Source organism: Trachypithecus francoisi, unplaced genomic scaffold (genome assembly GCF_009764315.1).
Source record: "Trachypithecus francoisi isolate TF-2019V2 unplaced genomic scaffold, Tfra_2.0 Lachesis_group11, whole genome shotgun sequence".
NCBI classification, from domain to species: domain Eukaryota; kingdom Metazoa; phylum Chordata; class Mammalia; order Primates; family Cercopithecidae; genus Trachypithecus; species Trachypithecus francoisi.
In genome coordinates this window covers 121099317-121170346 of record NW_022681456.1, presented here as the reverse complement: position 1 = coordinate 121170346, position 71030 = coordinate 121099317, and the positions used below count along the sequence as shown (strand labels likewise).

General features: G+C 45.8%; 2 protein-coding genes and 1 non-coding gene across 4 annotated transcripts; 1 reads left to right on the top strand and 2 right to left on the bottom strand.

Moving 5' to 3' along the window:
- Nucleotides 1-929: 929 nt before the first annotated feature.
- Nucleotides 930-1033, bottom strand: LOC117091142. Its single transcript, XR_004440264.1, has one exon. It is a non-coding gene; the product is annotated as a U6 spliceosomal RNA (small nuclear RNA).
- A 12677-nt stretch (nt 1034-13710) lies between these two features.
- C3AR1 (complement C3a receptor 1) lies at nt 13711-19312 on the top strand. The gene is made up of 2 exons (XM_033222864.1): nt 13711-13906; nt 17432-19312. The coding sequence occupies exon 2, from the start codon at nt 17442-17444 to the stop codon at nt 18879-18881; it is 1440 nt and encodes a 479-aa protein (XP_033078755.1). The 5' UTR covers nt 13711-13906; nt 17432-17441; the 3' UTR covers nt 18882-19312.
- Nucleotides 19313-23087: 3775 nt separating this feature from the next.
- FOXJ2 (forkhead box J2) lies at nt 23088-46640 on the bottom strand. 2 transcript variants are annotated; one of them, XM_033222863.1, is made up of 12 exons: nt 45491-46640; nt 45159-45258; nt 38576-38922; nt 35642-35716; nt 34613-34681; nt 34291-34431; nt 33398-33596; nt 30784-31182; nt 30275-30376; nt 28885-29094; nt 27831-27929; nt 23088-25849 (listed from the first exon to the last, which is right to left on the bottom strand). In XM_033222863.1, exons 3-12 carry the CDS (start codon nt 38906-38908, stop codon nt 25761-25763), a joined length of 1716 nt encoding a protein of 571 aa, XP_033078754.1. In that variant the 5' UTR covers nt 38909-38922; nt 45159-45258; nt 45491-46640; the 3' UTR covers nt 23088-25760. The 2 variants fall into 2 exon arrangements, with proteins under 2 accessions (XP_033078754.1, XP_033078753.1); XM_033222862.1 differs by lacking the exon at nt 45159-45258 and having other exon boundaries at nt 45491-46639.
- Between the last annotated feature and the right edge of the window lie 24390 nt (nt 46641-71030).

The window sequence follows — 71030 nt, the reverse complement described above, 5'->3', positions numbered from 1 at the left end:
ACCCAGAAGTGATCAGGGTGATTCTTTTGAGCCAGGAATTTATCAGGAACTGGGTCTGTAGGTACTAATTCTCAGGCTTCCCATGGCCATTGATCTCCCATTACCATTCCTCTACATACATAACATGAAGTGACATTGAGAGACTGGGCTACAGTATGCTCAGCTAATTGCAAAAACAAATTTCTTGTTTTTCCTGGAATTTCTGGTACTGGCACATTCAGTTTATCATAGAAGGTTTGAAATACAGGCTCAGGAGAGCGTTTATAAACTCCTCAAACCATCATATTTACTCAAGGATCCAGTCCAGCCTCATCGATTCCTAGGGTTACATGCTCCCCTTTTTTCCAGCGAGGATCAGGGGGGTTGGTTTTTTTTTTTTTTTTTGAGCCGGAGTCTCGCTCTGTCACCCAGGCTGGAGTGCAGTGGCCAGATCTCAGCTCACTGCAAGCTCCACCTCCCGGGTTTACGCCATTCTCCTGCCTCAGCCTCCCGAGTAGCTGGGACTACAGGCGCCCGCCACCTCGCCCGGCTAGTTTTTTGTATTTTTTTTTTTTCTCTTTTTTTTTTTTTTTTTTTGAGGCGGAGTCTCGCTCTGCCGCCCAGGCTGGAGTGCAGTGGCGCGATCTCGGCTCACTGCAAGCTCCGCCTCCCGGGTTCACGCCATTCTCCTGCCTCAGCCTCCTGAGTAGCTGGGACTACAGGCGCCCGCAACCGCGCCCGGCTAATTTTTTTGTATTTTTAGTAGAGACGGGGTTTCACCATGGTCTCGATCTCCTGACCTTGTGATCCGCCCGCCTCGGCCTCCCAAAGTGCTGGGATTACAGGCGTGAGCCACCGCGCCCGGCTAGTTTTTTGTATTTTTTAGTAGAGACGGGGTTTCACCGTGTTAGCCAGGATGGTCTCAATCTCCTTTTTTTTTTTTTTTTTTTTTTTATATGGAACGCTTCACGAATTTGCGTGTCATCCTTGCGCAGGGGCCATGCTAATCTTCTCTGTATCGTTCCAATTTTTTTTTTTTTTTTTTTTAGTATATGTGCTGCCGAAGCCAGCACGGTCTCAATCTCCTGACCTCGTGATCTGCCCGTCTCGGCCTCCCAAAGTGCTGGGATTACAGGCTTGAGCCACCGCGCCCGGCCAAGGGGTTGGTTATTACTAGTTCTAAGGGATTACACTGACCACTGGTACAGGAAGGGCCACTTCTCCCTTTTTGAAGGTGAACAGGATCTTTTTTGTTTTTTTATCCAAGTAGCCTAAATGACACAAGAGTAGTATCCACATTCATTTCCACACAGTCCTAATTCATGACAAATGTAGTTATTTTCTGACATACAGCCTCTTTTCTAATTAAGAGAACCACATCCTATTCCTAACTTATTACTACTAATGACAGTACAGGCATCAAACTTCAAGGTGACTTGTTTGGGCACCCCTTTTTCTTTTGTTTTGGCTAACACTTTACTCGTATCATTTATGAGCCCCCACCAGTCCTCAGTCCTTAATCTTATTTAGAAAACTGTGGTCATGGGAGGCTCAGATGGGTCATAACACACATCAGGTTGGTCATTTCCTGGGCTACATACCTTGCATAGAATAGCATCATACAAACAAGTTTTTTTTAGAGTCTTCATACACTTGCAATAATCATAAAATAATAGGACCGTAGCAACTTTTTGTCCTACCTCAGTGACTTGATGTATACACTGGGAACAGTCCTCAATCTAAGGAAGGTCAGTTAAAGTCCTTACTGTACAAGTCCAAATTTTAATGAAAATGAGCCCTGCGATGACTTTTCTCAAGCTTCAGCTTGCGGGGTGACTGGAGCAGGATTTGTCGTCTTCTTCAGAGTCACTTTGCAGGGGTTGGTGAAGCTGCTCCCGTCCACGTACCGCTCACAGTCTACCGATGTTCAAGGATGGTCTCGGAGGTTGGGCCTGCTAGAATAAACTGAGTCCAACACCTCTACACAGTTACGTTCAACTGGACTCTCTGATCCCAGGAGCAAGGTGGCGGGGTTTAGGATGTTGCAGACTTCAATGGTTATGCGGGGATTTTCACAGAGCAAGCTTTGGTACTCGGTTAATCTAGCATTTGTTAACCAATGATGTCCTTTGGTAGTCATTAAAGTTACCACAGCATGGGGGGCCTTTATATTCAGGTTTTGCCCAAGGGTTAGTTTATCTGCTTCTGGCGCTAACAGGGCCATTGCTGCCAGGGCCATTAGACATGGGGGCCAGCCTTTGGAAACCCCGCCTAGTTGTTTTGAGAGATAGGCCACCGGCTTCGGCCAGGGCCCCACAGTCTGGGTTAAAACTCCAACTGCTATTTTTTCTCTTTCTGACACACAGTGTTAAAGGGTTTTTTCAGGTCAGGTAGCCCCAGGGCTGGGGCCCCCTTGACTTTTTCTTTTAACTCATGAAAAGCTCGTTGCTGTTGGTTGCAATAGATGCAGTTTATCCAATTTACATTTTTATTAACTGTCACCCACCAAAATACTGACTCAAATCCTGCGGATTTCAGGCTTTAAATTGATGATACCCCTTTAACTTTAGCTAATATGTTTACACACAGAAGTTTTTATATATATATAATTAACATTTTAAAACTTGCTTAAACTTCAAAACAAACTTTTTTTTAACCTTTTAATGTAGGTAAAAATTTACATTCTTATGCCTCCTTAGAATACTTTTACCAAAGGTATATTTTACTTTTCTTATATACCTTGCACATAAACCTTTTTTTTCCCCAAAAGTTTTACATTCAGGAGCCTAGTTACTTTTAAATCATACAACATTTCTTGTATAAATTCTTTTTTCATAACATTTTTCTCTTTCACGACTTTCGCAGACAATTCTTTGACTTGCCTCAACTTTTTGACTTATTACAAACATTTCTTTCTTTAAACAAGCTGTTATTTCAGGACAAGAATTTACCATATAAGACCCTTTTTACATAAATTCTGCCTCCCTTTTTTTTCCCCTTTTTTTTTCAAAGATGAAAACTATTCTTTTCCAAAGCAAACTTATTTTATATCTGTGGACTAGACTGTCTAAGGCCACAAGATTAGACGTTACTGTCATACATGTTACACTGTTAACTTTTAGTAAACTTTACTTTTGTTGAAAACCTTGTAAGTTTGGGATTTTAATTTCCTTTGCTATTAATAAGACCTTGTTGGCCGGGCGCGGTGGCTCAAGCCTGTAATCCCAGCACTTTGGGAGGCTGAGACGGGCGGATCACGAGGTCAGGAGATCGAGACCATCCTGGCTAACACGGTGAAACCCCGTCTCTACTAAAAAATACAAAAAACTAGCCGGGCAAGGTGGCGGGCGCCTGTAGTCCCAGCTACTAGGGAGGCTGAGGCAGGAGAATGGCGTAAACCCGGGAGGCGGAGCTTGCAGTGAGCTGAGATCCGGCCACTGCACTCCAGCCTGGGTGACAGAGCGAGACTCTGTCTCAAAAAAAGACCTTGTTTTGTCCAAATTAACTTAGAATTGGTATAGATGGCTTTTTTTTTTTTTTTTTTACTTCAGTTACCTGGAAGGAACCATCTTGAAGGGAGTTCCTCCTAGGTCTGGTCGGACCTTTGTATGGTAATTAAGATTTAGATCCCCTGTTAGGAAACCTGCTGGGGTAAGGGAATTTTCAGTGGTTAGTGTTAAATCATCCTTTTTTTTTTTTTTCCTTAGGATACTTCTGAACTGGTGAGGTGTGCTCACAATGAGGTTCCTCTAAAAGTTTTTTTTTTTTTTTTACTTTTTTCTGTTAGCAAAGCGGTTGCCACTACAGATTGAATGCATTTGGGCCATCTGTGGGTTACTGGGTTAAGAATTTTTGATGGGAAGGCCTCAGCGCTTTTGGGATATGCTTGTTTACACTGACGACAAAGTGGTATTGGAGCGTTATAGGGTTACGGAGAACACCTTCAATTATCAATTATAGGTTTTAAATTTACCTTGGCTTTTAAAGGAATAGACTACACTGTTTTTTTTTCTTAACTACTTGTATATCTCTCTCTTTTTTTCTTTCTTTTACTCTTTTATTTTCTGTCTCTTTTTTCTCTTTGACTTTCCTTTTGCCTCTGTCTCTTTTTCTCTCTCTGCCTCTTTCTCTCTTTCTCTCTGTCTCTCTTTCCTTAACTCTCTCTTTGTCTCTCTGTCTCTTCCTCTTTCTCTCTTTGCTGGTCTTTCCTTGCCTCTGCCAGCTGCTTATGCTGCTGTTCTCTCAACAACTGTGGGGGGTGGAGCGGGGGGGCATCTAAAACCTGCTGTAACCAAGTGTCTATGTACTGGAACCAGTGTCTGGGTGCCCTGGCTTACAGGTTACCTTATGCCATACCTTTGAAACAAGGGACCTTGGCTGGGCGCGGTGGCTCAAGCCTGTAATCCCAGCACTTTGGGAGGCCGAGACGGGCAGATCACGAGGTCAGGAGATCGAGACCATCCTGGCTAACATAGCGAAACCCCGTCTCTACTAAAAAAATACAAAACACTAGCCGGGCGAGGTGGCGGGCGCCTGTAGTCCCAGCTACTCGGGACGCTGAGGCAGGAGAATGGCCTAAACCCGGGAGGCAGAGCTTGCAGTGAGCTGAGATCTGGCCACTGCACTCCAGTCCGGGCGACAGAGCGAGACTCCACCTCAAAAAAACAAAACAAAACAAAACAAAAAAAAACAAGGGACCTATCCACCCTTCCTTCTGATGGCCAACCCACCTCTAATGCTGGCCAGTCTATCTTACACAGTTTTAAGTTTTCCTGCTGTCATAGTACTCCATAATCTCCCTTAAATCCTTTCTTGAAATTTTTCAACATAGTTCCTAGTGGGGTGGGCTTACTTTGTGCCTGACCCATGCATGCTTCTTCGAGACAAAACATGACGCTTACACCACATGCACACCACAAAACAAAGAACAGGTGAAAAGGGCACACACACACTTTTACAGTTTACACCAAACCAGAATCAAAACCAAAATCAGAGTATCAAGAAATCCGGCCGGGCGTGGTGGCTCAAGCCTGTAATCCCAGCACTTTGGGAGGCCGAGACGGGCGGATCACGAAGTCAGGAGATTGAGACCATCCTGGCTAATATGGTGAAACCCCGTCTCTACTAAAAAATACAAAAAACTAGCCGGGCGAGGTGGCGGGCGCCTGTAGTCCCAGCTACTCCAGAGGCTGAGGCAGGAGAATGGCGTGAACCCGGGAGGCGGAGCTTGCAGTGAGCCGAGATCCGGCCACTGCACTCCAGCCCGGGCTAGAGCGAGACTCCGCCTCAAAAAAAAAAAAAAAAGAAATCCAAGCCAGGTCAAAACCAAAACCAAAGTATCAAATAATCCAAGTCTAGTCAAAAACAAAAACCAAAATGCCAGTACAGGCATGCCGTGGGTGATCAGGCCACGCTTCCACTCAAATGGAGTAGGCAAGTTCCTAAGACCAGTCCACCAAAGTGCCCGTAAAGGCACGCCATGGGTGATCAGGCCATACTTCCAACCAAATGGAGTGGGCAAGTTCCAAAGACTAGTCTTACCAAGTTTCAGATGTCCAGACTCCAAGTGCCAGTTCCTTCCCGGTGTTCAGCCACTGTGTTGATCCTCCATGGGGGCCTGCCCCGTGCTGCTCTGGCGAGGCGACCCACTGGGGTGGGGCAATTGCCTACCTGGGCTCACTCTCAGGATCCGCATCACTCAAGCTGGCGGGAGTTCCCCGCAGGGATGTTCCACAGGGCAGGTCTAAGCTGCCTAAGGGGCTGCCTCAACTGTCCATTAATCACCTCACTTCCTGGTCAGGGAACCAAGAAATGTAGCAGGACTAGCTGCAGACAAGACCCCTCAGACACCAAGTTAAAGAAGGAAGGGCTTTATTTGGCCAGGAGCTTTGGCAAGACTCATGTCTCCAACAACCAAGCTACCCGAGTGAGCAATTCCTGTCCTTTTTAAGGGCTCACAACTCTAAGGGGATCTGCATGAGAGGGTCATGATCGATTGAGCAAGCAGGGGGTACGTGACTGGGGGCGGCATGCACCAGTAATTAGAATGGAACAGAACAGGACAGGGATTTTCACAGTGCTTTTCTATGCAATGTCTGTAATCTATAGATAACATAACCGATTAGGTCAGGGGTCAGTCTTTTTTTTTTTTTTTTTTTTTTTTTTTGAGACGGAGTCTCGCTCTGTCGCCCAGACTGGAGTGCTCTGGCCGGATCTCAGCTTACTTCAAGCTCCGCCTCCCGGGTTTACGGCATTCTCCTGCCTCAGCCTCCCGAGTAGCTGGGACTACAGACACCCGCCACCTCGCCCGGCTAGTTTTTTGTATTTTTTAGTAGAGACGGGGTTTCACCGTGTTAGCCAGGATGGTCTCGATCTCCTGACCTCGGATCCGCCCGTCTCGGCCTCCCAAAGTGCTGGGATTACAGGCTTGAGCCACCGCGCCCCGCAAGGGCTCAGTCTTTAAGTACCAGGCCCAGGGTGTGGTGCTGGGCTGTCTGCTTGTGAATTTCATTTCTGCCTTTTAGTTTTTACTTCTTTTTTCTTTGGAGGCAGAAATTGTGTGTAAGACAATATGAAGGGTGGTCTCCTCCCTTATCTCCTTGTTTACTTTTGGCTTTACGGAACTAAAGTCACAAAGGGTGTTAATGAAACATGTACCTACATTCGTTTGCTTCCCCTTCAGCCTCTCCTACCTGGCTAGTCTAGATACACTGTATAACATAAAGTCAAAAACCAATAAATCCATAGAATAAGCAAAGTTTGTTAGATTTCCTTTAAATTACTCAGATTTGTCTGACTTATCATGCCAAATTTGGCTGATTTCTTTAAAAATCCAGACATAGATATTTGTTATTATGGTAGAGTTAACAGTTGTTTTATTTTGTCGTATTTACTTTTTAACTGAATTATTTTAATTTCTGGGCAACTTTGTTCTTCAATTTGTGTTCCTACTTGGCTTTACCATAACTTTGTGGATAATCAGGCAGTTATACTCTAGGGGGAAAAGAGTACATCTAATCTACATCTTTGAAGGCCACAGGTTAGAATTCGACTTGACAAAAAGGGTATGATTTCACACTGGGAAGGGAACATTTGGTAAATTATTTGCCACTTGTCTAAGACGGAAAATAATTTTGATCTACTAGGCAACTGGAACTCACATTGGTTTTTTGACATAATAATGGCTAATATTTGTTAAGCTCCTTATATGCTGGCGCTGTTTTAAGAGCTTTGCATGTCTATTAATATACTCCTGATAATCCTATACAGTAGGTAGAGAATATTGCCTGAATTAGTCATTTTCCACCAGGAAATCCAAAACCATTGTAGCTACTTCAAAAGGGATATATGAGACAAGGACTTGGGCTAGGCATGGTGGTTCATGCCTGTCATCATAGCATTTTAGGACTTGAGGCCAGGAGTTCAAGACCAGTCTGGGCAACACAGTAAGACCCCATCTCTGCAAAACAACTTTTAAAAATAGCTGGATGTGGTGGTGCATGCCTGTAGTCCCAGTCACTCGGGAGGCTGAGGCAGGAGGATTGCTTGAACTCAGGAGTTCGAGGCTGCGGTGAACTACAATCAAGCCACTGCACTCCAGCCTGGGCAACAGAGCAAGACCCTCTCTCAAAAAAAAAAAAAAAAAAGAAAGAAAGAAAGAAAAAGAAAAAGAAGACTTGGCTACAGAAGTGTCAAAAGAAATAGAGGAATAAAAAGTGAGAAGATATTAGCTGTGTATCAATTACTGCAGAAAGATGCTTTCCTACATTTGGAAGAGAAAAAATGGAGAAGAATGTTACCTAGAACAGGCAAGCATGCACTTGCTTTTAAGGATGGGAGTTCTTGCTGCCACTGAACAAGAATCTGAACTCACAGGCCTGCTGCTGCTGCTGCTGCTGCTGCCTGAACCAGTAATCCTGCTGGAGTCTCCAGTTGCCAGAAGCCACTGCTGCCACACCTGCCCCCTCTGTTGCAGAAATCAGGTGCTAAATGATATCCCTTTCTCCCATATTGCTTTGTTTTAACAATTTTAATGTTTATTCTATTTTATAGTGTTTGTTCTTTTACTTGTATATTTATTTTTATTTTTATTTGGTTTTTGAGATAGGTTCTCTGTTGCCTGAGTTGGAGTGCAGTGGCACTATTGTAGCTCCCTGCAGCCTCAACCTCCTAGGCTCAAGCCATCCTCCCACCTCAGCCTCCCAAGTAGAGGGAGTACAGGTGTGCACCACCATGCCCAGCTGATTTTTGTATTTTTAGTAGAGGGGGTTTTGCCATATTACCCAGGCTCATCTTGAACTCCTGGGCTCAGGCAATCTGCCTGCCTTGGTCTCCCAAAGTGCTGGGGTTACAGGCATGAATGACCACTTTCTTTTACTTTTAAAATAGATTCGCAATCTCCGTGCACAACCACCAAGTTATGAAATTAAAGGCAATAGTTCCTCTTTCTCTTTACTTTCCATTGACACATCAACATGTCCTTCTGGAAGATCCTATTCAGAACCCAGCTGGAGAGAAGGTCAAGGAGATATAGTTCATAGGTTTCAAATAGAGAGATAATAAGGAAAAAGCGTAGGGATGGCTTGAGTATTGATAGATGACATCTGACACAGTCCCTGTTTTGCAGATAAGAAAACGGGAATATAGAGTTTGAGAAACTTCTTTTCAGTAACACAATTAGTAAGCGGCAGAGTTGAGACTTAAACCCAGGCTTTCTGCCTGCCCTCCCTTAGTCCTTAGAATACTCTTTTTACTCCCACCAAAGCAATTTACCTGTGCTATTTATTTGTGTTGGGCTCACCTCCCCCTTAATATGTGCTCATGCTTTTCCCTCAAAATGCCCTCTCAGCTTCAATCTCCCTGCTCAAATGAGATAATTATAGATTGTTAGACGTAAAAGAAACCTGAAAGATCATTTAATCCAACCTTTAATTTTCCACCTAAGAAAACAAAAACAACAAATGTCTAGGTCAGGTATCTAGCCCAAGGTCGAGTAGTTATCACAAAAGTGAAAGTCAAATGCATGTCTCCACATTCCTGGTCTAGTGCTCTCTTCACCTCATGAATCTTTTCTTCCATAAAAATTTTCCAGCTAATTCTAGCCACCATCAATCAATCTTACCCTTTGCTGACCAGCCATTGCATTTGTCTGATCATCCACAGTTTTTGGCACTTAGTTACATGTAATCTAGAGCATAGGTTACTACAAATTATCTAATAATGGATTTAATCATTTTTATTGAAGTCTTTAAGGACAGTAACTTTATTGTGTATTTAACTTTCTCAGAGAAAACAGGCTAGAGATTCTGTGATTCTAAAATTTTTATTTTGGCCAAACAAGCTTTAATACAGATCTCCATCAATGACAGGGTAGAATTAGTCAGTGACTGGTAAAAGGTTTTAATACGGCTGCCTTTGCAATATATATTCAAATTTTCTTTTCTCCAAAGCATCTGATCTCTGCTTTTAGAAATTTATATTTAGATATTCAGAACAGAACAAAACAGAAGTGAATCACATAAATTCCTCAGAGCTTTCCACAATACACCACAAAACAACCAGTACTTTATAAGAAGAGAGAGAAGTCATTCAGAAACAGGAGCAATATTCACAACATGTTTTTAGTAATTTCCTTCCTGAAAAATCCAAGGAACACAGCTGCAAGCTCTTGAACCAGTTTAAATTGCTGTATAATCTTGTTTTTTTTTTTTTTTTTTTGAGACATAGTTTCACTCTTGTTGCCCAGGCTGCTAGTGCAGTGGTGCAACCTTGGCTCACTGCTACCTCCACCTCCCAGATTCAAGCGATTCTCCTACCTCAACCTCCTGAGTAACTGGGATTACAGGTGCCCACCACCATGTCCAGCTAAATTTTTGTATTTTTAGTAGAGAGGGGGTTTCATCATGTTGGCCAGGCTGGTCTCGAACCCCTAACCTCAGGTGATCTGCCTGCCTTGGCCTCCCAAAGTGCTGGGATTACAGGCATGAGCCACCACGCCCAGCCACATTGCTGTGTAATCTTTAGAGAGAGAGAAATTAGTGAAATTGAATTCACGCCAGAAACAACTTTAAGGACTCAAGTTAATTCTTTGAATTATATTCAGATGTCAACATCCTTTTCATTTTTTTTTTTTTTTTTTTTGAGACAGAGTCTCGCTCTGTCGCCCAGGCTGGAGCGCAGTGGCCGGATCTCAGCTCACTGCAAGCTCCGCCTCCCGGGTTTATGCCATTCTCCTGCCTCAGCCTCCCGAGTAGCTGGGGCTACAGGCGCCCACCACCTCGCCCGGCTAGTTTTTTGTATTTTTTAGTAGAGACGAGGTTTCACCGTGTTAGCCAGGAGGGTCTCGATCTCCTGACCTCGTGATCCGCCCGTCTCGGCCTCCCAAAGTGCTGGGATTACAGGCTTGAGCCACCGCGCCCGGCAACATCCTTTTCAAACAAACATTCATTCACTTATTGGTGCCACAGACCTGCTATACCAGGCAAGGTAGCAGTCACTGGAGACAGACAAGAAATTTATGGTAGGGGAGAGAGACAGGCAAGGTATTAGTTTACAGTACTATTGCCTGACAAATTTCTAGCCATCCTTATGGTCCCAGTGCTACCTCTTCAGTGCATCATCGTGGGTTTGCTTCCATGAGAATTAGTCTCTTACGGTTTCGTATTCCCAGGGTGTATTGTGCCCTCCTAGCAGCCCCTCCTGTATTACAGCTATATACATCTCTCATTCCTCCTCCATCTTCCGCAGCGCAACACACTGCGTCAGTAGCAGGAGCAGACTATATGTTTATGGTACTGAACTTAGTGTGACGATTGGTGAAGTCTCTTTAGTGGAAAATTCTGTATCTTTCAAAAATTTAAATGTGTATGCTCTTAGATTTAGCAATTGCAATTCTAAAACTCTTTTCTACAGAAATACGTATAAATACAATAGTGCTCATTGAGTTTTGTTTTAATCATTTAAAATTGGATAAAAACAATATTCAACGAAAAATAATTGATTAAATGAAATAATATGGAGCAATTTTAAAAGTATAATTCGGGGCCGACAGCCTAGCTCACGCCTGTAATCCCAGCACTTTGGGAGGCCGAGGCAGGCGGATCACGAGGTCAGGTGACCAGCCTAGCCAACATGGTGAAACCCCGTCTCTACTAAAAATACAAAAAATGAGCCAGGCGTGGTTGCAGGCACCTGTAATCCCAGCTACTTGGGAGACGGAGGCAGAAAAATCGATTGAACCCAGCAGACAGAAGTTGCAGTGAGCCGAGATCACACCATCGCACTCCAGCCTGGGCGAGAAGAGCGAAGCTCTGTCTCGGGGAAAAAAATATATATATGATTTGGGCCAAGATGTCCTGATATAAAAAGATAAGTGGAAAACACAGAACAAAACAATATGCGTAGTAGAATATGCGTATTTATGAGAGAGATTACATCTGGAAAGTGGAAAAAGGATAGCTAGGTGTTTAGGAAATTTTAGTTTTTACTTTAATCTTCTCATATTTAATTTTTACCATGGGGAATTAACTGCTTTTATAAAATATATTTTAATTGGATATATATGTACATATATGGTAATCCTATCTTTTATATGCTTTCTGAATACCTATATTATTCAATATTTTCAAATATTGGAGGAAAGAAAACCCAAAATAATCAATAGAATTATATGTACTAACATAGAAATGTGTTTTGATATATTGTTAAGTAAAAAAGCAAGACATAAAATCACACCTAAATTACCATCCCATTTGTGTTCAAAACTACCTTTTAAAAAAATATGTGTTAGGCCGAGTGCAGTAGCTCACGCCAGTAATCACAGCATTTTGGGTGGCTGAGGCAGGTGGATCACCTGAAGTCAGGAGTTCAAGAACAGCCTGCCCAATATGGCAAAACCCCGTCTCTACCAAAAAAATACAAAAATTAGCCGGTTGTGGTGGTGCGTGCCTGTAGTCCCACGAACGAGGATGAGATTGGAGAAGTCCTTGAACCTAGGAGGCAGAGGTTGCAGTGAGCCAAGATCATGCCACTGCACTCCAGCCTGGGCAACAGAGTGAGGCCCTGTCTCAAACAACAAAATGTGTGCTATATTCAGAAAAAAAAATTCAGGAAGAATGAACACTAACCTATTAAAAATAGTTACTTCAGGCAGTGGAATTGAAAAGAAAATATTTCATTTTTTTACCCATTATACTTCTGTATTATTTCAATTTATCTCTTCTAGAACAAAGTATGTTCTATTTTTGTAATTAGATGATGACAATGGAAATAAACTAATAAATACTACTCAACTCTTGGCATTTTTCTTTTGGTCTTTCTGCCACAAAAATATTCCGTGGTGACTTGACTGCAAACAAGAGGAGGAGCAGATATTATGGTCTGGACAAGTTGATTAATATAGACCGAAGTCTATATCACAGACAACAGTGTTCAAATACATTTGACCCAAATAAATTTTATTTTATATGCATATATCTAAAATAATAATATAAGAATTATTTACAGCATAGTATTCATTAAGCAGGAATTATCTTCAGTCTTCTGTACTCCTTCCTGATGAAACACCACCTCGACTCCAGCCTGTTCTCCAGTGACCACTAAGCTCTCCCACCTACTTTCCCTCTGCCACCTCCCTGCCCTCTCCCACCTACCTGACTTTGACTAGGCTCCACTTATGGCCTAAGCAGCTTCACACCTTTTTCTGTCTCTAGAATTCCTACAAGTACTTAAGGACTTGCCCACATCTTCTTTCTATCTTTTTTTTTTTTTTTTTTTTTTTTTTTGAGACAGAGTCTTGCTCTTTCGCCCGGGCTGGAGTGCAGTGGCCGGATCTCAGCTCACTGCAAGCTCCGCCTCCCGGGTTTTACGCCATTCTCCTGCCTCAGCCTCCGGAGTAGCTGGGACTACAGGCGCCCGCCACCTCGCCCGGCTAGTTTTTTGTATTTTTAGTAGAGACGGGGTTTCACCGTGTTAGCCAGGATGGTCTCGATCTCCTGACCTCGTGATCCGCCCGTCTCGGCCTCCCAAAGTGCTGGGATTACAGGCTTGAGCCACCGCGCCCGGCCCTTTCTATCTTAAGACTCTCCTAGATTGCCCTGGGTTATATATACCCTTGTCTAGAGTGTTCTATTATTTTACTTCTATTGTTACTTCTATTATTATAGTGTGGGTTATATTACAGTTTTGTGTGTATATGTATGGGTGCAAATTCCCACTTGATTGTGAATCTCTGGAGATTAGAATACAGCTTAATTCATCCTGATTTTGGCATGGCACCATTTTTCACATATATCAAGCATTTAGGATATGTTATTTGAGATTAATTAAATGAGTTTGTTCAGGTCATTCCTCCCCAACCACTCCCCACCCCAACACTCACATCTCGTAGAGTCATTTTTTTTTTTTTTTGCATTTCTTTCTTTTTTTTTTTTTTTTTTTTTTGAGACGGAGTCTCGCTCCGTTGCCTGGGCTGGAGTGCAGTGGCCGGATCTCGGCTCACTGCAAGCTCCGCCTCCCGGGTTCACGCCATTCTCCTGCCTCAGCCTCCGGAGTAGCTGGGATTTTTTTTGCATTTCTAAACAAAACCTATGAAGTTGAACCCTATGTACAGAAGCACCCTCTCTCTAACCATTCTCTGTGTGCTGCAGAAAATGTCTCAGGATTATAGCCTCCTACTTCTGTTTTCCTGCTTTGCCTTTCTAAGTCATTTAGAAATGACTCACTTTGAAACACTTCCTATGAGGTCAGATAGTGTTCTAGAGCTTGAGGCTTAATTTATTGCCAGAAACAGAGAGAGGAAAGAAGAAGAGAAAGCTCAGCAAATTTTCTTGCCATACTTCATGACTTCACGGTGGTTAAGTGTGGGAACCAGACAGATTCGTGGGGACATCCAGGTGCTGAAGCCTTCAGCTACTGTCTCAGTTTTTTGGTAAGAAAATCTAGATCCACCTGATGACTTTTGCTTAGCTTGTTTTGCTCATTATAGGCAATGAGTATGAGGGTCATTATCTTCTATTTCCCCTATTCCTTCTCCGACTTTTAATTCTTTTGTCTTATCTCTATGTCCAACTTCCTTTTTCTAAATATTCCACATTCCATTTGTCTTTGCTTTTAATATTTTCATAGTGGAATTAATAGTGAATTTTTATGTAATTTCTTTCCTCTCTTTGACTTGGCTATGTATTTCACCCTGAAATTTGATTCCAGCTGTCCCCATTAATTCGTTTTTCAAATCATTGATTATACTTTCTTTCCTTTCCATTTCCTCTTTCTCTTTTTTTAATTATTTTGTCCTTATTGCTACTGCCTCTGTTATCCTATTACTACAGTTTGATTCTGGGGTCCACTTTTCTTTCTCTATCATAGTGGAATTTTAGTTTCAGGATATTAATTACCTCTAAATTACTGCTGGTCAACTTAGTAATAATTTTTTTAATCCTCTACTAATCTTAAACATAAAGTTATGGTACTTTTTAGCCAAATTAACTTGAAGAAATGCAAAAAATAATCTTGTTCTGCAGGATTTTTTTTTTTTTTTTTTTTTGAGACAGAGTCTTACTCTGTTGCCCAGGCTGAAGTACAGTAGCACAATCTCAGCTCACTGCAACCTCTGCCTCCCAGGTTCAAGCGATTCTTCTGTCTCAGCCTCCTGAGTAACTGGGATTATAGGCACGTGCTACCACACCCAGTTTATTTATTTATTTTTGTATTTTTAGTAGAGACGGGGTTCCACCGTGTTGGCCAGGTTGGTCTTGAACTCCTGACCTCAGGTGATCTGCCCGCCTCAGCCTCCCAAAGTGCTGGGATTACAGGCGTGAGCCACCGACCGTACCCGGCATTGTTCTGAAGGACTTTTAATCCCTGACTCATACATACTTTCATTTCAAAACAGATAATATGCAATATTTAACATATAGCTCATGACAGATAACTCTATTTTTATTGAAAGTTTGCTGTTTGCAGTCCCTGCTACTTCAATTCATGCATTTCTCGGCAGCTTCCCCTTTATTAGCAATACCATATATCTTTTTTTTAATGTGATTTTTTGTGGTATTAAAAACAGCATTGGCCTAACAGTCATTGGACCTGAAATCCAAGAACCTCCCTAGTAATGATTATATAATAGTAATCTAATTTGCTGAGTTTCACTGTCAAACTTGAGAAATAAAAGCAGAGAAAACATAGGCTAGGCACAGTGGCTCATGTCTGTAACCCCAGCACACTGTGAGGCCAAGGTGGGAGGATTGCTTGAGTCGACGTGTTTGAGAGTAGCCTGGGCAACATAGCAAGACCCTATCTCTACAAACAAACAAAAACAACAACATGAGGAGAGAAAAGATGATTACCAAGTTTTCTTTTGGTCCAAGCATCCTATGACTCTATCCTTCTGTCAATATTTTAGGGGGGTACCCTGATAGGATTTAAACATCTGAGTAGACAAAGCCATGGAAAGGGGAATGAGAATAATTTCTTCTTTTTTTGATCAGCGGGGGCGGGAGGAGGATGGAGTTTCGCTTTTGTTGCCCAGGCTGGAGTGCAATGGCATGATCTCAGCTCACCACAACCTCTGCCTCCCCGGTTCAAGCGATTCTCCTGCCTCAGCCTCCTGAGTAGCTGGGATTACAGGCATGGGCCACCGTGCTGGCTAATTTTGTATTTTTAGTAGAGACAGGGTTTCTCCATGTTGGACAGGCTGGTCTCAAACTCCTGACCTCAGGTGATCTGCCTGCCTCAGCCTCCCAAAGTGCTGGGATTACAGGCGTGAGCCACTGTGCCCAGCCCATGTCTCCTTTTTTATTATTTTGTTGACTTGCTATTTTAACTTCTGCTAATCATGTGAGGCCCTATAACAATATTTGGTTGACTCAGCAGAACTACTTTCAAGTCACAAAAATATTTTGAACCTCTATAAAAATAAATGTAAAATGTTATTTTATCCAATAAAAATTAGGAATTTAACAAAAAGAAAGTTAAAAGGGACAGCATGAGAATTAGGGAAGAGGCCTGGGTAAGGATTACATGGAGACAAATTAGAATTTTAGATGTAATTGCAAAAGAAAAAAAAAAAAGTCAACCCCCAAAATGGGCATCCATCTACTCAAGTACTTTCTTTTTTCTTCTTCTTTTTTTTTTTTTGAGACAGAGTTGCTTTGTCATGCAGACTGGAGTGCAATGGTGCAATCTCCATTCACTGCAACCTCCGCCTCTCCAGTTCAAGAGATTCTTGTGCCTCAGCCTCCCAAGTAGCTGGGATTACAAATGTGAGCTACCACACCCAGTTAATTTTTGTATCTTTGGTAGAGATGGGATTTTGCCATGTTGGCCAGGCTGGTCTCAAACTCCTGGCCCCAAGCGATCTGCTCCCCACGGCCCCCCAAAGTGCTGGGACTACAGGCGTGAGCCACTGTACCCAGCCTGTCCACATAATCTTTAACCTTGGTGTCTCATAAGGCATTGTGTTAAATTATGTGAAACAAGTATTTATGAATAAGACTCCTTTTTACCATCATAAAGTTTAAATCCAGAATAATAGATTAGACAGTCATTATAATTATTATACAAGATAAAATGTGTCATTGCATATAGAATATGAAAAAAGGTTCAAACATACACACACACACACACACACACAAATTAAGAAGCTGAAGACTTGGTGAACAGCATAATTCCAGATAGAAGTAAATAGCATTAGCCATGGAATAGAAAATGGCATTAAGTTGGAATCGTGAATTGTTCAGGAAAGCTACAAAACGGTACATTTCCGAGCATGTTCAGAATTAGGGGAAGGTAATATCACAGAGGCCAAGAGAAGAGAGTGTTAAGAAGTCACTGTATATAATGACACATATTGTGGAAAGTGGCTGAGAAACTTTCAGATTTGGTTTTTAGAAGTAATTTTAGCAGAATTATGGAAGCAGAAGATACATTACAAAGGATTAAGAAGTTGGTGGCCGGCTGGGCGCGGTGGCTCATGTCTGTAATCCCAGCACTTTGGGAGACTGAGGAGGACGGATGACGAGGTTGGGAGTTCGAGACCAGCCTGGGCAACATGGTGAAATCCCGTCTCTACTAAAAATAGAAAAAAAATTAGCCGAGCGTGGTGGTGCATGCCTGTAATCCCAGCTACTTGGGAGGCTGAGGCAGGAGAATCGCTTGAACCTGGGAGGCGGAGCTTACAGTGAGCTGAGATGGATCCACTGCACTCCAGCCTAGGTGACAGAGGAAGACTCTGTCTGAAAAATAATAAATAAATAAATAAATAAATAAAAATTGTCTATCAGAGAATGCTTTTGTGTGGTCCAGTGTGAGGTGAAGGAAGGCAAACTAAAACAGCGTGAGGACCTTCTGGTTTCATGATCCCACATCTTTATGTGGGAAGATTAGAACCCTAAGAATATGTATGCATTTTCAAAAAGATACCGTTCATTTTAACATTTTTTTCATCTTTTTGCAGAAGTTTAGCAATGGCGCCTTTCTCTGCTGAGACCAATTCAACTGACCTACTCTCACAGCCGTGGAATGGGTCCCCAGTAATTCTCTCCATGGTCATTCTCAGCCTTACTTTTTTACTGGGATTGCCAGGCAATGGGCTGGTGCTGTGGGTGGCTGGCCTGAAGATGCAGCGTACAGTGAACACAGTTTGGTTCCTCCACCTCACCTTGGCGGACCTTCTCTGCTGCCTCTCCTTGCCCTTCTCGCTGGTTCACTTGGCTCTCCAGGGACAGTGGCCCTACGGCAGATTTCTATGCAAGCTCATCCCCTCCATCATTGTCCTCAACATGTTTGCCAGTGTCTTCCTGCTTACTGCCATTACCCTGGACCGCTGTCTTGTGGTATTCAAGCCAATCTGGTGTCAGAATCATCGCAATGTAGGGATGGCCTGCACTATCTGTGGATGTATCTGGGTGGTGGCTTTTGTGATGTGCATCCCCGTGTTCATGTACCGGGAAATCTTCACTACAGACAACCATAGTAGTTGTGGCTACAAATTTGATCCCTCCGACTCATTAGATTATCTAGACTTTTATGGAAATCCACTAGAAAACAGATCTCTTGAAAACATTGTTCAGCTGCCTGGAGAAATGAACGATAGGTTAGATCCTTCCTCTTTCCCAGCAAATGATCATCCTTGGACAGTCACCACTGTCTTCCAACCTCAAATGTTTCAAAGACCTTCTGTGGATTCACTCGCTAGGGACTCGGCTAGTCACAATCTGTATTCTAATGTATTTAAACCTGCCGGTGCGGCCTCACCTCAAATCCCCAGTGGGTTTCCTATTGAAGGTCACAAAACTAGCCCACTGGATAACTCTGATGCTTTTCTCTCTACTCATTTAAAGCTGAACCCTAGTGCTGCTAGCAATTCCTTATACGAGTATGAGCTACCACAAGATTTCCAGGATTATTACAGTTCAGGCCAATTCACATATCAAGTGTCAACACCCCTCATGGCAATAACGATCACTAGGCTAGTGGTGGGTTTCCTGCTGCCCTCTGTTATCATGATAGCCTGTTACAGCTTCATTGTCCTCCGAATGCAAAGGGGCCGCTTCGCCAAGTCTCAGGGCAAAACCTTTCGAGTGGCCGTGGTGGTGGTGACTGTCTTTCTTGTCTGCTGGGCTCCATACCACATTTCTGGAGTCCTGTCATTGTTTATTGACCCAGAAACTCCCTTGGGGAAAACGCTGATGTCCTGGGATCATGTATTCATTGCTCTAGCATCTGCCAATAGTTGCTTTAATCCCTTCCTTTATGCCCTCTTGGGGAAAGATTTTAGGAAGAAAGCAAGGCAGTCCATTCAGAGCATTCTGGAGGCAGCCTTCAGCGAGGAGCTCACACCTTCTACCCACTGTTCCTCAAACAATGTCTTTTCAGAGAGAAATAGTATTAGTACAACTGTGTGAAAATGCGGAGCAGCCAACAAGCAGGGGCTCTTAGGTAATCACACAGTGAATGTTTCTAAAAGGATAAAGTGATATGGTGAGCAGGGGACTTCAAAAACTGTCAGAAAATCAATCCAATGGTTCTCAAAGGGTACACAGACTACTGGCATCAGCATCACCTAGAAACTTGTTAGAAATGCAGATTCTCAAGCCCCATCCCAGACTTGCTGAATTGGAATCTCTGGGGGTTAGGACCCAGCAAGTGCATTGAACAAACCCTCGTTTCTGATTAATGAAGACTGTAAAAATCATTGTAAAAATTAGTTCTATTTCTATCCGAAACCGAGCTAGGTGACATAAGAGAATCTACTCCGTTTTTAAATGTTTGATGTTAAATGTTCGTTGATGTTTCCCTCATTAAATTTTTCCTTAGCATTTGTCTAAGTCTTCCAGATTCCATTTAAAACCATTTCTTCTTCTCCTATGTGAGTGAAAGATGATCATATATTCTACTGCTTTGTTGTCGTGTGGTGTTGATGGTTTTAAATGAAAAGAAGGTGCAGAAAGAAAATGCCTCTGAAGACAAGAAGCCATGAGACTGAGTGTGGAGCATAGAATTATGCAACAATGCCTGTCACTGGGAACACCTCTGGGTACAGGACATAGAAATTTCCACTATTACATACAGTTTCCACTATTACAACTAAATAAGCATCTATTGCATGAAAATAGACTACTAACACATCTAAAAACGGACTCATGAAATGTTATGAAAGCTGTGGTTTGGGGAGTTCTGTTTATTCTATCTGCCTACCGGTTGGGTACCTATCTTCTACTCCTTTTCTTAAGCTCCTTAATTTCCTTATTACTCCCCTGCCTCCAAATCTTCCACATCAGACTTTGTGCCTCAAACAACCTCTAATTTCATAAGATTCTAGTTACTCCTTTCCTCTTGCTCCAAAACAATACTTTCTAAGAAACCCATTTCAAGTGGAAGGAGAAAGAGGGTGGAGGATGGAGCAGCAATCCTTCTACTCTCTGCAACTGAGTACCCTACCAGGCTTGCCATCACATTTTAAAACATAACAACAGGTCGTGCACAGTGGCTCAAGCCTGTAATCCCAGCACTTTGGGAGGCCAAGACGGGTGGATCACAAGGTCAGGAGATCAAGACCATCCTGGCTAACACGGTGAAACCCCATCTCTACTAAAAATACAAAAAACTAGCCGGGTGAGGTGGCGGGCGCCTGTAGTCCCAGCTGCTCGGGAGGCTGAGGCAGGAGAATGGCGTGAAACCGCGAGGCGGAGATTGCAGTAAGCTGAGATCCGGCCACTGCACTCCAGCCTGGGCGACAGAGCAAGACTCCGTCTCAAAAAAAAATAAATAAATAAAAAAACAAAACATAACGACGGGCAACTTTCATGCCAAAATTACTAAATATATCTTCTGGGTTTTTAAAAACTTTTTCTTTGCCAAAGTAATACATGCACATAGTTTTAACAGAATTTAATAAAGTATATAATGAAATATGAGGTCTCCTACTTCACCGTGCCCAAAAGTTCCCTCCTCCCACTCTCATTTCCCAGAGATAACACTTGCACAATTTTAGATGTTTCCTTTGATAATTATAATGTTGTTTCTAAATTATGTGCTTATGCTGCTCTTTTCTGGAGACATGATAAAATGACTTCTTGTTTTGAAAGACAAAAATGGGCCGGGCGCGGTGGCTCAAGCCTGTAATCCCAGCACTTTGGGAGGCCGAGACGGGCGGATCACGAGGTCAGGAGATCGAGACCATCCTGGCTAACACGGTGAAACCCCGTCTCTACTAAAAACTACAAAAAAAACTAGCCGGGCGACGTGGCGGCGCCTGTAGTCCCAGCTACTGGGGAGGCTGAGGCAGGAGAATGGCGTGAACCCGAGAAGCGGAGCTTGCAGTGAGCTGAGATCCGGCCACAGCACTCCAGCCTGGGTGACAGAGCGAGACTCCGTCTCAAAAAAAAAAAAAAAAAAAAAAGAAAGACGAAAATGTTTATCCAAGCACCCCATATTTTTAATTTGTTTATCCAGCATCCCAATATTCATTAATAACCTATTTTAATTCACTCATGACCGCATATTTTTCTTCTACGTTGTCTATACACTCCAACCATTTATATAGCTTTCCTTCTGTGCCTCTTCCATTTAAAACAAAATTATCTAACTCCCTACCACCTTCTCATTTTTCTGTGTATGTAAATGTTTGTGTTAAACGTTTGAAATTTCAGGCTTGTTTGTATCACAACATTGCCTCATCTAAACCGAATACAATGATACAGTCTCAAAATAGAAAATAAGATATGTTTTAGACTTGCGAGACATTATTTGTTCAATGGTTGAGGTGAAGATTAAATTTTTTTTTATAAAAACAAAAAATTTAGGCCGGGCGCGGTGGCTCAAGCCTGTAATCCCAGCACTTTGGGGGGCCGAGGCGGGTGGATCACGAGGTCAGGAGATCAAGACCATCCTGGCTAACATGGTGAAACCCCGTCTCTACTAAAAATACAAAAAAATTAGCCGCACGTGGTGGCGGGCGCCTGTAGTCCCAGCTACTCGGAGGCTGAGGCAGGAAAATGGCGTGAACCCGGGAGGCGGAGCTTGCAGTGAGCTGAGATCGGCCACTGCACTCCAGCCTGGGCCACACAGCGAGACTCTGTCTCAAAAAAAAAAAAAAAAATTTTATAAAGTATATGCAGAAATATTACAAATCACTAGGAATTCTCTCAGTTGAAGAATGTCTGACATAAAATTTGAGGTGCTATCTTTCCAGCTTATATATTAATTTGCTTGTATATTTTATATTGATAAGTGCTTTTCTCATGGTTCCTTGCAAGGCTCAGAGATTCATGAATCTTTGTGTTTCACATTCGGAATATATCACAGTCTCTAAATATGCAGCAAATAAATCTCCTAGTGAGTGACTATAGACTTACTATAATAGCAATTAGCCAGGCTTCCAGAAACCCCAGTACATCCCATAAGACCCTGGGAGTAAGACCTAAACTCCTGGGGTTACTGTATAGGATTATCAAGGTAAATAATCTTGACACAGTCATAAAGATTTAATGTACAATGAGTAATCAGCATTTCTGGACTCCTTTTCTTTTCCATTTACTTTGGAAATGTATTCTGAAGAAATTCCTACAATTAGAATTTCCTCATTTCTGATGAAAACCTGGTGAGTACCTGTAACTATTTTGTACTGTATCTTCTCTAGAAAGTCCCAGATGGGAACACAACTCCTGTCCGAAGTATAATATCTTTTCTTTCTTTTTTTGAGACGGAGTCTCACTCCGTAGCCCAGGCTAAAGTGCAGTGGCGCGCTTGGCACAATCTCAGCTCACCGCAACCTCCAGCTCTCGGGTTCAAGTGATTCTCCTCCCTCAGCCTCTCAACAAGGTGCCTGCTTGTAAAACTAGAATTTTTAGTTTTTATTAAAAAAAAATTAGGCATCTTTATAGTAGAGATGAGGTTTCACCACGTTGGCCAGGCTGGTCTCGAACAGCTGACCTCGTGATCCACCCGCCTCAACCTCCCAAAGTGTTGGGATTACAGACGTGAGCCACTGTGCCCAGCCAATGTCTTTTTTTTTTTTTGAGAGAGAGAGTTTCGTTCTTGTTGCCCAGGCTGGAGTGCAATGGCGCAGTCTTGGCTTACTGCAACCTCTGCCTTCCAGGTTCAAGCGATTCTCCTGACTCAGCCTCCCGAGTAGCTGAGATTACAGGCATGCGCCACCACACCCAGCTGATTTTGTGTTTTTAGAGATGGGGTTTTACCATGTTGGTCAGGCTGACCTCGAACTCCTGACCTCAGGCGATGCCCCTGCCTCGGCCTCCCAAAGTGCTGGAATTACAGGCGTGAGCCACCGTGCCCGGCCCCAAAGTACCATATCTTAAATCTTTAAACTATCCTAAAATGCAAGCAAGGTGGGCCTACTCTATACACTAACTAACAAAGGGTGACTGACTCTCCTGCAATATTCCATCACACTTGATAGCATTTGAAAAGAGGAACGTTAAGGACGTGCCTTTGATTCTTCTTTCCCACCAATGTCACAAAAAATGTCAGGGTCAACTCATTCAACCTGGTGGTGAAAGGTGGCAGAGGAATAAAGACCAACAAAAACTAAATGATTTCACATTTCTCTTTTCCTTCCCTGGCCAAAAGAAATTTGAGACCACTACCAGTAAGATAAAACTGTAAACATTCTTTTTTTTCTTTTTATTAAGAAAGCATGCAAAAAAACAATGACAACAACTTGTGAGACCACATACCCCCTTCCCAGGATGCAGCAATGCAAAGCATTATGGGTGGTGGCACAATGGACTCACCAAACCAGAAACATGAGGAGCAGGGACTGAGGAGAGAAAGGTTGGGATGGATGGATCTATACCAAATAATTACTCCTTTTGTCCCTCTCCTCCACTTTCTCTCTTATTTCCTCTTATAGGCAGTGAGCTTCTGCAGTTTTGCACACATCACCCAATACAACAATAATGACTACACTTTGTGTCCAGCAATGCTAGACCAACAAGAAAAAGTAGTATTCTTTTTGTTTCATGAAGGGGAGGGGAAACTGAGGCCCAAAGGGAGTCAGGTTTGCCCTGTGCCATGTAGCAAGACTGGGCTTGGTGGAAGGGAGCTGGAATCTCAGGAGGCCAAATGGCCAATCTCCAGTCCCAGAACCAAACTTCACTACCCTGACTGCACACCAGAATTCTTCATGAGACTAGTTTGCAGAAGACACAGAGGAACAGGGGGCATCTGCATGTATGATTCAGTCTACCCTTGCAAATCCTGTATGGATCTGAACAGGAAAAGGGTTTAGAAAAGAGGAGTGATCATTTACAAAGGGGGAATATTGAGGAGAACTAATGGGAAGTTATGTGTAGGACACACCCTGACTGGAAGGAATAAGGAAGGAAAAGATGCCTAAAATAGAGACACTGGGCAAAGGCATTTTGCCACCCTCTAAGAGAAATTCTCCTTTCCCCAATGGGAAATATTATGTCATACTTCAACCCCACTAAGTGCCCTCCAACGTCATGGGAGATTCAAGCCACTCGCACCCCCATTTCTTTCTTACAAAGGCTTCAAAGAAATAAAGTGCTCTTTAGTTAACTGCCCTATCTTGCCCCTTTACTTCAGCCTCACTGGACTTCTTCAATAAACTCTCATATATAACCCCCTTCCAAAAAAAGGAAAGGGGTGGATGAAAGAAAAAAGCAGGAGAGCAGAAAGCCAAATCTCTTGGAAATCATGGGTAAATAAAATAATATGAATGAAAAGCAGAAATCACAAAGAAAGTGGCCTTGTCTATTCCATACATTTTGTCCCACAGCTTTTCAGCAAGTGATATAAGGACAGAAATAAAATTGTTCTTCCCTCTCATAACTAAAATTCAACAATTAACATTAAATATACACGGAGTACTTTGCAACAGTAAGTCATGGCCACCCCTTGTACAAGAGATGAGTTCGCTCTATACCTTTTTCTGGGGGTCCCCCTTGGCCCTCACTGAACTCTTGCTTCTAGAGTATTTACTCGCCTCCACCAATCTCCTTCACCTCTCAAACCCCACTTGCAAAAGCTTCAGCCAGATGATCTAGATTCCACGAGAAGCATCTGCCTATATATTTAAAGAACTAAAATATTCCCTCTCCATTTCCTTGCCAGCTCCCTTTTCCTCTCCCCATCCTCCTACCACCAACACTAAAGGTTTGGTTCTGCTATGAGAGGTGGGAATGAGATTCCCATCATGTCTTGGGACACAACAAAACTCAGAGTGATAATGGGTTACTTTTTCTTTCTTGGGAATCCCAGAAAATGGGGGAAGAAGAAAGATGGGTGGAAGATTTGGGCAAACAATTAGAGGACAAACTAATATTTGCTGAATGGGAAAAAGGGATAGGAAGATAATTCGTAAATGCAAATAAGAGCCACAGTTAATTTTCAGAGAAAATTGTTTAAAAGGCCAAAATAGTTCAGTTGGAATCATCTCCAAGAAGCTAAAAGTATGCTGAATAGTTGTCCTCATGCCCTACCATAGAAGCAGAGTTTGGGCTAAAACCAATCCTATCTTCTTACAGAATGCGCTTGAAACAAGCCACTGGACACCGATGTAACGTGGCAGTGTACGCTCAGTTTCACACTGACTTATATTCCATCCCTTCCAACCCAGGTCTCCAACTCCACTAGGATTTTACTGTCACCCTCCTGCACCACCATCATCACTTTCACCCCAATAGGAAATGCAGACTGGCAGAAGTAAGGATTGAAGGTATAAAGGGACAAGGAAGACCTCAGAGGACGGAATTAGCACCATTTTAAAACCTCCAAATTCTCGGCTGCCAAGTAATGTTTCAGACCCTTTCTACTTGGTAATGTGGCCTCTCCAGTCCTGGCCTGAAACTGACGGGAACAAAAAACAATTTAGGGCCAAAAGGTGGGATCAGCATCGAGTTTCTCCAAAAGAAAGGTAAATTGGAGTCTGAAACTCTTCTCTGTAGCTATCATGGCTTCATCTTCCAGCCTGATGATTTTAAATTAGCAAGAGGTGGACATGATCCATGATGTAGGGACAGGAGACTACAGACAGTATATAACCAATAATAATAATAATAATATAAGAATAATAATAAAAGAACTAGGAAAAAACAGGAAGGAAGAGAGAAGAACGAGGCAGGAAAGAGGGGGTTATCTTCGGCAGCATCTTGCAGTGGCTTCTCCGACAGAGAAAGGACAAAAAGAGGATCTATGTCTACATACAGACGTGGGGGGGGGACGGGTTGGGGCTGCTCTTTCTCCACTGCCAGACTTCACCATGCGGCCCTGGGCTGATCTCCACACTCTGTGATGCACTAAGTGATTAAGTCCCAGTCGAAGTCATCAGGGATCTCCTCATTGGCACCAGGAGGTGGCACCGGTGGCCGAGGGACCATATGGTGTGCTGTTAGAAAGAAAGAAAGAAAGAGAGTAAAAGGAGAGTGGATGGGAAGCTGTTCCCTCAATTTAGAAGCACTGTGCTCAGCCCCAGATAGCACCACGAAGAAGGCCTTGCGAAGTTATCGCCCTTATCAGCTGGAGTTGTTTTTGGTTGCAGGTCACCATTTCAGTGAGGTCTCAGGAAATAAACTAGAGCTAATTACATTCCACAGCAAGTAAATATTACGCTGCCATTAAAAATTATACTTCTGATGCCAGGCGCAGTGGCTCACGCCTGTAATCCCAGCACTTTGGGAGGCCAAGGCAGGCGGATCACAAGGTCAGGAGTTCGAGACCACCTGGCCAACATGGCCCAATCCCGTCTCTACTAAAAATACAAAAAATTAGCAGGGCGTGGTGACACGTGCCTGTAGTCCCAGCTACTCAGGAGGCTGAAGCAGGAGAACAGCTTGAACCCGGGAGGCAGAGGTTGCAGTGAGCCAAGACTGTGCCACTGCACTCCAGCCTGGGTAACAGAGCGAGACTCCGTCTCAAAAAAAATTATACTTCTGAAAACATATAATAACGATAAAATAACATACAGAAGATAATATCATATGGCCGGGCATGGTGGCTCATGCCTATAATCCCAGCACTTTGAAAGGCCAAGATGGGTGGATCACCTGAGGTCAGGAGTTCTAGACCAGACTGGCCAACATGGTGAAATCCTGTCTCTACTAAAAAATAAAAATTAGCCAGGCACAGTGGTGGGCGCCTGTAATCCCAGCTGCTCGGGAGGCTGAGGCTTGAGAATCACTTGAACCTGGGAGGCAGAGGTTGCAGTGAGCCAGGATCACACCATTGCCTACTGCACTCCAGCCTGGGCAACAGAACAAGACTCTGACTCAAACAAACAGAAGATAATATCACATGAAATAGTACAGAAATTTGTATTTATATTATATGGACAAAGAATACAGAAAGTCAGATGTCACCCCCAAAACTGAAAACACTTGTGGTTAGGCAGAATAACAGTGATTTTTCTATACGTGTCTAAATGTGAAGGATCTGTTCATTTTCTTCTGTCTATGGCAATTTAGTGTCTCCCTACCCCACCCCCACTGTCAGAGATAGTTCAATCCCAGAACCCCGATTCTGGAAATCAGGTGACAGGAAAGCAGACATGGGCACAAAGCAAGTATGTGTGGATAACAAATTCATTTTATTTGCCTAAGCACATCTTCCATCTAGATTCCAAGGCCACACATAAATGTTGCACATAGCTATCTTTTGCTTATATGTATGCTTTCACTTCCTTTTACTATTGCAGTTACTAATTTTAAAGTACATCTAGCTGGGGGCAGTGGCTCATGCCTGTAATCCCAGCACTTTGGGAGGCAGAGGCGGGCAGATCACTTGAGGTCAGGAGTTCAAGACAAGCCTAGCCAACATGGTAAAACCCTGCCTCTACCAAAAATACAAAAATTAGCCAGACATCGTGGTGTGGGCCTGTAGTCCCAGCTACTTGGGAGGCTGAAGCAGGAGAATCATTTGAACCCAGGAGGTGGAGGTTGTAGTGAGCCAAGATCGCACCAGTGTACTCCAGTCTGGGCAACAGAGTGAGACTCTGTCGAAAAGAAAAGAAAAGGGGAAGGGAAGGGAAGGGAAGGGGAAGGGTAGGAGAAGAAGAAGGGTAGGGGAAGGGTAGGGGAAGGGTAGGAGAAGGAGAAGGGTAGGGGAAGGCTAGGGGAAGGGAAGGGGAAGGGTAGGAGAAGGAGAAGGGTAGGGGAAGGCTAGGGGAAGGGAAGGGACATCTGTCTTCGTTAGTCTCCCCTGACATATACCTCCTTAGCAGGTAGCCCATCCTCCAGCCTTGGGAATTATAAAGGCTCATTCCCTCCTGTGAGATGCAGGCAAAAATGCACAGAATGCCAGCTCAGAGTCAAAGGAAAGCAAAACAACTCATCAGAGTACAATGGTTTTGAAACAAGCCTCCTGGCTCTTACCTGGGCGATTGTATCCTGCTGAGTCCTGGGTGGGGATTGGGTACATTGGTGATGGGCCAGGGTAGAGGTGGGGAGCCTGTGGGTGCCCATAAGAGTTCACTGCCAAAGCAAGACAAGAGTTACTTGAGTGGGGGGGGGTCACTGTACTCAACAAGGCAGGGACGAAAAAAATATACCCTTGCTCCCATCCTCCTTCTCTCTTCCCTGCCCTGTTCTGTAGCTCCTGCAGGCATGAAGGCTTTCTGCAAAAGCTGTCACTCCTCACCACTGAGGGTAAAAAGAAATGGATAGTACAATTGTGAAATAGGAAAGATATAAGAATGAAAAATATAGAAACATAGGGTGAGGTATGGTGGCTCATGCCTGTAATCCCAACACTTTGGGCAGCCGAGGTGGGCAGATCCCTTGAGCCCAAGAGTTTGAAGATAGCCTGGGCAACATGGTAAAATCCCAGCTATATACAAAATACAAAAAAAATTAGCTGGACATGGTGGTACACACCTGTAGTCCTAGCTACTCAGGAGGCCAAAGTGGGAGGATCACCTGAACTCCAGGAGGTCAAGGCTGCAGTGAGCCGTGATCACACCACTACACTCCAGAGCCTGGGTGACAGAGCAAGACCCCATCTCAAAAAAAAAAAAAAAAAAAAAAAGCAAGAAACAGGAACATAATTATGACATCTCTCTCATTTCACTAGTTTGAAGATCACGTAAGTGTAGAACCACCATTTCATCTGGTATCACCCAGGAGGTAGGGATTACTGAGACACAATTTAAAATAGGGCCTTTCTCTAACAAATCTCCTCCCTTTTCGTAAGTAATTCTGATCTCTCAAACCAAAGTCTAAAAAGGAATCATACAGTCTATTTCTTTTGCATTTTTCAGTTTAGAACTTCGCTGATTCAACAGATATTCAGTCACTGATAAACTAGCTCCACTGCTCAATTTGGGTCACTGTCCCAGAAACTCCTTTCTCTCAGTTCTCTTTTGCCTTTCTGCTACGCTTCCTTTTCCACATAGTCTCCACCTCCATGGCAACTGGCTTTGTGCAGTACCTTGGCTCATGGCGGACTCCTGTTTGCCACTGGTGAGGGCACAGGAGTCAGCAATACGGGCAGGGGCTGGTGGGCGGTGGGTACCCCCTTGAGGGGGCACATGACCAGTCTGAGTAAGGAAGTGGTTGAGGGAGTCACACAGATTGGCAATGTGATGCTGGTCGAGGGTCCAGTTCTTCTGCTCTGCCTGTCGTAGACTCTCCATCAGTTCTAGAAAGAGGGAAGCAAGCAATGCAAACCTGGCAGAGGTAGGAAGCCCCTATCAGACCCAGCCCTATCTCACCGTTCCAAACACACCATCAATCACCCTCACTGGTAACAGGCACTAACAATAACAATGGACATCTTTCAGAGCTCTGCATTTTCACACTCTCATTCCACTTGATCCCTTACCAAATTCTTATAATCTCCATCTTACTGATGAGTAAGATAACCGTTCAACGTGACTGAGTGACTCAGCCAAGGTCACACTGTATCAGTAAGTGGTGACAAAATTACAAAATAGTGGTCTAGGCCGGGCGCGGTGGCTCAAGCCTGTAATCCCAGCACTTTGGGAGGCCGAGGCGGGCGGATCACAAGGTCAGGAGATCGAGACCATCCTGGCTGACACGGTGAAACCCCGTCTCTACTAAAAAATACAAAAAACTAGCCGGGCGAGGTGGCGGGCGCCTGTAGTCCCAGCTACTCGGGAGGCTGAGGCAGGAGAATGGCGTGAACCCTGGAGGCGGAGCTTGCAGTGAGCTGAGATCTGGCCAGTGCACTCCAGCTTGGGTGACAGAGCGAGACTCCGTCTCAAAAAAAAAAATAGTGGTCTAGGGCTTCTAAATTCCTGAGGGCCTTCTCTCTCCCAAAGACAGAATGGACTAGGATAATTCACTGCCATATTGTGAGTTAAGACAAGATTAATTTGAGCTAACTTGAAAATAATGTAAATACTATCCATCTTGTGTAAAAAGAGGCTGGGTGTGGTGGCTCATGCCTGTAATCCTAGCACTTTGGGAGGCCGAGGCGGGTGGATCACCTGAGGTCGGGAGTTCGAGACCAGCTTGACCAACATGGAGAAATCCCGTCTCTACTAAAAATACAAAAACATTAGCCAGGCGTGGTGGCAGGTGCCTGTAGTCCCAGCTACTTGGGAGGCTGAGGCAGGAGAATGGCGTGAGCCCGGGAGGTGGAGGTTGCAGTGAGCCGAGATCACGCCGCTGCACCCCAGCCTGGGCGACAGAGCGAGACTCTGTCTCAAAAAAAAAAAAAGAAAGAAAGAAAGAAAGAAAAACAATGAAATCCTAAATTCTGGAGCTTCATTTAACACCGCCCCTTCTGGTTCTAGTTTCTATTGGGTTTTCCCTTACAGTGTATCCCTCTCTTCCTCCATCCTTTGATCACTAACCTGAGAATTGTGACTGCTCAATGCTGGACCAGTTGAGCCGATTCACCATCTTGAAGCTTTCCTTTAAAGAGTCAATATTAGAGCACCAGTCAGAAGGAAAGGCTGTAAAGAGGAGGGGAAAGTGGATCATAAGATAGAGTGAAGTGTAAGACAGCAGTCAACTGATACCAGGCTGACGACATGCAAGATTCCTGCATCTATACAGACTATCAGTTGCATTTCCAAGTTCTGGACGCTCCCTCCCTGGGGGTTTAGGACTGGAAAAGCTATCTATGCTTTAGGTACAGCCAGGCTCCTAGTCAGGAGAATATGTAAAACAATCTCAGTTGATCGAAGAATTCTGTAAGACAGAGCTCTAAGTACTAACTTTGTTCAGATTAGCCCACATGAAAGAGCGAAGCCTAAAAGACCCATGGTTAATTTCCTAACTAACTGCACCTCCATGCCAGAGTCAGGACAAGGACATCACCCCACCCTCCTCTAAATCACTCTGCACCCTCCTTACTCACCAAAGCCAGTGTTGTTGATGGCAGCCTGGCCTTGTGCCTGCGGCTGTGGAGGTGGTGGCTGCTGGGCAGGGTGGGAGTGGGGATGGTGCTGATGAGGGTGGTAGCCTCCGTGCTGCAGGGGGGGTGGATGCATGGCCATCACAGGGGGAGGCCCATAGCCTTCCGCCCCAGCTTGCTTTCCCCCTGGTGGGGTACAACCATCTGGGCTTGGGGTGTGCAGTGGAGGAGCACCGCCTACAGCTGAGGGGCCCTGGGCAGATGCCTGCTGCTGTGGTGGCTGGGATTGCTGGGGAGGTGGCTGTGGCGGCTGCTGCTGCTGTTGAGGTGGTGGTGGCTGCTGCTGCTGATACATGTAGTAGTTGTTCGAGGGTGGGATGTCCCCCAAGAGAGAAGAAAAGCCTGCAGGTGGGGAGGAGGCAGGCAAGTGACTTAGGCAATGCATTTTTCACAAAATGGGATTTTCCCTGGCTTGTGATGGAAAGCCTCAGACCGAAACTGTGGAGTTAAAAGGTTGAGAACGTTCTAGGGCAGCAAAGATCCCTGTGGCCCTCCTGGCAAGTACTAGAGACAGGAAGGCACTTAGGTTAGAGGAGGGCCCTGACAGTGTGAAGACCACTGAAATCTTACTAAAATGTTCAGCGTGTAGCGTTTAATGCTACTTTTTAGGGATTTGGCTGTAGGCCTGAAATCACAGTTTCCCAGCAGGTGAACTTTAAAAAAGAAACCATCCCTGGTCATCTAGTGTTTAGGGGGCAAAAAAAAGTAAATCAGAAACAAAACAAAGCCATTGGTCGTCTATTACCTCCTCTTCCTTATTTTCTCTACACTCTGCTACTGCCAACTAATTCCTGTATCCTCTATAAACAAATGTAGCTTGGGTATGGAGCAGAGACAGGATGGAGTTATTTCTCAAGCAGTTATTTCTCAAGCAGACAGGCCAGGAAGAACAAAAGCCTGAGGCTAGGGGCTTTCGGTCACAATAAAACTTGAGTGAACTCTAGGCTGTCCTCACCCAATCTAATGTTTTACTTTATTTTTGACGGTTTCTCGTGTTCCCACCTCCAAGCAACCAATGGAATCCACCTGAGTTGAATTCATTTCTCAAGCAAATGCTACAGTCTTGGAACACAACTCTGAAAATTGATCCCCTGGGACATACAAGAAGAATTCATGAAAATTCATATAAGTTTTCCAAAAAGTGACTAACCAGTTTTTATCATTCCATTCAGCCCCTGCTGCTAACATAGGGCCACTGCACAGAACGAGAAGGTCCAATGCCTCACCTGAAGTCAACCTCACCACTGTCTCTAAGTTATTTTAAAAACGAACACACAGATATTGCAGAGGGCTGAACCAGATGTTCTCTCAAGGGGCCTCCCGATAAAAACTTTAAGTCATTCTCACATGATAATTAGGAAAATGTGCATGGACAAGATACCAGCTGATATTAAGGATGTATTATCAATTCTGTTAGGAGTGATAATGTCATGGTAGATAACTAGAAGAAAGTCATCATTTAGGGATGTATATCAAAATTGTATTTATGAGTGGAATGACATGGTATATGTGAATTCCATTAAATTACTCCAATTTTTAGAAGGCTCAGTGGTAAACAGAACAAGCCTAATAAAATACTGATAACTGTTAAAGTTGGGCGATGGAACACAGGGGTTTATTATATTTTTCTCCACACTTTTGCATCTGTTTGCAATTTTTCACAATAAAAGTAACATAAATATAAATGCACTAAAAAGTAAAAAGAAACTGTTCTTAAAACAACGAAATGCAGGGATTCTTGGGGAGAGGGTACTGCTGCTGCCCCCTCGTGGTCATCCTCCAAATGACTCGCCTGCAGCCCCTAAAATCACTGCCCTTAGTTCTGAAAGGGGCAATCCTCCAACTCATTTTCTGAAGCTAATAACCTAGCTTGCCTTCTGAAACAGCTGTATTTGCACAAGGACAGATGAGCTCGCTTGACTCCAAACAGTTTTAGTGCATGAAATATTTCCTCTGAGTAGTGATACCTCTCTTTGTGTCAAAAATAAGAAATACGGGTCAGGCGCGGTGGCTCATGCCTGTAATCCCAGCACTTTGGGAGGCTGAGGTGAGTGGATCACCTGAGGTCAGGAGTTTGAGACCAGCCTGGCCAACACAGCGAAACTCTGTCTCTACTAAAAGTACAAAAATTAGCTGGGCATAGCAGCGTGCGCCTGTAGTCTGAGCTACTCGGAAGGCTGAGGAAGCAGAATTGCTTGAACCCAGGAGGCGGAGGTTGCAGTGAGCCGAGATCTCGCCACTGCACTCCAGCCTGGGCGACAGACTGAGACCCTGTCTCAAAAACCAATAAAAATAAAAAAACAAAAATCAGCCAAGCATGGTACCAGGTGCCTGTACTCCCAGCTACTTGAGAAGTTGAGGTGAAAGAATCGTTTGAACCCATGAGGCAGAGGTTGCAGTGAGCCGAGATTGTGCCACTGTACTCCAGTTTGGGCGACAGAGTGAGACCCTGTCTCAAAAAAAAATAAAAATTAAAATAAAGGGAAAAAAGAAAATATCACCACTTGTTCAACAAGATAAAAAAGTCTCCATGTACCCATCCCAACTCCAGACTCACCGTGCTGAGAGGAGGAAGAGGACTTCTCCAGCATGGACTTATAGAGGTTGCGGAAGGACCAACTTAGATCCTGAAAGTTGATCTCTGAGTAGGAGAATTTAAAGTCGTGGTTGGTGTTATAGAGGGGAGGGGGACCCTCAGCACTTTCTCGACCTGAAGACCCTGCTGCCACTGCTCCACCATCCACAGATCCTGTGCCCTGCAAAAACAGGTAAGAAATTCCTGATCAGTGTCCCAGCTGAGGGACCAATAAAATCCTTCGATGGTCACCAGGCTCTCCTGCCTGTCCTCTTAATCCTCGCCCACCTCTTCAATGGCCCAGCATCATTTTCTCCTTCTTTGCTCATTGGTTCTTATCTTGAATCTACCCTCTTCCTCTCATCAGTCTCCATTTTTTCTTCTTGTTTGTTTGTTTCTGAGGCAGGGTCTTGCTCTGTCGCCCAGGCTGGAGTGTAGTGGTGTGATCTCAGCTTACAGCAACCTCCACCTCCCAGGTTCAAGTGATTCTCGTGCCTCAGCCTCCCGAGCAGCAGGAACTATAGGCGCATGCCACCGCGCCCAGCTAATTTTGTATTTTTAGTAGAGATGGGGTTTTGGCATGTTGGATAGGCTGGTTTCAAGCTCCTGGACTCAAGTGATCCGCCTGCCTCAACCTCCCAAAGTGCTGAGATTACAGGCATGAGCCACTGTGCCCAGCTTTTTCATCTTGATCTTTCTCAAAGTTCTGCTGTGCCTTTCTATTTCTCTCTATTTCCCTCTTTTGCTTTCCCCTTCTTTCTCAATTTATCTGCCTCATATATCACAGATACTCAATACATAATTCTGAATAAACAGGGACACATCTGAATCTATTCACCACCCATCCCATGACCCCTGCCATATTTGCTTCCTACCTGGCTGTAGCTAGCAAGAGATGTGGGGCTCTGAAGTGACAGCTGCGGATTCCCCTCAGGAGGCAGTGAGCCTTCTCCACTCCCTGGAACGCCTCCCCGTGGGCTCTTGCTTGCCTCCTGTTCTGGTGAGTCCTGGGACAGCTGAGGGTTGTGAAGAAAAGGAAATCTATAAGCAGAGGCACAACATCCTCCCAAGACCCACGGTTTCCCCCCTGCTGGTATGCCTTCCACCTTTGCCTCTGAAAGGACTGAACATCCACAAGAGGAGGTGGAAGGAGCAGCTGGCTCAGATATGGCATCTCCCCAGGAGCTGGGAACTTACATCATCATCTGGAGGGTGTCTTCTCTTTCGGGAAATGTCAGGGCAGGTGTCAATTGTCCAATAGGAACCCTGGAAGGAGATCCCATCCCCACAGAAAACAAAATCATTACATTCAGAACCTCCCAGGATTCCGGGTATTAATGAAGAGCAAATTTGTCCTAGAAACTCACTGAGTATGCCAGAGGTACTCCTGTGGTCCAAACACAGGCCTCGAATGTTTTGGAGGGGCAGAACAATGGCATCTAGCTCAAAGAGCTGAAAATGTCCAGACACAGCCTCTCCCTTCCCTTCTGACCTGAGGCAAAACTTGCTTGGACTTTAGCATCCACATCTGTCAAATGGAGAGAATGATCCATCCCTTCTCTTTTATAGGGGAAACACCAGGGACTGTTCTATAGAGATGTTTGTACAAAGGTTATTAAGTCTACCTTTTACATCTAGGAAAAAAGAGTGCCACACAAAAAAGGGGGAGCATGAAAGTCAACTTTACCCTAAGTATTTCTATTTAAAAAAAAAAAAAAAGATTTCACAGTCTTTTTTTTTATTTTTTGAGATGGAGTTTCACTCTTGTTGCCCAGACTAGAGTGCAATGGTGCGATCTCAGCTCACTGCAAACTCTGCCTCCCAGGTTCCAGCAATTCTCCTGCCTCAGCCTACTGAGTAGCTGGGATTATAGGCATGCACCACCACGCCCAGTTAATTTTTTGTATTTTTAGTAGAGACGGGGTTTCACCGTGTTAACTAGGCTGGTCTTGAACTGCTGACCTGAGTTGATCCGCCCGCCTCGGCCTCCCAAAGTGCTGGGATTACAGGCATGAGCCACCGCGCCCAGCCTCAGTCTTCCTTAGTCACCCATTCTACTGGGGGCCTACAAGCTTGACAACCAAGCTTCCTCTGAGAAAAAATAAAGATGCTTCTCTAATTAGCATGACTTCCTCTTCTGGGTAATTAAAACAGCCATGGGACTCTGGGCTGTCAACTACTTCACTCTCCTTCCTGCTCCTTTCAACGCTTATAGGAGTCTCTTACCTTCCCGGGGTCATCCCGAGGTCTTGGCACCTTCCGGAAACACTTGTTGAGAGAAAGGTTGTGCCGTATTGAATTCTGGAGATGCAGAGAAGCAAGTTAGGCCTGAGCATTGTGCAGAGCAGAAAATTTTCCAATAGAACACAGAGGGACACACCAAAAAACATAATAAACCATGGAGTTGAAGTATCAGGGTAAGCTCAGTACCTCTTAAGTACACTGATGGAGGGAATTATGCATCAAATAGCAATAGCAATGAGATAAGAAAAATGCAGAGATTAAATTGATGGGAGGGAATGGCTACAAATTTGATTACTAATGCGTCTGAAAAACTGATTATATAGTTTTTCAATCTTTCCAGCCAACTGACAGGTATATAAATGCCTCACAATCACATCTGCCCAGTTCCTCAATCTACCCTACTGATAGCAAAAGAACAATGTTTTACAACTTTTTATATACATTATGAGAGAAACAAAGACACAGATCACCTTCATTTTCTCAATAGCCCATAGAATGTTCACATTCGGAGGAAAGAAATATTATGTAAGTGTGTTGGGGCCGGGGCATGGTGGCTCACGCCTATAATCCCAACACTTTGGGAGGCCGAGATGGGCTGATCACCTGAGGTCAGGAGTTCGAGACCAGCCTAGCCGATATGTTGAAACCCCGTCTCTACTAAAACTACAAAAAATTAGCCGGGCGTGGTGGCACGTGCCTCTAATCCCAGCTACTCAGGAGGCTGAGACAGGAGAATCGCTTGAACCCAGGAGGCAGAGGTTGCAGTGAGCCTAGATCGTGCCACTGCATTCCAGCCTAGATAACAAGAGCAAAACACCATCTCAAAAAAAAAAAAAAAAAAAAGTGTGTGTTGGGTGGGGTTGGGGGTTATGGTAGCTAGGAGGGACATATTTACAAAGGGAAATCTCAATGGGCCAGGCATAATGGCTCATGCCTGTAATTCCAGCATCTTCGGAGGCCGAGATGGGAGGATCACTTGAGTCTAGGAACCTGAGAGCAGCCTGGGCAACATAGTGAGACCTCATTTCTACAAAATAAAAAAAAGTTCCTGTGCATGGTGGTGCATGCCTGTAGTCCGAGCTACTCAGGAGGCTGAGGTGGGAGGATTGCTTGAGCCCAGGTTCAAGCTGCAGTGAGCTGTGATTGTACCGTTACAATCCAGCCTGGGTGACGCAGTAAGACCCTGTCTTTAAAAAAAAAAAAAAAAAAGAGGCCAGGTGCATTTTGGCTCACACCTGTAATCCCAGCACTTTGGGAGGCCGAGGCAGGAGGTGGATCATTTGAGGTCAGAAGTTCGAGACCAGCCCAGAAAACATGGTGACACCCCGTCTCTACTAAAAATACAAAAAAATTAGCTGGTAGCAGTGGTAGGCGCCTGTAATCGCAGCTACTCGGGACGCTAAGGCAGAAGAATCACTTGAACCTAAGAGGCGGAGGTTGCAATGAGCCAAGATTGCACTACTACACCCTAGCCTGGGCGACAAAGCAGTGTCAAAAAAAAAAAAAAAAAAAAAGAGGCTGGGTGCAGTGGCTCCCAGCAGTGACTCAGTGTCAAAAAAAAAAAAAAAAAAAAAAGAGGCTGGGTGCAGTGGCTCACACCTGTAATCCCAGCACTTTGGGAGGTCAGGGCAAGTAGATCACTTGAGGTCAGGAGTTCAAGACCAGCCTGGACAACATGGTGAAACCCCGTCTCTACTAAAAATACAAAAATTAGCCGGGCAGCAGTGGCGCACACCTGTAATCCCAGCTACTTGGGAGGCTGAGGCAGGAGAATCGCTCGAACCCGGGAGGCAGAGGTTACGGTGAGCCGAGATCATGCTATTGCACTCCAGTCTAGGCAACAGAGTGAGACCCTGTCCCCCACCCCTGCGAAAAAAGAAAAAAAAGAAAAGAAAGCTGAGTGCTTTCAATAGTCTCTAACTCACTACATGGTTTGTACGTCAAATGGGAATTTACAGAGTGAGAGAACTACATATTAAGCTCCCATTCCTACTCAGCAACTGACAAATAAGCTACTGCTCCAAAAAATTGAGCATATCAGCCTTCCTTCTTTGCTTGGGAGAGGAGCCCCTTCTTTCTTCATCTCCAGCCAAACAACTTAGCTTCTCATTACTTGCTTGGTAGCCAGCTGTTGGTAAAGAACCTAATTATATTATTATTTTTCTTGGAATGCAGCTTTTCAAAAGATGATGACTGTGCAACGGAGCTATGGAAATCTGATGATCTAGATTAGATTCCTACCTCTAGGTAGGAAGGAGTGATGCCATGCCTTGCATAGTGACTGGAACATCGTAGAATGGTAATAAACATTTGTGAAATGAATGAATATCCTCTTTGAGGGATCAGAAGACAAGAGGGTGTGGGCCGGGCATAGTGGCTTATGCCTGTAATCTCAGCACTTTGGGTGGCTGAGGCAGGCAGATCATGAGGTCTGGAGTTCGAGACCAGCCTAGCCAACATAGCAAAACCCTGTTTCTACTAAAAATACAAAAAAATCAGCCAGGCATGGTGGCGGGCACCTGTAATCCCAGCTACTCAGGAAACTGAGGCAGGAGAATCGCTTGAACCTGGGAGGTGGAGGTTGCAGTGAGCCGAGATCATGCCATTGCACTCCAGCCCGGGCGACAGTACGAGACTCTGTCTCAAAAAAAAAAAAAAATGAAGATAAGAGGGTGTGATAAGCAACAGTATCCCGCCATCCCCATCACTATACTTAATGGCTTGGAGCTTCCCTAATATACCTTATAAAAGTTGTTCAACTCTGAAAAACAGTAGGGGGCAGAACATATGAGATTTTAAGTTTTCACATCTCTGAGACAAGCCAGAGTAAACTGAACAGGTTACAGGAAGAAACAAAAGTAGAGAAAAAGGTTGTTGAAGGCTAAATCTAAGCCAAAATTACAGAAGCATTCCCACCTTCCAACCAATGCCAGCATTCTTGTAATAGGGGAAGTTATCACAGATCCAGCGGTAAATCTCGCTGAGAGTCATCTTCTTGGCTGGAGAGGAGTTGATGGCATAGGTGATGAGAGTGGCATAGCTGTATCGTGGCTTGCCGTCCTGGTGAACTGCTGCCTCATCTTTGCTCAGGGTGGCATTAGGATCTGTGGGTGAGCCTGGTGAACACTTGCGGCTGCTCCCAGGAGGCCCAGCCTGGGAGGCACTTCCAAGCTTCTCAATGGTAGCTCGGAGGGTCAGCTGGGGAAGCCAGTCTATGGAGGTGAGGCTACTCTCTAGGTCAGAAGCCATGGTACTTCTGGGTTCTGCAGAGAAGAAGACAAAGAGGAAATGAAAATACTGGGGGCAAGTAATACTCAAATCCTTTTGTTTGAGGGAAGGAGAGTTCTTCCTACTCTCATTCCCATAAGACACCCATGGCATGGCCTTCCAGCAGGTGTTCTCAGAATCCCCAAGCAGATCTATCTACCATATGATGGACTGCTAGTTACCCTACAACTTAACGTGGAGCACGGCTAAAAGGCCTCTCCATATAGGACTAAAAGAGATCAAACTTCACACCAAAATGAGCTATTTCCTCAATTCACCTTACTTATAGCCCTACAACATAGCATTTTTAAACTATGTAGGAATGAGTTTGAAAAAAGAAAAACCCCACTTAGCAGGTGAAATTAAAGTCCATTCTCCAATCATGTGACACCTGTTGTATTTTCATACGACATCCAGACAGATGGCATGAATGTTCATGTAAAGAAAAGGTCTACCTAAATACAAACATACATGGATGAAGCACACACCAACACTTTTAAAGACGTGTCCTACTAGATATATTACGAGCACTTGCCCTTTTTATCCCACACACATGTGTAGCTGAGGTATCTTAGATATATCCCAGGCCTAAATTATACACGACAAGCAGCAGACAGATACATAAATAGTGAAACGCATACACAGAGATCACGATTACATATACAGCATACATTACCACCAGAGCACAAAGTCACACACAGAAGCAACACATCCCGAGTACACAGCTGCCCTCACACTTTGTAAGCTACCCCCTGCATGCTCCTGCCCACAGACACCAACACCAGGAAGAAGTCATCCACAAGGACCTCCCACCTCTCAGCCTGCTGCGCTTCACCCAGCCAGGGAGACACCCAGCTGTGTGCCGACCGGTAACAATCAGATAGCCTGGCTAAAAATAGCCACTCTGGGGCTTGGAGCTGGCTCCCCTTCTCCGCCCTCCTCCGCCCTCCTTCCTTCCCAGCCAGGCAGGCACGCTCGCTGCACCTCCATGCAAACTCCTGGAGCTGCCAGACCGCCTACGCCTGATGTTTGCACGCCCTGCTGCCACCCACACTGCCTGGGCGCTCTTGCCAGCAGAGGTATAGCTACAGCGACGTCTTGCTGAGGGAAGGTGAAGAACGATGGGTGCTATCTGTATTGCAGGGTCTAGAAAGGCTGGCAGGAAGCACTAGGTAGCCATTTGGCACTCCCCTAGAGCTGATGCCAGCAACCCCTAAGCACTTGCTGCCTAACAGGTTTGTGCCTGCACAGCCGCCAGATTCCAGCTAACACTGTCTTCCTCAGTCCCACCAGGGCATTTCTCCTGAGGAGCCAGGACTAGACTGCCTCCAAGTTCAGAATCCTGAACAGAAACATATGATGTAAGTGATCTCTAAATCCACAGCTAGATATATGCACAAGCGTATCCATAAAATACAACAGATCCACACACTTTGCAGTCTAAAACTCAACAACAGATCGAACCATGTCCCCCCTCTCCTGACCCCATCACATCTTTCAGGGTCTCAGCTCCCTCTTCTATCCTAGGTAGTGATTCTTCTGCCCTTGACCCTTAAGCTTTTCTCCTAGGGGTCAGCATTCTCACTTGCTCCCCTCTCCCCAAGGCCCACCCACGCAGATGGCAATCTGGATGTGTGCACGTGTACCCGGCCCTGTGCTCCTAACCAGCAACATGCCCACTCCACAAGGCTGAAGGAAACACCTTGGTGCCTCAGCGGCTGGGGCAGCAAGAGACCCAACTGTAACCCAAGAATTGTTGGACAGGAGAAAAGGGGTGGAGGGAGAGGAATGGCATGTTTATAAATAGCGTCATGAAGGGTTTCCCCTTTATCCTTAGCTTCTCTCCCACCATCCTCCTCTTCATCCCACTACCACCTTGCCCTAACCATGGAAACTTGGAAACTAACAGGAACACTTAATCATTCCAGGAACCTCACACCTTCCAATACTACTAAGTCAAAACACCCCAGCCACTGGGCTATAGCAGGGTACTTGTAGCAGGATCACAGTCCTGTAGCTGGGTCATCCGAACTGAAGAGTGGCATGCCAATGAGCAGGTTTCCAATGACCAGGGTCCTCCTGGGTCCTCCCCAGATGGGGAGGTCCCTAAAGTAGTTCTGCCCTATTCCCTATTATCTCCTTCTAAAGATCCCTAGGAAATTTCATCTTAAGAGCGCAGAGGCCTTCAGTTGATATTTCATTTGAAACAATTTTTCCAACATTGGACAGGGGCATGAGAGTGGATTTAAAGTGTTTAGAGGGCTTACAGAAGAACCCACTTGGCACATGCCCATCACAGTGAGTGCCTGAAAGGGAAGCACTCTTAGCCTTCTGCAAGTTGTTCTATGCCCTTCCCTACCCTTACCCCAGCACCAGCTTAGGACACTGAGGTTAAATTTAACCTTTCTCCAGCCCCGTTCCAGTCAGCCCTCCAGATACAGCCCCCAGCACTCAAAATATGTATTCAAATCTCACCAGCTACAAGCAGTATGTAGCATCTGATCCTTTTGATCTTTCAGCACCATTCTCCTTTGACCCATTCCCTATTCCACTTCCTCACACTCTTCACTTCCCCACAAGGGCAGCCCAGTGTGTACAGCCTCAGAGACTGAGGTTCCTTGGTTCCATTCCAAATCCTCCTGGACTGTCCCTAACCATCCCTTGCCTCTCTGACGAAGTCCTTTTTTTTTTTTTTAAGAGACAACACCTTGCTCTGTGGCCCAGGCTGGAGTACAGTGGCGCGATCTCGGCTCACTGCAACCTCCGTCTCCCAGGTTCAAGCGATTTTGCTTTCTCAGCCTCCCGAGAAGCTGGGATTATAGGCACGTGTCACCATGCCCAGCTAATTTTTGTATTTTTAGTAGAGTTGGGGTTTCACCATGTTGGCCTGACTGTTCTTGAACTCCTGACCTCAGGTGATTTACCTGTCTCGGTCTCCCAAAGTGCTGGGATTACAGGTGTGAGCCACCATGCCAGGCCCCCAGTGAAGTCTTGATGCCTCAGTTTTCCCCTTCAATAAAAGAGATGAACTCATAAACCCTGCCACAGTATCGTCCCTGGAGGGAAGTGAATGAAACTTAATGAGCTCGTGGCTGCCACACATTCCATGCTCCCCAAAATAATGGCATGAAGCTAATGTTCAGGGCTATTATTAGAAAGGCAAACAAGAGGTACTTCCATTTTTCAGTCCAACCAACCTAGTTACCCAGGCCTCTCTCTCCAGGTGGGCCTTGTGCCACGGGGCTTGGGCAGAACCTGAGTCAGGCCACATTCTTCTCTGTGAGCTGGAAGACTGAGAAGAAATACCCATAGGAGCTGGGAAAGGCAGCCAAAGGGCAGGCTCCATCATATCCACAGGACGTCTAATGAAGACTACAGAACTGGGAGAAAGGCAGAGAAAAGCAGACAGATAGACATTCTGGGAGTGAAAGACTGATCCTGGATGAAACATATAAGATCCACAATAACAGGCTCAGTTTTCTTCCCATTTTATCTGAAAGGCCACTAATTGTTCTAACGCCAATGTCAGGTATTAACATGTGATAACTTCCTGCCCCGTACAGAATGCCAGAACAAAGAGGGCAGTGGCTAGGTGTAGCCCATGAGGAGTTAGGCTGCCTGAGTTTCTTTTTTTTTTTTTCTGAGAGAGAAGTCTCGCTCTTGTCCCCCAGGTTGAGTGCAATGGCTTTATCTCAGCTCACTGCAACCTCAGCCTCCCGGGTTCAAACGATTCTCCTGCCTCTGCCTCCCAAGTAGCTGGGATTAAGGCACCTGCCACCACGCCCGGCTAATTTTTGTATTTTTCGTAGAGACGGGGTTTCACCATGTTGGCCAGGCCGGTCTCAAACTCCTGACCTCAGATGATCTGCCCGTCTCAGCCTCCCAAAGTGCTGGGATTACAGGTGTGAGCCACCGCGCCTGGTCAAGCTGCCTGAGTTTCAATCCCAGCTCCACTATTTTGATTGTTGTAAGGATTACCTCGAGTTAATATTTTTAGAGCACTTTGTAAGTGCTAAATAAGTGTAGCTATTGTTTTTGAATGGGGAAAAATGAGAATACTAGAAATTAAAAATTAGTAAACTGACAGACTATAGATAGGAGTGGAAGCAGCAAACCTGCAGTGGTTTGCATTACAAAGCCTGCACTGAGTCTGCAATGGTTTTCAGGATGTCGGAATCTCAAACTTTTCCTTTGGAGATAACCACCCAGTACTAGATAATGCTAGGATCAGGAAGACTCCAAGGATGAAGGAATGAGGGACTATCATCTCTTATCTTCCAGGGAGAACTAAGTGTAGTCATAAAACGTGGTCTGGGAAAGTACTCTCCAAACCACAGTTAATCCCACTCAGTAGCCACCTACCTTGCTTCTAACTGATTCCAGAGAGGCAAGGAGGGTTAGGGAACTCAGTCCAAACAGGACCAGTTAAACTGTGTGGTGGCCGGGCGCGGTGGCTCAAGCCTGTAATCCCAGCACTTTGGGAGGCCAAGACGGGCGGATCACGAGGTCAGGAGATCGAGACCATCCTGGCTAACATGGTGAAACCCTGTCTCTACTAAAAACTACAAAAAACTAGCCGGGCGACGTGGCGGCGCCTGTAGTCCCAGCTACCCGGGAGGCTGAGACAGGAGAATGGCGTGAACTCAGGAGGCGGAGCTTGCAGTGAGCTGAGATCCGGCCACAGCACTCCAGCCTGGGTGACAGAGCGAGACTCCGTCTCAAAAAAAAAAAAAAAAAAACAAAACTGTGTGGTGGTGGCGGACTTGGAGGTGTTGTGATATAGTTCACCCTGAGCCATTCAGGCAGGTGCAGGCCAGCATCTGGTGAAGTACTTTATAAGAAACAGGCTGCTATTAATCAGAGTGGCTTCTTTCGTAAAAGGTGGGGGAGGGAGCTCCGGAGTTAGGAGTCAAGGATCCTCATCCTTTTGAGAGCAGCAGTTATCAGCAATGAAGCTCTCTTATTAGTCCTAGAAGAAATGATTCCAACCTGAGACTGGGCTGCCCTGCTGCTTAAAGGACTGTCCTGTAGACCGTCATGAGGGCTCCCACTGGCTGGGGGAGGCCAAGCCTTTCCCTTCAGGTGGGCATCCTTACCACCTCTCCATGTCCTTGAACAGGAGCACCTGCTTCTAGAGGCCCACCAGAAACACACTATTCTACGTAACTGGAGTATGGTCTGAAAAGCACGTAAGTACCTGTCTCCACACACATACCCACTTGGAACAGAGAGAGCCACACTCACCTGAATTAAGAAGTATATGCATGTTGTCCTACAGCACAGCCACACAAACCTGTGCCCTATCTCCATATACCACCAGTAGCTTCCAGAACAAGTGAATGTGCTCAGGAACTTAGGTAGAACTCACCCATGCCCCAGAAAGAGGAGGAAATATGAAAGGCCAAGTCAGATGAAGCCTCCTTCACAACTTGTCCTTGCTATGAGACAAAAGATAAGGTATCTGCTAATGGCGAGGCAGGAAAGCAGACACCCAGCCAGTGACCTCTCCTAAAAACAGCCCAGGCTTCAGGGGAGGATTTCCTGGTACCCTTTTCCTGCCTTTTCTGAAGATTCTGGACTTTGATAATTCCCTAGCTTATGAAGGAAAACTTGAACACAAGGTTCCGGGAACTCAGAACTGAACAAGAAACAGGAAGGGAGAGGATGAGACTATTAGGTACTTTTCTGGAAGGAAACTATATACTCCTCAAAAGTGAAATCTCTCCAGTGGTCAACTTGTTTAGGTGGAAATCTGGAGAGAAGTGGAGCAGCAGCCCTCCTCCCTTCGTATCCAGGATCTAATTTTTCCTGAAGAATTGTGAGCAAAAAACAGGAGCTGAGGAGACTGGGGCAGTGGTACACGGCCAGCATCAAGGAAGCGCTTCAACCCAGGAGTTGGCATTCCCCTGCACTCTTTCTTCTCGCCTCAGAACATGTGGGATTCCCATTTTCCCTTTGGATGTTATGGGCAGAGGCATACATCCAGCTAGCAATGGAAATGTCAGGAGAGGAGGCCTCTTGGTATCTGAGATAGGATGCGCAGGAACAGATTGCTTTTCTTGTCAAGGGAGCAGTAATTGCAGTAAGCTGGAGGGAACACCTCTGGTGAACACTAAGCTGACCTCAGCATGCCCTGGGCAAGGCCAGGACACCAGATGCCACCGTGATTTTCATGAGAACCCGCTCTCCAGGTGAAAAGGCCCAAGGGTGAAGGGCGGTATGGAAGTCTTACCACTGGTTAGGTTGTGTACACAGTATGCATGTTCTCAAAATGCAGCCGTTTTCTGGTATCCCTTTTCCTCAGCATGAAAACATCCACTTCCCTAAGGGACCTAAAATGAATCCCATCCCTTTAGTCCCCAAACACTAAGAAACCCATTTCTCAGAGCTTCTGCCACAAGATGTGAGTTCAAATCCAGGAGGCCCTTGGATCACATTTCCCACTGGATTTTCTGAGTCATCACTCTGTCTTCCCCGGTAGTGAAACCCACGATCCACCAGCTCAACCCCGTACACCCACTAGTGCCAGACCATGACAGAGAGAAGATAAAAGAAAGCACTAACCTGTCTCCAATGTTCCCCTGGCAAAGGGAGGGAACCACTTGGTACTGGAGTTTGGGGCTGGAGGGATTCCCCTCTTCAGAGGCAGGTGACGGCTCTCATCCTCAGTGGCTCTTCCTGTACTTGGCTGAGCCTCCCAAGTCGGTGAGGGGAACTTGGTCCCCTGAGGATGAGGAGCCAAGGGAGGAGGAGGGGGAGGAGAAGGAGGTCCTACTTGGGGAAGGTGGCACACCCCCCACACCCTGCTTGTTACCCTGGGGAGGAGGGGAGGAGCCTCTCCCAACCAGGAGTTGTCTCCTCCCCCTTGGGGGAGTTCCCCTCCCCCCCAAACTGGATCTTTCTGAGTTGGAGGGCTCTTTCTGTCTGCTGGAGAGCTGAGCGGAGGGGCTCTACCCCGTTCCACTGTCTAGGCACGAGGAAGTTGAGGGGGAGGGCCTCCCCTCTCCAGAAGGCTGAAAGCCGATTCCTCTTCTTTCCCTGGAGTGGCTTCTGAACGTAAGGACTCCTGTCCCCTGTGAATACTGGTGGGCCGAGGGTGCCTACTCCATAGGCAGAGCCCTCTCTCTCTTTGCCTCGAAAGTCCTCAACTGTTGAGAGTGTGTGTTTGGAGGGGCGGGGGCGCGCTAGGGTGGTCTCACTCTGCTTCTCTGCGGAAAGCTCCCCTCTTTCCACTTCTGGGGGTCTCCTCCCCGGCCAGTACAGGGGTCTTCCTCGCCTCTAGGCAGAAGAGCGGCGTGCCCCCACGAGTCTCTTCTTTCCCTCACCCGAGTGGTAAGGGTCTTTTCTCTCCAACAGGGGGAGAGGTTGCTCGCGTCCCCGCTCCCGCCTCCGCTCCCGGGGTGCCCCAGAGGGTGGGGCTTTCGTACTCCCGGCTCTCCCTGAGCTGGCCTGGGCAGCACGGTCCGGGAGGCCGCGGTTCGAGACTCCGGTCCCTGCTACTGTGGCGGCAGCACCTCCTCTAGGGCTGTCCTGTCCGGTCCGCTCCCTTCGGCGCGTGGGGCTCCCAGCGCTGCCACCGCTCGGGCTCCGGCCAGTCCGGGCTCCCGGGGAGCCAGAAGGCTGACGGACAGTGTCAGGGCTCGGCGCGGGCTCGGGCTCGGCTCGGCTCAGCTGCAGGCCCCGGCTCCTCCCCGGCCTCCGCGCCGCGCTCCGCGCCCCTCCCCCTCCCCCGCCCGCCGGCCGCCGCCGCCACCGCCTCCCGGCGCGGGTTAAGGAGGAGCTGGGCGGCGCCGAGCCGCGAGCCGCGAGCTGCGCCGTCCGGTGTGCACTCAGCCTGGAGAGCCACGGCTGCGCTCACGCCGGCTAGGGGTCTCGCCGCCCTCGCCCCACTGCGGCCGCGTGGCTCCGGGAGCTTGCTGTCCACCCGGGATGACAACTCACTGCTCCCGGTAGGGAGATTCCCTCGTGCGCACCGTACACCGTCAATTCCAGCTTACACCCCGACCCCGGCGTTTCATTCTGTTAAACTCCGAATACAGATGAACAGCCCCAGCTTTCTCAGGACTGTCTTTGATGGGCTTCTCTTTCCCTCGAGATAATTTTAAAAGGATCATGAGCATTGAGGTGAAGATTGGGGTGAAGTTTATATGTCACCCTTGTGTCATCCTGGAATTTAGTAAATGCTCCTTGAACGAGTGGATACATGATAAATGAGCGTGTAACGGTGAAATAAACATCAGAAGATCTGGGTCCTGTACCTTGTTCCAGCTTCGTAAACTTGTGCATGGCCTTTGTTCTCTGCAATCTTGCTCAGCGAAGAAGGGACCTTGATATTCGGCCTGCTTACCCTTTACAGGTGTCACATCCTGGAGTCATATTATTCTGCTGCAAATTCTTAAATATTTCATACTCTGGCTTTTTTTGTTTTGTTTTGTTTTGAGACGGAGTTTCACTCTTATTGTCCAGGCTGGAGTGGAATGGCACGATCCCGGGTGCAATGGCGCGATCTCGGCCCACTGCATCCCACGCCTCCCGGGTTCAAGTGATTCTCCTGCCTCAGCCTCCGGAGTTGCTGAGATTACAGGTGCGCGCCACCACGCCCAGCTAAATTTTGTATTTTTAGTATAGATGGGGTTTCGCCATGTTGGCCTGGCTGGTCTCGAACTCCTGACCTCGTGATCCGTTCGCCTTGGCCTCCGAAAGTGCTGGGATTACGGGCGTGAGTCACCGCGCCCGGCCCACACCCTGGTTTTTAAACTTTTGTCTAACTACCCTACTTTCTTTCCTTTCTTTTTCTTTTCTTTTTTTTTAAATAGAGACGAGGTCTCAGTATACTGCCCAGGCTGGTCTTTAATTCCTGGGTTTAAACTATTATACCGTTTTAGGCCTCCAAAGTGCTGGGATTACAGGCAGGAAACACGGCCCCGGCCTGCTCTCTACTTTTTATCACATAAAATAATAGGAGACCCGGCGCGGTGGCTCACGCCTGTAATTCCAACACTTTGGGAGGCTCAGGCCAGGGGATCACTTGAAGTCAAGAACTGGAGACCAGCCTGGCCAACGTGTTGAAACCCCTGTCTCTACTAAAAATACAAAAATTAGCCGAAGGCCGGGCGCGGCTCATGCCTGTAATCCCAGCACTTTGGGAGGCCGAGGCGGGCGGATTACAAGGTCAGGAGTTCTAGACCAGCCTGGTCAATATGGTGAAACCCTCGTCTCTACCAAAAATAGAAAAACTAGCCAAGCGCGGTGGCGGACGCCTGTAGTCCTGGCTGAGGCAGGAGAATCGCTTGAACCCGGGAAGCAGAGGTTGCAGTGAGCCGAGACCGCGATACTGCACTCCAGCCTGGGAGACAGAGTGAGACACCGTCTCAAAAAAAAAAAAAAAGATAATAAGAATACAAAAATATTACTTGCAAAATATTTGAATTGCCCGCCAAAGACTGCATACTTAAGTTATATGTATATATTATATTAATAATGATATTTATAATATGCCAGGCATTGCACTGAGCATTCTGGGTGCGTTATCACATTGATGATTCTAGCAATTCCTAAAACACTGTTATTATACTTATTTTACAGATGAGAAAATTGTGACTTCCAGATACTATGTGTGAGTTCACTTAATTAGTAAGTAGCAAAGTCAGTACTTAAATCCAAATGACTCCAATGCCCAGCTCTTAACCTCTATACCATTGTTCGGAGCGATCAGAATTTAAAGTCATCCTCAAAATTAAAGGCAGTAAACCAAACCAAGCCTTTTCTTCCTCCTCACACTTCCTATATTCAGGTTTAAAGATTTATTTTTTCCCCTCTTTGAGGCATTAAATAATTCTCCCACATGCAGATAATTTGGCGGCAATCTTTCTTGCTACATGTTGGATGTTTTGTTATGTTTCAACTGTTTTTGACATTTCCTATGTATGGAAATTGCTTGAGTGACAGGCAGAAGTACTAAAAGTGGAAACATAAGGGAAAGATTAGAATCTTTCTGGCAATTTGGAAAAATAAAAAGCTCAAGAAATTATTTGGTTTTTACAAGACATTTTCTGCAGTATTTTTTGTAACTGAAAAATTAGAAAAGACCTAAATATCCAAAATAGGGTGATTTTAAATATATTATGGCACATCTATACAACAGAGTACTATTTAGCATTTACAAGAATAATTATATTTATCTCTGAAAGATAGTGAGTGAAGTTATTTTACTTTTATTATATTCTTTATCATTTAGATATTTTGCAGTAGGCATACATTATTTTAAAGAACCATTGTTTCATATATCTTTTTTTTTTTTTTTTTTTTTGAGACGGAGTCTTGCTCTGTCACCCAGGCTGGAGTGCAGTGGCTGGATCTCAGCTCACTGCAAGCTCCGCCTCCCGGGTTTACGCCATTCTCCTGCCTCAGCCTCCGGAGTAGCTGGGACTACAGGCGCCCACCACCTCGCCCGGCTAGTTTTTTCTATTTTTAGTAGAGACGGGGTTTCACCATGTTAGCCAGGATGGTCTCGATCTCCTGACCTCGTGATCCGCCCGTCTCGGCCTCCCAAAGTGCTGGGATTATAGGCTTGAGCCACCGCGCCCGGCCTGTTTCATATATCTGACTTATTTGAGTGAGAAAATCATTTTAAAATTCCTATAATGCAATCATATAGTTGCTTTTTAAAATATAGGCCGGGCGCGGTGGCTCAAGCCTGTAATCCCAGCACTTTGGGAGGCCGAGACGGGCGGATCACGAGGTCAGGAGATCGAGACCATCCTGGCTAACACGGTGAAACCCCATCTGTACTAAAAAATACAAAAAGCTAGCCGGGCGAGGTGGCGGGCGCCTGTAGTCCCAGCTACTCGGAGGCTGAGGCAGGAGAATGGCATAAACCCGGGAGGCGGAGCTTGCAGTGAGCTGAGAACCGGCCACTGCACTCCAGCCCGGGCGACAGAGCGAGACTCCGTCTCAAAAAAAAAAAAAAAAAAAAATGCTGGAACATAAGACTATGTGTTTACTATTATTATATGCTTTGTATGTATAATATTACCTAATATCTGTTTACACCTTTCAGATTACAATGTTTTCATTTATACTAGGTCTTTTAGTATTGACACTAAACCTAGGAGGTGAGGAAATGTTATTCCCATTTACAAATGAGACAACTGAACCACAGCCAAGACCTCATCTCCACTCTTCCAGATTCCTGGGGACCTGTGATCAACGGAGTAGGGGGTAGTCTGCAGCCACTAAACACAGAGTTTTGACCTCTTTTAATGGCTGTAGTCGGGTCTATTAGAGAGAAACTAAACCAACATACAAACGATTCATTTAGGAATATTTATCAGACAAAACATGAGCTTACATTTGCACCACCAGAAAAATTATAACTGCTACTTTAAAAGATAATGGGGTCACCATTGACTCTGGGAACTGAAAAAATAAGTAAAAAGTAATGGAGGGGGGAATAGAACGCAAGATATTAAATCATAAAGGTGAAGTTATCTGTATAGTTTGGATTTCCTTTACATAACTGTTTATTATTTACCGTTTGCTACGTTAATTTTCTTTCTTTTCTTTTTTTTGGGGGGGACAGAGTCTCTTTCTGTCGCCGAGGTTGGAGTGCAGTGGCGCGATCTTGGCTCACTGCAAGCTCCACCTCTTGGGTTCATGCCATTCTCCTGCCTCAGCCTCCCAGTAGCTGGGACTACAGGCGCCTGCCACAACGCCCGGCTAATTTTTTGTACTTGTAGTAGAGACGAGGTTTCACCGTGTTAGCCAGGATGGTCTCGATCTCCTGACCTCGTGATCCGCCCGCCTCGGCCTTCCAAAGTGCTGGGATTACAGGCGTGAGCCACCGCGCCCGGCTTTTCCACGTTAATTTTCTAGCCTCTACCCAACCTGTTTGATTTCCACTCCCCTAAAAATTAGACTGGTTCCCACAAGGGAACCAGAGATGAAAAACTGGGAGGGGAGGTTGGGAAGCAGGGGCCGGCACATACCAGCTGTAGAGGCCCAGCCGCCCAACATTCCTGTTCCACCTTAAGAAGCTTTCGCCTCTGCCCAAGACAAGCAAGCACTTGGCTCCTCCCACCCCCGTGTCAGCTCCGGCCCGGGAACGTGGGCAAGGCAGGAAAGACGCACTGAATGGAAAGATTGGCGCCAGAGGCAGCAGGTCTCTCCTACCCCCTACTCCACCGGCGCGGGGAGGAGCGTGTGAAGCAAGGGCCACTGGGGTTGGGTTCCTTTCTAGAGGACCTCAGGGATGAGGACACGTCCTGTTGAAACTGGGGGTCGGGTAGGTGGGCCATGGGGCCCATCTTGGGGTGGGTCTTGGGGAGACAGAACTGGCACAGGAGATACACAGCACGCCGCGATCGTTAGCAAAAGTCGTAAGTTTCCCTAGTTCCGGACGCACCTCTTCAAATCATTTCCAAAAGAGGTGGCAAGTTTTCCATCCTCCGCCCCAATTCCTCATCTGCCTCTTAATTGGCTGGGGTTCGGGTAGGCGCGGCCCAAGATCGCTTGTTGATTGGCTGCGTCGGTAATCTATCACAGGATGACGCACGTGAGGGGTGGTATTTGTGGGAGGAAGTGAGGATTATTTTGGTACCTCCTACCCCAACTACTGATTGGCTGAGATTTGCAGTGATGTAAAACAAGGCATAAAAATGTCCACTAAAGGGAAGGGTCTGTTTGCCATTCTCTCGGGGCAGGGGGAACTCTGTTAATGTAGAGAAGGACCAAATTGATTGAAACACGGAAATGAGTTTAGAAAGGAACTGAAGGAAAACGAGGGAAATCCGCGGCACCTTCGTTGCCTTCAAGCAAGGTCATTTCCTGCATGGGATCGATGGTTTCCTGTTTACTGCCTCGGAAGTCTGCGTGTACGCTGGCTTTCTGGAATATGCATGATAATTAAATTCTTATGAGTCTTTGGTCCCAGACTTCCCATTTGTTTACGTTACCTAAAAGAATGAATGACACGGAGGAAAGGAAAAGGGTTTCACCTTGCCTTTAGAGAAGGACAGGGAAAACTGAGGTTCTCTAATATTAGAAAGCTGAAGACTGACCCTGGGTCACAGTATTCAAGCATTTGGGTTACTAAAGAAACCATTCGTATAATAGTTGGAGAGGGGATGCAGGTGAAGAGAACTGTAAAGATTTCTCTGAAGGAAGGGCATTAATCACATACAGAAGCCTTCCTTGATAGAGAACTACATCTTTTTTTTTTCTTTTTTTTCCCTTTAGACAGGGTCTGGCTCCGTCGCCCAGGCTGAAGCGCGATTTCGGCTCACTGCACCCTCCGGGATTCAAGCGATTCTCCTGCCTCAGCCTCCCGAGTAGCTGGGACTACAGGCTCCCGCCACCTCGCCCAGCTAATTTTTTTGTATTTTTAGTAGAAGCGGGGTTTCACCATGTTGGCCAGGCTGGTCTCGAACTCCTGACCTCAAATGATCTGCCCACCTCGACTCCCAAAATGCTGGGATTACAGGCGTGAGCCACCGCGCCTTGCCGAGAACTACATCTTATCTCTGGTGCCCGGCAGTGTCGGATACATAGTAGGTAGTCAACTGATGATGTGAACCAAACCAGAGGGAGAAGACCTTTATAAAGTACACTGCTGGACACCGTGGCTCACGCCTGTAATCCTAGCACTTTGGGAGGCCAACGCAGGCGGATCACCTGAGGTCAGGATTTGGAGACCAGCCAATTGTGAAACCCAGTCTCTGCTAAAAACGCGAAAATCAGCCGGAAATCGCTTGAACAAGGAGGCGAGGTTGCGGTGAGCCGAGATCGTGCCTCTGCATTCCAGCCTGGGCAACAGAGCGAGACTCCGTCTCATAAATAAATAAATAACGCTGGAAAAAAATCCTAAAAATGCCGGATTTGAAGTAGATCTGCTTCAGAAACCTACCTGAGTTGATACCTCCCTGGGAAAATACTATTTTCCTCCTAGCACCTTGAAGCCTTTAAAATTTGAAAGCAGATTTCCCCTCAACCTACCTTCCTGGAAAAATTGAAAGATAGGTGGGATTAGTGAAAAGATGTCCTCTACATTCAGTGAATGGAACATAAAATGTTTAACCTAGAATCTGAGGTAAGAGACTAGGAAGAAATTATTTGAGAACTTGAGAGGTATCATCTATGCTATGTTAGTTACGGAATCATTTGCTTCCTTAGCATGATATACATTTTTTTTCTAGTCGAGAGTTTTCTTTTTTTAAGACAGAGTCTTGCTCTGTCTGGAGTGCAGTGGTGTGATCTTGGTTCACTGCAACCTCTGCGTCCCGGGTTCAAGCGATTCTCCTGCCTCAGCCTCCCAAGTAGCTGGGACTACAGGCCTGCTCCACCACACCCAACTAATTTTTTTTGTATTTTTATTAGAGATGGGTTTTTGCCATGTTAGCCAGGATGGTCTCCATCTCTTGACCTCGTGATCCGCCTGCCTCGGCCTCCCAAAGTGCTGGGATAACAGGCATGAGCCACCGCGCCCAGCCTAGTCCAGAGTTTTTCTTATAGTTAGAGCTCAGTGATGCTTTAACATTGTGTAAAAACTGCTCTAAACTTGAGGGCAAGAATTTCCCTTTCATATGATAACTAACCCTCCGACAAGACCCTGCAGGGGCTATTGGTCAAGATTCTGCAACAGGTATTTTCTGCTTATCCAAAGAGATCCTATCTAACGATTCTCTAGGGTCTTCTAGGTCAGGTGGTTTACAAAAGAGTATACCACACTGGCTCTTCAGTATCATCGTGGCAATAGTTTAGGAACAAGGAAAGGAACAGGAGGCAGCTGTATTTGCAATAACAAAAATGCCATGGAAAAATTATTACTGGGCGTAAGTAATTCTGGCATAATAAAGTGTATATTACCTATGCCAAAAGAGAGAGGAGATGCTAATATTTTCAAGAATTTTGTTTGAGGGAAAAGCGCACTTTTATTTTTTAGTAGAGTTCCTAGTAATATTAAATAAATTGTGAAAAACGTACAAAAAATTATTTTTAGAGGCCGGGCGCGGTGGCTCAAGCCTGTTATCCTGGCACTTTGGGAGGCCCAGACGGGCGGATCACGAGGTCGGGAGATCGAGACCATCCTGGCTAACATGGTGAAGCCCCGTCTCTACTAAAAAATACAAAAAACTAGCCGGGCGAGGTGGCGGGCGCCTGTAGTCCCAGCTACTCGGGAGGCTGAGGCAGGAGAATGGCGTGAACCCGGGAGGCGGAGCTTGCAGTGAGCTGAGATCCAGCCACTGCACTCCAGTCTGGGCGGCAGAGCAAGACTCCGTCTCAAAAAAAAAAAAAAAGAAAAAGAAAATAAAATTATTTTTAGGCTAATAATTCGTACTTACAGCACTGTCACTTTTCCCTGATGATGGGCAATAAGCAAAAGCAGAAATTTTTTTTAGCGGGGGGAACCTAGAGCCCAACACCAAGTCTAAGGAAGGAAAGAACTGGTATTGTTCCTAACCACAGATCTAAGCTCTCTAATTTGTAAAGGGGTGGTACCTTGATTGGTAAGAACGTAACATACTGAGTCACATAGAACCTAAGGCCTTAGAAAAGTCCTCAACTCATGATTCCTCCTGAAGCCTGGCTGCCAGCCCTTCTTAAACAATAGTAATCATGAGTTTCTTTCATCCCTGGAAGCCCAGGAAAGGAACAGGAGGCCTCAAAAGACAAGGGATGAAAGCACCAGAATCAACATTTTAATATTAATTAAAATCTTCCTCCAGAAAGATAGGAAGGTGATAGTCTCAGGGCTGGGTGCATTGCCTTTGGCATTTATGGAAAGAGGAAGAAAAGGGTAGTGGGCTACTGCTCAGTCAGGTATTACATCTGTCAGAGTTGGCTACAGTAAATAGAAACCACTTAAGTAGGAAAGGCTTTAATACTGGAGCTTAATGTGCTTACAAAATTGTTGGAAGTACTGGACAAAAGGGGGTTTCTGCTGTATATCAGAAATGGCTCCAAGAATGAGGCTGCTAAACTCAGCCACCAGGAAAGCTTCAGAAAGATGAGAAATCAAGACTGGATTGCTGAAACTGTTGAGTTCAGGAACACATGCCCCTGCACTGACATGGGTATGGGAAGAAAAAAAATTAAAAATAAAGAAAAAAAGGAGAACTTACTGCCCTAGTTGTGATCAAGGAATTGGGCAGCTACTGTTGCTAACACCATGTCAGCACCTCTCAACAGCCATAAAACGCTGGGCATGGTGGCTCACGCCTCTAATCCCAGCACTTTGGGGGGCCGAGGCAGGCGAATCACCTGAGGTCAGGAGTTTGAGACCAGCCTGGCCAACATGGTGAAACCCCGTCTCCACTAAAAATACAAAAATTAGCCAGGTGTGGTGGCGGGCACCTGTAATCCCAGCTACTTGGGAGGCTGAGGCAGAAGAATCACTTGAACCTGGGAGGCAGAGGTTGCACTGAGCCGAGATCTTGGCACTGCACTCCACACTCCAGCCTGGGTGACAAAGCGAGACTCCCTCTCAAAAAAAAAAAAAAAAAAAAAAGGCCGTGGAACTAGTGAATAGACATTGGAACACTGCTGCAGAAAAACCCAACATCCCATGACTCTGCTGACCAGCAGCAACAACCAAAGTGGCCAGCAGCTGGCCCCAGCCTGGCTTCCACTTTTCAAGTTTCTTATGTGTGCAAATTATTGATAGGTCCACAATTTACAACTAGAATGCTAGTTGCGAAAAAATCTGGAAAATATACTTTTTGGTTTTCCAGTCTCTGCAGAGGAAGGTATATAAAGGAAATAGAACATGGGTCACCCATGTCCTCTACAAGAATATATAGATCTACATTTAAAAGATTTCCCTCCAGGGCGTGGTGGCTCATGCCTGTATTCCTAGCTACTCAGAAGACTGAAGTGGGAGGATTGCTTGAGCCTGGGAGGTCAAGGCTGCAGCGGAGCCATGTATGTTCCACTGCACTACACCCTGGGTGACAAAGTGGACTCTGTCTCAATAAATAAATAAGCTGGGCCGGGTGGCTCACCGCGGTGTGGTCCCAGCTACACAGGAGGCTGAGGTGGGAGGATCACTACTGCACTCCAGCCTGGGCAACAGAGCAAGGTTTGTCTCAAAAAGAAAAAAAGAAAGAAAGAAAGAAAGAAACCCACAGATTTTCTTAGTAACAAATAGAACGTAGAATGAAACAAAAGGATCTTGAACCAGAAGCAGCATAAGAATGAAGCAAAAGTCTGTTCTAAACTTTTTCATTTTATGAACCAGTGGGGAAATATGAGAGAACACAGAACTTTTTATATTTTCAGGTAAAGACATTAATTACTAACTACAGTCTACTATGCCCATCATTTTATAAAAGAATCAACATTTTAATATTAATTAAAATCTGCCAGAAAGATAGGAAGGTGATAGTCTCAGGGCTGGGTGCAGTGGCTCATGCCCATAATCCCAGCACTTTGGGAGGGTGAGGATTGCTTGAGTTCAGGAATTCGAGACCAGTCTAAGAAACATGGCGAGACTTGTCTTTACAAAAAAATATAGTTTAACAAAAAATTAGCTAGGTGTGGTGGTGATGCCTGTCGTTCCGGCTACTTGGCCAACTAGGTTAGGAGGATCGCTTCAGCCCAGAAGTTCACACCACTGCACTCCAGCCTGGGCGACACAGCAATACCGCCCCCCCAAAAAATTAAAATTAAAAAAGGAAAGTTTCAGTCTCAGAATTTAATAACTAAATACATTTAACATCAAGAAAAATACTACTGCCGGGCGCGGTGGCTCAAGCCTGTAATCCCAGCACTTTGGGAGGCCGAGACGGGCGGATCACGAGGTCAGGAGATCGAGACCATCCTGGCTAACACGGTGAAACCCCGTCTCTACTAAAAAAATACAAAAAATTAGCCGGGCGAGATGGCGGGCGCCTGTAGTCCCAGCTACTCGGGAGGCTGAGGCAGGAGAATGGCGTAAACCCGGGAGGCGGAGCTTGCAGTGAGCTGAGATCCGGCCACTGCACTCCAGCCTGGGCGACAGAGCGAGACTCCGTCTCAACAAAAAAAAAAAAAAAGAAAAATACTACTTTATCCTGTCCCTTCTGAGTGAACACTTTGGCCAGTATGGCAGGGCTCTGATGCCACTAAGGTAATGTGAGATCTCTGCCATAGTAAGGAGAAAGCTTAGCTTCTTGTCCAGCCTACTTCAGACTTACTGAGCAATTTTGAACAATTCACTTGACCACTGGGCCTTTATTTATAACTAATTAAAATTAGTACTACAAAGAAATATTAAGATTTAAGAAGAGGGGAGGGGCCGGGTGCAGTGGCTCATGCCTGTAATCCCAGCACTTTGGGAGGCCAAGGTGGGTGGATCACCTGAGGTCAGGAGTTCAAGTCCAACCTGATCAAGATGGTGAAACCCCGTCTTTACCAAAAACACAAAAATTAGCCGGGCTTGGTGGGCAGCGCCTGTAATCCCGGCTACTTGTGAAGTTGAGGCTGGAGAATCGCTTGAACCTGGGAGGTGGAGATTGCAGTGAGCCGAGGCCATGCCATTGTACTCCATCCTGGGTGACAGAGCGAGACTCCCTCTCAAAACAAACAAACAAACAAAAAAAGAAATTATGGGCCGGGCGCAGTGGCTTACACCTGTAATCCCAGCACTTTGGGAGGCCGAAGTGGGCAGATCACAAGGTCAGGAGTTCAAGACTAGCCTGGCAAACATGGTGAAACCCCTAAAAAATACAAAAATTAGCTGGGCATGGTGGCGCACATCTGTAATCCCAGCTACTCGGGAGGCTGAGGCAGGAGAATCTCTTGAATCCGGCAGGCAGAGGTTGCAGTGAGCCGAGATTGAACCACTGCACTCCAGCCTGGGCAGCACAGCAAGGCTCTGTCTCAAAAAAAAAAAAAAAAAAAAAATTATGCCAGATGTATTCCTTTTTTCCACAACTTTCTCCCAAGATAAGTTTTTGGGCTTCCCTAATAATTAGCGTAGGATCAAAGACTATTCCCAATTGATGGCTTTTATGTTTGTGCCACCTTCTCCTAGAAGGCAGAGACATCTTTCCAGGTCTCCACAGCGCCTACCTCCTATAGTGATTATAAAATGAATGTATGTTGAATTGAATTGAGGGGAAACTGGCACAAATTAACACTTCAGTCTTTTTTCTTAATTAAACAACGTTAAACTACATGCCAAAAAATGTTCAATTGAATGATTGTTTTTACAAAGTGAACGAGCATCCAAACTGAGTTACACAACACATCCCATAAGTCCTTGCATCCTTTCCATCACAACCTCCCAAAAGGTGATCACAGTCTAGATTTATGACAACATAGGTTGGTTGTGCCTGTTTTTGACCTTTCTATAAATTAAATAATTCAATATATTCTCTTTTGCAACTGGTTTCTTTCAACTTTGTGAGATTTATTCACATGGTTACATGTGGCTGTAGTATACTCACTATTTTATTATTTTATTTTTATTATTTTTTGAGATGGAGTCTCACTCTGACGCCGAGCTGGAGTGCAATGGTGCGATCTCAGCTCGCTGCAGTCTCCGCCTCCTGGTTCAAGTGATTCTTATGCCTCAGTTTCCCAAGGAACTGGGATTACAGATGCCCACCACCACACCTGGCTAATTTTTGTAATTTTAGTAGAGACTGGGTTTCACTGTGTTGGCCAGGCTGGTCTCGAACTCCTGACTTTGTGATCCGCCCACCTCTGCCCCGCAAAGTGCTGGGATTACAGACGTGAGCCACCGCACTCAGCCTATTTTATTTTGTAAAGACAGGGTCTCACTCTGTTGCCCGGACTGGAGTGTAGTGGCATAATCATAGCTCACTGTGGCCTCAATTTCCCGGGCTCAAGCGATTCTCCTACCTCAGCCTTTCAGGTAGCTGGGACTACAATTGCGTCTTCACTCATTGCTACATAATAAATAGTCCATTGTATGAATACACCACAACATATTTCTCCTTTCTCCTGTTAATGGATATTTGGATTATTTCCAGTGTGGAGCTGTTATGAATACTGCTGAGATTAACATTTTAGCATCTACTTTCTGGTGAACATATGTATGCATTTCTGTTGAGTGTATACCTAGGAGTGGAATTGTTGGATCATGGAGTAGGCATATGTTCTAATAAATATTGACAATTTATGAATTTATACCCCATTAACAAACATGTGAGAGTTCTAAACATTCCATATCCGCCAGGTTTGGCATTCACTTCCTTTTTTCTCCACATACCCTGCCCCCCCGCCCCCCCCACCTTTGTTTTAGCCATTGTAGTGGGCAAGAACTGGTATCTCATGTAGGTTTAATTTGAAGATCCCTGATGACCAATTCAATTGCATGCTTTTTGACGTGTTCATTGTTGACTGGAATATCCTCATTTGAGAAGTGCAGCATAGACCCTTTCAATAGCCCTTGTTTGCTGTTGACTTATCAACCCTTTACTGAAGGCCAAACTGTCATGGTGAGGCTCCAGGTAATTCCAAGGTAAGCCTTACCCTTGGGGTGGGGGAGAACAATCTCTCCAAAACACCTTCTGCTGTCTGCAGGGGCCTTACCCTGGATGGCACCAATGGGGCAGCAGAGGATGATCTTTATTACTCCTAACCCCAAAATTCTAGAGAGTCTTTTCCAGGAGGTGGAGAGAACAACTGCGGGGCTTTTCATCCAAAAAGAGTTCGCGAGTCCGAAAAAACTGGTAACCGGATCTCGTCCTGGGCCTTCTTCCCAGCCTAGCCGGTCAGCTCGCTGCGGTAGATAATCGGGGCACCACGCGCCTGCCGCAGGCGGTGAGGGGTTCTGGTATCTCTTAAAGCGTAAATGTTCACACCCTCCTAACGGCGGCGCCAAGAGTGGTGGGGCCCAAAACTGTTTCCCCGTAAAGGGTTCCCTCGCCCTGGTCTCAGGAAGACGCCCGAGAGGGCGCTCGGAGGGATCCCCAGCAGCCGCCAGGGCTGGACCGTTAGGAGCGCAGGTGAAAAGCCCGGAGGGGCCGGACAACCCCGACTGCGAGCGGGACCCCTGCTCGGACCGCAGGTGGGTGCTTGTCTTGCTCACGGAGGGCGCCTGATGAACCAAGTCACGTTTTGCGACCGCATTAACGGACTATTCAAAGTCGAATGCTAGGCTGTTCGAGGCAGTTAGTGCGTCCCAACGGCTGCGGGCGGGGTCGGCGGGAGCGCAGCTGTCACTGCTGGGCGCGGCGGGGGCCTGGGTCCAGCGCAGAGGTGCAGCGGCCTGGGAGGTGCGCTGCTGAGCCAAGCCGCGGGGCCCAACCGCAGTCGCGGGGTCTGGGGAGGTGGATGCGCCGCGCAGTCCCTGCAGCCAAGGGGTGCGGGAACTAGGACCCAAGCTGGGGGTCGAGTAGAGGTGGGCGGCTACTCGGAGGTGGGTCGGACTAAGAGAGAAGTGTCCTGAGGCTCTGGGAAACTAGCCTTGGACCCTTGGAGAAGCGATTTGTGATTTACTGAGCACCTACTATGTCCTGGGCTCCGCTGTAGATGCTGGGATCCCACAGCAAACCAAGCCGCCCCAGCCCTTGCCCTCCTGGGCTGTATATTCTAGGGAAAAGATAGACAAGAAAATGCATAGATATGTAACAGTGCCATAAATCTTCATGAAGAAAAATGTAGTAGTGCTAGGAAGTGGGGAGGCGACTGTATGTTAAATTGTAAGTGGAGAAGGGATCGGTCTGAGAGGCCTTTGTGAGGAAGTCTTTTGACAGGAGACCTGAAATGAAGTAGGGGAGCCTTCAGAGCATGATCCAGGCGGAGGGAACTGGATTCCGGAGGCGGAACTACCTTGGCCTTGAAAGATACTGCCAGGAGTTTAAGTGCTGTGCGGGTGGATCGATTTTGTAGATTTGTGCAAGATGAAAACTGGAACTGTCTTAGGAAATTATGGATGATTCATTTATTCAGTGCTGGATTCATTCAGTGATTTATATCTGAAGTGTGAGAGAATGGGAGTAAGGCCAAGTGCCCTTGGCAAAATACGGTTATTAGTTTTGTCCCAATTTAATGCACAGACCGAATTTAGAATTTCCATTGTTTTTTGTTCGTTTGTTTTTTCTGAGACGGAGTCTCGCTCTGTCGCCCAAGCTGGAGTGCAGTGGTGAGATCTCCGCTCACCACAATCTCTGCCTCCCGGGTTGAAGCAATTCTCTGCCTCAGCCTCCCGAGTAGCTAGGATTACAGGCGCCCGCCACCACGCCCGGCTAATTTTTGTATTTTTAGTACAGACGGGGTTTCACTATCTTGGCCAGGCTGGTCTTGAACTGCTGACCTCATGATCCACCTCTCTTGGCCTCCCAAAGTGCTGGGATTACAGGCTTGAGCCACTGGTCCCGCCCTTCATTGATTTTTTTTAAAAAGAGTTAATCTGAGCCGGACGCAGTGGCTCACCTATAATCAATGCCAGCACTTTGGGAGGCGGAGATGGGCAGATCACAAGGTCAGGAGTTTGAGAACAGCCTGACCAACATGGTGAAACCCCATCTCTACTAAAAATACAGAAATTAGCCGGCCGTGGTGGCGCGCACCGGTAATCCCAGCTACTTGGTAGGCTGAGGCAGGAGAAACGCTTGAACCTGGGAGGCAGAGGTTACGTTGAGCCGAGATCACACCATTGCACTCCATCCTGGGCAACAAGAGCAAAACTCCTGAAAACTTCTGAAAACTCCACCGCGCCCAGCCGATGCCATGCTCTTTTTTTTTTTTTTTTTTTTTTTTTGAGACGGAGTCTTGCTCTGTCGCCCGGGCTGGAGTGCAGTGGCCGGATCTCAGCTCACTGCAAGCTCCGCCTCCCGGGTTTACGCCGTTCTCCTGCCTCAGCCTCCCGAGTAGCTGGGACTACAGACGCCCGCCACCTCGCCCGGCTAGCTTTTTGTATTTTTTAGTAGAGACGGGGTTTCATCGTGTTAGCCAGGATGGTCTCGATCTCCTGACCTCGTGATCCGCCCGTCTCGGCCTCCCAAAGTGCTGGGATTACAGGCTTGAGCCACCGCGCCCGGCCCCCGATGCCATGCTCTTAAAAGGAAAAGGTGACAAGGCTCAAATTGAAAAACGTATTCGAGAAGTCATTGAGCAGTTAGATGTCACAACTAGTGAATATGAAAAGGAAAACCTGAACGGCTGGCAAAACTTTCAGATGGAGTATCTGTGCTGAAGGTTGTTGGGACAAGTGATGTTGAAGTGAATGAAAAGAAAGAGTTACAGATGCCCTTAATGCTACAGCTTTGCTGTTGAAGAAGGCATTGTTTTGGGAGGGGGTTGTGCCCTGCTTTGGTGCATTCCAGCCTTGGACTCATGGACCCCAGCTAATGAAGATCAAAAAATTGGTATAGAAGTTATTAAAAGAACACTCAAAATTCCAACAATGACCATTGCTAAGAATGCAGGTGTTGAAGGATCTCTGATAGCTGAGAAAATTGTGCAAATTTCCTCAGAAGTTGGTTATGATGCTGTGGTTGGAGGTTTTGTGAATATGGTGGAAAAAGGAATTATTGACCCAATAAAGTTTGTGAGAACTGCTTTATCGGATGCTGGACAGCAGTCTCATCTGGGGAAAGACTGGGGGTAAGGGAAGAAGGATTTCTGCGAGGCGGCGGCAGGGCATGTGCGCGTGGAGGCAAGTCGTCCTGGGCGAGTGAGGGTGTTTTACATTTTATATGGCAAGGTAAACCACATTAAATCACATAATTTTATGACAGCAAGATCACCTAATCCAATCCCTGCTCATTTTGCAGATGGGGAAACTGCTAGTTGGTGTCAGAGGAACAACTCAAAATATACGAGAGACGTTTTTACCTTACCTTCAGCTGTCTCTCCCTTATTTGATAAAATGCTTCTCACAAGCTACTGAGTGAGTGGAATGAGCTTTGTTGGAGATCCCAGAATTGAGTCAATCTAAAACATCATTAGAATTTTATGAAGTTTCACTTTATTCCACAAGTATTTTTTTAGAGTGCCCATTGGCCAGGGGTCTAAATCACAGCCTTTTCCATCAAGGAGCTTAAGTAGATGGAGGGAATGAATAACTAGCCAATTACAATTTACAGGAGGCAGTACCTTGAAGAGAAATTGGAGAGGGAGTCAATTCCTAGGATAGCAGAGAGATGGACAACAGATAGCAAGTGAATATTAAAACTGATGTCAGATATCAAATTGGTTGGTCAGGGTTATGTTGATAATCACAATACCGGCCATCTTCCTAAACTTTTCTTGTCTTGATGGGTAATATATGTAAGTGATGGTGGGAAAGACTATTGCAGCCAGTAGACTTGGTACATTCCCAAAATCTTTTTATTCGTAAGTAATTACTGTTTGCCATTTGTGGCCTTTTGTGCTTTAATATTATCAAAAACAATAAGGATAATAAAATATTTATGATCAGCATTGTAATTGCAAACAGGCCTCGGTAATAATCATACGCAACTGCTTTTGAGGGAATTTCCTTGAAAAGAACCATGGCTATATAGGTGTGAAGAGTAATGTAGAGTAATATATGAATGTACACAATAATAACTATTCTTTTCTTTTTTTCGAAACGGAGTCTCACTCTTGTTGCCCAGGCTGGAATGCAGTGGCGTGATCTTGGCTCACTGCAACGTCTGCCTCCCAGGTTCAAGTGATTCTCCTGCTTCAGCCTCCCAAGTGGCTGGGACTACAGGTGCGTGCCACCACATTGCCTAATTATTTTTTTGGAATTTTAGTGCAGATGGGGCTTCACCATGTTGGCCAGGATGGTCTCAATCTCCTGACCTCGTGATCCTCCCGTCTCGGCCTCCCAAAGTGCTGGTATTACAGGCATGAGCCACCGCGCCTGGCCAATTTTGGTATTTTTAGTAGAGACAGGGTTTCACTGTGTTGGCCAGGCTGGTCTGGAACTCCTGACCTCAGGTGATCCACCTTCCTCGGCCTCCCAAAGTGTTGAGATTATAGGCGTGAGCCACTACACCTGGCTAATAATAACTATTCTTATAGAGCAGACTACAGAGTGTAACTGTCATTGTACTTGCATACTCTTTTTTAAATTATTTTTTGTATTCTTTTATGTTTTGTTTTATTTTATTTATTTATTTTGAGACAGTTTCTTTTTGCCCAGGCTGGAGTGCAACGGGGCAATCTTGGCTCACTGCAACTTGCACCTCCTGGGTTCAAGCAGTTCTGCCCTAGCCTTCCAAGTAGCTTGGATTACAGTCATGCACCACCACGCCCAGGTATTTTTGTATTTCTAGTAGAGGCTGGGTTTCACCATGTTGGCCTGGCAGGTCTCGAACTCCTAACCTCAGGTGATCTGCCTGCCTTGACCTCCCAAAGTGCTGGAATTACAGGTGTGAGCCACCACGCCCGTGCTATACTTGCATACTCTGAAAAGACTCACAAAAGGTATTAAGCAACATATGAGCCTTTGGAATGGGTTGGAAGGTAGGATAGATAACATCTGGTGGTTAAATTACATAATGCCTAAAGTGAAGGATTTGCCACATGTGATCACCTCTGGGAAGACTTTCACTAAGCTTGTTTTCTGGGAACTCACTGGCATCTTAAATGCCTTGCATCGCAAACTCTCAGATTTTTTCCTGAACATTTTAATAGACATACTTAGAGAAACAGAGCATACTTAGTGAAGGGAAGCCGTTCCTCTTCCTTTGCACATTTTCCAAAATATGTATCTTTTGGAAACCCCATATCTTTTGGAAAATCTAAGAAGTCAACACATTTTTAAAGATGATAGGTTTATATGACAATTGTTATGTTTTATATATATTATGTTGTATATTATGTTATATATTATTAATATTATATATAAATAATGTTTATTTACATTTGTATATATTAATATATTTACATTTGTATATATTAATACATAACATTATATAATTATTAATATATTATTATATATTATATATTATGATATATTCTGTATTATATATATTATGTTACATATATATTATGTTATATATGACAATATGACTATTTTGGAAGGATTTTAGAGGAAGCACTGTGAAAGCAAGATATGAGGCCAGGCGCGGTGGCTCATGATTGCAATCTCAGCTCTTAGGGAGGCAGAGGTGGGAGGAGAGCTTGAGCCCAGGAGTTCGAGACCTGCCTGGCCTATATAACAAGACCCCATTCTCCACATAAAGGAAAACATAATAGTAATAATAAAGAAAAAAAAAAAGCAAGTATGAGACACAGAAATTAGTCAAAGAACTATCCCCTTTTTTGGGTGCTTATTCCTGTACCAACCAAGAAGGAAGCTGCTGTGCCCTCTACCCCCAATCCCAGCTCCCCACCCAACTCCCCCTACTGCAGAGTCTGCCTATGCCTCCCGTACTTAGTTAACAATTAGATTTTACTACTTAAGACTAGAAGTTACTTGTTTTTTTTTTTTGTTTGTGTGTTTTCTTTTGAGATGGAGTCTCACTCTGTCACCCAGGCTGAAGTGCAGTGGTGCAAAATCTCAGCTCACTGCAACCTCCACCTCTGGGATTCAAGCGATTCTCCTGCCTCAGCCTCCTGAGTAGCTGGAACTACAAGTGCATGCCACGATCCACCTCCTAGGCTCAAGCAATTCTCTTGCCTCAGCCTCCAGATGAGCTGGGATTACTGATGTGTGCCACCACAGCCCTGCTAATTTTTGTATTTTTAATACAGACTGGGTTTTGCCATGTTGGCCAGGCTGGTCTCAAACTCCTGACCTCAGGTGATCCACCCACCACTGCCTCCCAAAGTGCTGGGATTACAGGTGTGAGCCAGAACGCCCGTTTGTACAACTGGAAACGCACCAATTCCCAACCCAAATACTATTACATAAAGTTAACAATACTTAATTGCTGATATGAAGTCAATAAATCTTATGTCACATGATAAAGGAAAGGAAATAAAATGAAGGTATTTTCTTTTCTTTTCTTTTTTGACACAGTTTCGCACTTATTGCCCAGGCTAGAGTGCAATGGCACAATCTTGGCTTACCGCAACCTCTGCCTCCTGGGTTCAAGCGACTCTCTACCTCAGCCTCCCAAGTAGCTGGGATTACAGGCATGCGCCACCATGCCCGGCTAATTTTGTATTTTTAGTAGAGATGGGGTTTCTCCATGTTGGTCAGGCTGGTCTTGACCTCCCAACCTCAGGTGATCCGCCCGTCTCGGCCTCCCAAAGTGCTGGGATTACAGGCATGAGCCACCACACCTAGCCTCAATGAAGATATTTTCTTAGTACAAGTGTATACATGCACAAACATGTTTTTAACAGAAAAAAAAAAAAGGAGGAAATACTCATGACAATTACAGTCTTCATTTCTGCAGCTGGTCACGTGATCGTAGCTGGTATTGATGACTACCTTCTCTTTTTCCCTCCACCCCTAACCCCCCACCCCGAGACAGGGTCTTGCTGTGTCGCCCAGGCTGGAGTGCAGTGGCACGACCTAGGCTCACTGCACACTCCACCTCCTGGGTTCAAGCAATTCTCCTGCCTCAGCCTCCCGAGTAGCTGGGATTACAGGTGCCCACCACCACACCTGGCTAATTTTTGTATTTTTATTAGACATGGGATTTCATCGTGTTGGCCAGGCGGGTCTCAAACTCCTGACCTTGTGATCCACCCTCATTGTCCTCCCAAAGTGCTGGGATTACAGGCATAAGCCACCGCACCCAGCCGACTACCTTCTGCTACCCATTGTGTATTCCCTGTGACTTCAGCAAGCACCTCAGCAGGTCATCGTTTTCTTCCAGTGGACTGACCCAAACCTTCATTCTTGAAGGGTTTAGGTCATTTGTAGTTCTCCCTGGATTGGGCTGTTGTAGTTTCCCATTGACCTTAATCACAGGGCATGATAATACTAAGGGACGCCCTAATGGATCTCCTGTATTCCATGCGTACTCTTCCTTACCTCCATTGTGGTGGAGTAGTAGACTAATTTCATCTTAATAGTCCAGGTGAATCATCCCAGCCAATACTGTAACTCCCTTCTTAGCCTGTTGACTTAAAGGTAGAAGGAGTCCAAAGTGTCCAGGTGGCAATCTTCCAGTTTAATGGAATCGTTGTTGTGTCTCCTGGCAGCAGCGTTCCTCCCTCTGGAACTAAGACTCCTAGGCCAGCAGAAGGCCTAGAAGACAGGCCTATTGCGGGGACAGGAAGCAAAAATTTTGCTAGTGGGTCACTAGGGGCGACGGTGAGTGGTGCCACTTCCACTTCCACACCTTGATTCCTGGACGCGTGAATCCTGGCTATGGGAGAAACAGTACCATATACTGGATGCTGATTCAGAGCATACATGGCCTTCTGGTGAACTTTGCCCCAGCCCTGCAAAGTATTGTCACTTAGTTGGCATTGTAATTCTGACTTCAAAAGACCATTCCACTGTCATATCAATCCAGCTACTTCAGGATGATGGGGAACATGGTAAGACCAGTGAATTTCATGGGCATAAGCCCACTGCCACACTTTTTTTTTTTTTTTTTTGAGATGGAGTCTTGCTCTGTCGCCCAGGCTGGAGTGCAACGGTGCTATCTCAGCTCACAGCAACCTCTGCCTCCCAGGTTCAAGCGATTCTCCTGCCTCAGCCTCCTGAGTAGATGGGGTTACAGGTTCTGGCCACCTTGCCTGGCTAATGTTTTTTGAGATGGAGTTTCACTCTATCACCCAGGCTGGAGTTCAGTGGCATAATCTCAGCTCACTGCAACCTCCAACTCCCGGGTTCAAGTGATTCTCCTGCCTCAGTCTTCTAAGTAGCTGGGATTGCAAGCACCTGCGACCATGCCCAGCTAATTTTTGTATTTTTAGTAGAGATGGGGTTTCAACATCTTGGCCACGCTGCTCTCGAACTCCTGACCTCAGGTGATCCCCCCACCTTGGCCTCCCAAAGTGCTGGGATTACAGGCGTGAGCCACCATGCCTGGCCTGCCGCACTTCTTTAGCCATAAAGTGAGTGTCTTGGTCAGAGGCAGTGCTGTGTGGAATACCATGATGGTGGATAAGGCATTCTGTGAGTCCACGGTTGGTAGTCTTGGCAGAAGCATTGCATGCAGGATAGCAAACCCATATCTAGAGTAAGTGTCTATTCCAGTGAGAACAAACCTCTGTCTTTTCCATGATGGAACAGGTCCAGTATAATCAACCTGCCACCAGGTAGCTGGCTGATTACCCCAAGGAATGGTGCCATATCGAGGGCTCAGTGTTGGTCTCTGCTGCTGGCAAATTGGGGACTCAGCAGTGGCCGTAGCCAGGTGAGCCTTGGTGAGTGGAAGTCCATGTTGCTGAGCCCATGCATAATCTCCATCCCTGCCACCGTGGCCATGTTGTTCATCGGCCCATTGGGTGATGACGTGGGTGGCTGGGGAAAGAGGCTGAGTGGTGTCCACAGAACAAGTCATCCTATCCACTGAGTCATCCTATCCACTGAGGTAACACATTGGTGAGCACTCACATAGGATACAAATATCTTCACAGTTTTTGACCACTCAGAGAGGTCCATCTGCATGTCTTCCTCAAATGTCTTTGTCACCAGTTTTCCAAACATGCTTCTTCCAAGTCCCTGACTATCCAGCCATACCATTGGTTACAGCCCATGAGTCAGTACATAATCGCATATCTGACCATTTCTCCTTCCATGCAAAATACACAGCCAGGTGCACTGCTCGAAGTTCTGCCATTGGGAAGATGTCCACTGTGTTTCAAGGATGTTCTAGAAAGGGGCTGTAGTGCTGCAGCTGTCCACTTTCAGGTGGTGCCTGCATATCGTGTAGAACCATCTGTAAACCAGGCCCTAGTCTCCTCTTCCTTTGTCGACTGATCATAGGGAACTCCTCAAGAGGCCATCAGTGCAGGCTCGGGGAGAGAAGGCAGGGTGGCAGGAGTGGAGACCATGGGCATCTGAGCCACTTCCTCATGTAACTTACTTGTGCCTTCAGGACCTGCTGAAGCCCAATCACATATATACCACTTCCATTTGATGATGGAATGCCTCTGTGCATGACCCACTTTATGGCTAGATTGGTCAGAAAGCACCCAGTTCGTGATAGGCAGTTCAGGTTGCATGGTGACTTGTCCCATAGTCAAACGTTCAGTTTCCACCAAAGCTCGGTAATAGACCAGGAGCTGTCTCTCAAAAGGAGAGTAGTTATCTGCAGAAGATGACAGGGCCTTGCTCTAAAATCCTAAAGGTCTCTGCTGTGATTCATCTATGGGGGTCTGTCAAAGGCTCCAAACAGCATCTCTCTGCCACTGACACCGGAAGCATCATTGGATCTGCTGGGTCATGTGGCCCAAGTGGCAGAAGCAGCCTGGATCTGTTGCAGAGCCTTCTGTTCTGGACCCCACTCAAAACTGGCAGCCTTTCGGGTCACTCAATAAATGGACCAAGCTAACACACCCAAATGAGGAATGTGTTGCCTCCAAAATCCAAATAGGCCCAGTAGGCATTGTGCCTCTTTCTTGGTCATAGGAGAGGCCAAATACAGCAACTTATCCTTTACCTTAGAGGGAGTATCTCGGCCAGGTGCAGTGACTCATGCTTGTAATCCCAGCACTTTTGGAGGTCAAGGCAAATGGATCACTTGATGTCAGGAGTTCGCGACCAGCCTGGTCAACATGGTGAAACGCTGACTCTACTAATAATACAAAAATTAGGCCGGGCACCATGGCTTACCCCTGTAATCCCAGCAGTTTGGGAGGCCGAGGCGGGCGGATCACGAGGTCAGGAGTTCGAGACCAGCCTGGTCAACTATGCAAAACCCCGTTTCTACTAAAAAATGTTAGCCGGGCATAAGGGGCCAGGTGCAGTGGCTCACTCGTGTAATCACAGCACTTTGGGAGGCCGAGGCAGGTGGAACACCTGAGGTCAGAAGTTTGAGAACAGCCTGACCAACATGGAGAAACCCCATCTCTACTAAAAATACAAAATTAGCCGAGCATGGTGGCACATCCTGTAATCCCAGCTACTCAGGAGGTAGAGGCAGGAGAATCACTTGAACCCAGGAGGCGGAGGTTGCAGTGAGCCCAGATTGCACCATTGCACTCCAGCCTGGTCAACAAAAGTGAAACTCCACTCAAAAAAAAAAAAAAAAAAAAAAAATGAATATCTCGATAGACCCCACACCACTGGACCTCTGGAAATTTTACTGAGGTGGAAGGTCCCTGAATTTTAGTCGAATTTATTTCCCATCCTCTGGCACACAAATGTCTCACCAATAAGTCCAGAGTGTTTGCTACTTCTTGTTCACTGGATTCAATTGGCATAATCTCATCAATGTAATGTACCAGTGTGATATCTGGTGGAAGCAAAAAGTGATCAAGGTCTCTCCAAATAAGATTATGACACAAAGTCGGAGCATTGATACACCTCTGAGGTAGGACAGTAAAAGTGTATTAATGGCCTTGCCAGGTGAAGAAAACTTGCTTCTGGTGGGCTTTATGGACAGAAATGGAGGAAAAGGTATTTGTCAAGTCAATGGCTACACACCAGGTACCAGGAGATGAGTTAATTTACTCAAGCAATGAAATCACATCTGGTACAGCAGCTGCAATTGGAGTCACCACTTGGTTAAACATATGATAATCCACTGTCATTCTCCAAGATCCATCTGTCTTCTGCACAGGCCACATGGGAGAGTTGAATGAGGATGTGCTAAGAATCACCACCTCTGCATCTTTCAAGTCCTTCATGGCAGCACTAATCTCTGCAATCCCTCCAGGGATGCGATATTGTTTTTGATTTACTATTTATCTAGGTAGAGTCACCTCTATTGGCTTCCATTTGGCCTTTCCCACCATAATAGGCCCTCACCCTACCAGTCAGGGAGCCACTGTGAGGGTTCTGCCAGCTGCTAAGTATGTCTATGCCAATTATGCATTTTGGCACTGAGGAGATGACCACAGGATGAGTCTGGGGACCCACTGGACTCACTGTAAGTCAGACCTGAGCTAAAACTCCATTAATTAGCTGATCTCCATAAGCCCCGAGTTTAACTGGAGGACCACAGTGATGTTTTGGGTCCCCTGGAATCAACATCAGCTCACAGCCAGTGTCCAGTAGTCTTCAAAATGTCTGTTCATTTCTCTTTCCTTAGTGCACAATTACCCTGGTAAAAGGATGGAGGTTGGCAAGGCGCAGTGGCTCACACCT

What these genes read in the sequence shown, in the direction of transcription:
- C3AR1 (XM_033222864.1), top strand. Translation starts at nt 17,442, where the DNA reads ATGGCGCCTTTCTCTGCTGAGACCAATTCAACTGACCTACTCTCACAG.
- FOXJ2 (XM_033222863.1), bottom strand. Translation starts at nt 38,908, where the DNA reads ATGGCTTCTGACCTAGAGAGTAGCCTCACCTCCATAGACTGGCTTCCC. An exon ending in CTCTTGCTAGCTACAGCCAG is followed by an intron (nt 33,597 to 34,290) that starts GTAGGAAGCAAA and finishes CTGTTTTTGCAG; the next exon opens with GGCACAGGATCTGTGGATGG. An exon ending in TGAGCAGTCACAATTCTCAG is followed by an intron (nt 29,095 to 30,274) that starts GTTAGTGATCAA and finishes CCCTCTTTCTAG; the next exon opens with AACTGATGGAGAGTCTACGA.